This window comes from Solanum verrucosum, unplaced genomic scaffold (genome assembly GCF_900185275.1).
Source record: "Solanum verrucosum unplaced genomic scaffold, falcon-dt-bn FXZP01000180.1, whole genome shotgun sequence".
Lineage (NCBI taxonomy): Eukaryota > Viridiplantae > Streptophyta > Magnoliopsida > Solanales > Solanaceae > Solanum > Solanum verrucosum.
The window spans coordinates 691,639-754,133 of record NW_026020402.1 but is presented as its reverse complement, the minus strand read 5'-3'; the positions used below and the strand labels follow the sequence as shown (position 1 = coordinate 754,133).

The 62,495-nt window shown below is 32.0% G+C and overlaps 7 protein-coding genes and 2 pseudogenes across 7 annotated transcripts; 5 read left to right on the top strand and 4 right to left on the bottom strand.

The window, feature by feature from the left end:
• Positions 1-2,488: 2,488 nt before the first annotated feature.
• Positions 2,489-7,390, top strand: LOC125840196 (U-box domain-containing protein 4-like). Its single transcript, XM_049519161.1, has 2 exons — positions 2,489-2,966; positions 5,912-7,390. Exons 1-2 carry the CDS (start codon positions 2,674-2,676, stop codon positions 6,750-6,752), a joined length of 1,134 nt encoding a protein of 377 aa, XP_049375118.1. The 5' UTR covers positions 2,489-2,673; the 3' UTR covers positions 6,753-7,390.
• Positions 7,391-7,682: 292 nt separating this feature from the next.
• On the top strand, positions 7,683-8,477 carry LOC125840216 (probable aquaporin NIP-type). The gene is made up of 3 exons (XM_049519179.1): positions 7,683-7,819; positions 7,892-8,119; positions 8,282-8,477. The coding sequence occupies exons 1-3, from the start codon at positions 7,742-7,744 to the stop codon at positions 8,396-8,398; spliced, it is 423 nt and encodes a 140-aa protein (XP_049375136.1). The 5' UTR covers positions 7,683-7,741; the 3' UTR covers positions 8,399-8,477.
• Positions 7,695-12,933, top strand: LOC125840092 (probable aquaporin NIP-type; annotated as a pseudogene).
• Positions 12,934-15,569: 2,636 nt separating this feature from the next.
• LOC125840091 (uncharacterized) lies at positions 15,570-17,922 on the bottom strand. The gene is made up of 8 exons (XM_049519076.1): positions 17,773-17,922; positions 17,583-17,678; positions 17,017-17,095; positions 16,720-16,940; positions 16,294-16,632; positions 15,976-16,170; positions 15,845-15,895; positions 15,570-15,683 (listed from the first exon to the last, which is right to left on the bottom strand). Exons 1-8 carry the CDS (start codon positions 17,920-17,922, stop codon positions 15,570-15,572), a joined length of 1,245 nt encoding a protein of 414 aa, XP_049375033.1.
• Positions 17,923-21,864: 3,942 nt separating this feature from the next.
• LOC125840217 (uncharacterized) lies at positions 21,865-25,412 on the bottom strand. The gene is made up of 2 exons (XM_049519180.1): positions 25,093-25,412; positions 21,865-22,153 (listed from the first exon to the last, which is right to left on the bottom strand). The coding sequence occupies exons 1-2, from the start codon at positions 25,349-25,351 to the stop codon at positions 21,999-22,001; spliced, it is 414 nt and encodes a 137-aa protein (XP_049375137.1). The 5' UTR covers positions 25,352-25,412; the 3' UTR covers positions 21,865-21,998.
• Positions 25,413-33,593: 8,181 nt separating this feature from the next.
• On the top strand, positions 33,594-36,848 carry LOC125840208 (histone chaperone ASF1B-like). Its single transcript, XM_049519172.1, has 3 exons — positions 33,594-33,731; positions 36,152-36,267; positions 36,366-36,848. The coding sequence occupies exons 1-3, from the start codon at positions 33,623-33,625 to the stop codon at positions 36,684-36,686; spliced, it is 546 nt and encodes a 181-aa protein (XP_049375129.1). The 5' UTR covers positions 33,594-33,622; the 3' UTR covers positions 36,687-36,848.
• A 778-nt stretch (positions 36,849-37,626) lies between these two features.
• Positions 37,627-41,507, bottom strand: LOC125840205 (ribosome quality control complex subunit 2). Its single transcript, XM_049519169.1, has 7 exons — positions 40,956-41,507; positions 40,181-40,409; positions 39,703-39,753; positions 38,546-38,793; positions 38,196-38,315; positions 38,026-38,091; positions 37,627-37,939 (listed from the first exon to the last, which is right to left on the bottom strand). Exons 2-7 carry the CDS (start codon positions 40,383-40,385, stop codon positions 37,859-37,861), a joined length of 771 nt encoding a protein of 256 aa, XP_049375126.1. The 5' UTR covers positions 40,386-40,409; positions 40,956-41,507; the 3' UTR covers positions 37,627-37,858.
• A 1,960-nt stretch (positions 41,508-43,467) lies between these two features.
• LOC125840090 (uncharacterized) lies at positions 43,468-44,012 on the bottom strand (annotated as a pseudogene).
• Positions 44,013-56,568: 12,556 nt separating this feature from the next.
• Positions 56,569-60,211, top strand: LOC125840193 (protein DETOXIFICATION 14-like). The gene is made up of 7 exons (XM_049519158.1): positions 56,569-56,975; positions 57,966-58,510; positions 58,609-58,695; positions 58,800-58,856; positions 58,952-59,190; positions 59,517-59,722; positions 59,945-60,211. The coding sequence occupies exons 1-7, from the start codon at positions 56,733-56,735 to the stop codon at positions 60,008-60,010; spliced, it is 1,443 nt and encodes a 480-aa protein (XP_049375115.1). The 5' UTR covers positions 56,569-56,732; the 3' UTR covers positions 60,011-60,211.
• The last annotated feature ends 2,284 nt before the right edge of the window (positions 60,212-62,495 follow it).

Sequence of the window (62,495 nt, the reverse complement as noted above, 5' to 3'; positions counted from 1 at the left end):
CTAGTTAAACTTGGAGACTCACTCATTTCATGGAAATCAAAAAAGCAGGGAACTGTCTCCAGAAGCTCAACTGAAGTTGAGTACAGGGGCATGGCTAATTCAGTAGCTGAGATAGTTTGGATAGTTGGACTATTCAAAGAGCTGGGAGCAAAAATTGAAACACCAGTAATCATTCACACTGATACCAAATCAGCAATGCAGATTGCAGCAAATCCAGTGCATCATGAGAGAACAAAGTGCATAGAGTTGGACTGTCACTTCATAAGGGAGAAGATACATCAAGGATTGATTGAAACAAGACACTTAAATACCAGAGAACAAATAGTTTATTTACTTACTAAGGGTCTAAGTAGAACACAACACGAGTACTTACTATCCAAGTTTGGTGTATTGAACTTATTTATACCCTCAAACTTGAGGGGGAGTATTGGAGAAAGGATCACTTAGAAGCTATTGGGACTAAGTTGTAAATAATAGAAGTTAGCAGTGCTAGTTAGCAATGTTTGTTATAAAGTTAGTTAGAAGTCACTGTATATATAACAACTTTTGTAATTCATTGTAGACTGGTTGAGTTGAATGAAACTTTGACAGTTATCTTTATCTTCTTTGTTTCTCTGAGCTTGAGTTAGTTAACAACTTCTCTAATGGAGAAATCTAACAGGCGGACCCACCCTTACCCAAGGGGTGTCAAGCACACCTCTTCATAGGAAAATTATATTGTATATCGATGTCAAATTTTGAATTTATATATATATAAGTATTGACACCTCTTGACATAAGTTAAATGCAACTGAAATCTGATTTCATTGACCACTAGATCACACCCTTGGATGTCTTCCATTAGCAACAAGTACCAATTAACTTTATCCACTAAAACTAAAACAGGTGAAAGAATCACCTAGGTCACACGCTTAGGTGCTAAATGTTGTCATTTCTTGAAGAGGAGATGAAAGCAGTTAAAACTTTCTCTGGACTAAAATCCTTGTAATACAAGAGAATTAGACTGAAATCCATTCTAAATCTCAACTAGTATATAAAAACAGTTAGTCGACTAAAAAAAAGTGTGATTGCATCATTGCAATACTAGTGGAGTGGTAGTACATATTGGGCTAACGAAATTATTAAAAGAGATGCAATAATAAAGATGGGTTTGACAAAGCTTTATGGATCACATGGCATCATTGGATGTTTCTTTATTAAAAGGAAAAAAGAAACTATTTAGCCAAAAGGAAGAGCCCTACCCATTCCTACGTAGTTGCCTTATCGGAGAAAAAAAGAAGAGAAATCACTTGAAACAGAAGAAAAGAACATCCATCTACTTTCCTCATTTTGTTTAATAAGTTCGGAAAACAAAATTGATTTGGGTAAAAGAAATGAGTTATATGATTAAGTGGGTTGGATCGGGCTAAAATTGAGAATTTTAGTTGATTTGGGGCTTTTCATTCAATTAAGGGGCACAAATAATGAAATTAGTAACGGCAGAGGTAATAATAACTTTATTTTAACGATAAAGACATAGTCAATCAATAACACAAAGTTAAGAGGTATTTTTGATCATTTTCCCTTTTGTTTATTACATTTTATTTAGTCTCTCCAATATTTGTCTTAACAAATAAATGTGTAGACAAGTAAAGAAAGGACATCGACAAACATGTGCATGTAGTGTCATGTTATGTATTAGGTTTGTAATTGGCAATTAAAGCCACTCCATTTGTTTTATTTTGTGTGATATTTTCTTTAGTTTGATTTAAACAACAATATGATTTTTTTTATATATACTTATAAATGAGTTAATATTATAAGTTCTATTTTGTTGTTAATAATATAATTTATAACTATTAAATATAATGACACGTTTAAAATTACAAATTTTAAGAATCTTCATTTTTTTATTAATTTAATGCCCAAGCACTATTACGTTCTCTCCCGTTCACTATTTCAAAAATAGATTTTCACTTTTATTATATCAAGAAAACAAAGCACTACTAGCATCCTCCTTCCATTCAGTTTTACTTGTTCACTATTTCAAAAATAGATTTTCACTTTAACTATATGATAAAAAAACAATTCTTTTTTCATAATTTACACTTACAATTACTTATTTCTCAAATTAGTTTTCAAGGTATGATACCAAACACTAATCAATATGGATATCATAATAAAATATCCATATAAATAATTATTTTTTAACAGACATCTAAAATGTAGTAAAAGTGAATAGATAAAATACAATAAAATGACAGAAATAGTATTATATGTATTAACACTTCTTTTATACATCTTATCTATTATATCCGAAACTTATTAATTCGACCAATTAGATATAAGTCCTCAGACTTTTAGATAATTTTTTAATTAAAAGTGTAAATATCCTAATTATGTCATTAGCATCCCTAAGTAATGGTATTAGTACTGATGAAAAACCCAACAAACAAAAACCGTTGAAACCCCACACTCGCCGTGGCTGTCCCCACCGGGGTGGGTGGCTGGTGGGGCTCTGTAACTCTTACTTAACGCCACGGCGCCGGTGGCCATGTTTCTTCTCTTCTTAACCTTACGTTTCTCTCTCTGTGTCTTTCTCTCTCTACAAATTCCTCTTTTTGTGTTTAAATTCCCTAGCTCTATAGAGCTTTGAACAACTCCGATTTTCGCATTAATTTATTTACTTTTCAGATGGACCTTGGAGCCGGTGACAGCTACACCACAGCCAATTCCGGCGATAATATTCCTAAAACGGCGTCGTCTTCCAGCGTTTACGAAATCCTTCTTCTCATTCAATCCGATGACCTCACTTTGAAAGTTCAGGCAGCTAGGGAAATTCGGCGCCTCACGAAGACCTCCAAACGTTACCGCCGTTATTTCTCTAACGCCGTGAAATCACTAGTTCATATGCTCCATTCTAACTCATTTGAGTCTAAGGAAGCCGCTTTACTTGCCCTCCTCAATCTCGCTGTTAAGGATGAAAGGTACTTCTCATGAATTCTCAATTCTATTGCAAACTGGAATTGGTTGGTCTCCTTAAATATGCGGTGATAATTTGGCTGTTCTAATGTTTTCTTATTTTTAGACGTTGAATTGCCCTGTTGCTCGTTGTTTCTCTAAGTGCAATTTTCCCTCGGATTCAGTGTATTGGAGTTTGAAGATGATGCTTTTCTTTTTCTGTTTTTGCTTTTTTCATAATCATTCATCTTATATTTACTGTTTTCTTTTTCCCGCTCTGTCTAATTGTTACAAAAATGGAAGCAAGATAAGAATTTCTGGTGTCCAGCTAAGTTCTAAACTAAAAGAGTTTAAAGAAAAATTGAGCTTATTTCAAGTGGTAGAAATCAGGTTATAATATTGTTTGTTACTGCCTTCAAAATAATTTCAATTTTTCAGAAGATAAGCACTTCTAGAGCTTAATGGATAGTTGAAGTTAGGAATTTTAGTGATTCTTATGTTATTTGGACCAAGTGTTCAACATGATCCATGATGCAATGGTGCTTCTGTCTCCAATTCTTGAAGTAGAAATTTCGTTTGCATAAAGAATAAGCTACTTGTGCTATTTTGGATAATCTGGAATAAGTATATCGACGAGTTGAATAGTTTCAGACTTTTGATTTGATCATTAGTGATTATAATACTGGCTATTTCTGATGTGAATATTAAAGTTGACAAAAGTTGAAGGCATATATACCCGAAATGCTTTTTAGTTGACCCCTTTAGGAAATTCTACTCTTTGTAAAACATATTCTAATGTCCTGGTTGCTGCTATTTTAATAGCAATAACGCGTTGAAGAATTTTGTTGTGCTGGTGTACAGATTATTCAAAGGAATATGTAGTTCTTTTTTATGATTTTTATTTCAGAAAAACTGAAAAATAATGTTGGAATTGATGTATCAATAAAATATGTTGACTGCCCTGGATCCCACTATTCTTTTTGTGTATACAAATCATTTGAGTAATTTACTGGCCTGTCAAATGCTAGTGAATTCTCAATCCTGTTGCAAACTGGATATAGTTGGCCCATTGGAGCTTCCTGAATTATGAAAGGGTTGATAATTATCAACTTTTTGCTCATGAATTCACCGTGCCAATTTTGGGCTGTTTTTAATGTTTTTCCTATTAGCTTTTTAGACGTCAAAACACTCTGTTGCTCCACATTTCCACAAGTGCATATTTCCCTCAGGTTCGGAGTATTGGAGTGTGAAGATGGTGTTTCTTCTTCTGATTTTTCTTTTTCATGATCACTCATCTTATATTTACTGTTTTCTTTTCCCCGCTCTGTCTTATTGCTGCAAAATGTAAGCAGGAGTAAAATTTCTAGTGTCAAACTCAGTTCCAACTAAAAGACTAAAGAGTCACAAAAACAAGAGCTTATTTCAATTGGTAGAAATCACATTTGAATATTGTTGGTTAATGCCTTCAAAATAGTTTCAGATTCCAGTTGAAAAGATTAGAACTTTAAGATCTATACTTATAGAGCTCAATGCATGGTTGAAATTGGAAATTTTAGTGTTTTTTTATGATTATTTGGAGGAAGTGTTCAACATGATCCATGATGCGATGGTGCTGCTCTGTCCGACTCTTGAAGTAGAAAATCATTTACTAAAGTTGCATATCAAAGAAACTGCCAATGGTATTTTGGATGATAATCTGGAATAAACTTTCTTGGAAAATTCAATAGTTTCAGACTTTTGATTGGGCCGCCCATTAGTGATTATAATACTGGTTGTCCCTAATGTTAACATTAAAGTTGATAAAAAGTTGAAGGCATAAATATACCTGAAATGCTTTTTAGTCAACCCCTCACGGAGATTCTACTCTTTGTTAAAATATTCTCATGTACGATGGTTACTGCTGTTTTAATAGCAATAACGCGTTGAAGAATTTAGAAGTGCTGATGTACAGATTACTTAAAGAACTAGTTCTTTTTTATAATTGAGAATGGGAAATATCAGAATTTGATCCTAAAGTAAATGAGTTATCCATTAAGTGATTACTATTTACTTTTTTGAGAAAGCAGGGATTACTGTTTACTATTTAAGTTTATATTCACTCTTTTATTTGTTTGTTCATCTAAAGTGACAAAAATATAGCTCTGTATCTCAAATCTCAATAGATTCAGTTCTTCTCGCTGGCATGCACCATGTTTGACAACCAATGAGTGCTTCGGGGAATTAATCCGAACCCACTATCATTCTATAGTTATTCTATGATCCCTAATCAAATAGTAAATTAAGAATGAAGAAAACTTTGGTCAACTCTAAAGAATTAAACATTTGCATCAATACCACAATTCGTAGCCCACGACCATGAAACTGTTTGTCCTTCAAATTATAAGCTTTTAGTTAAGTTCCTCCATTGCATTTGCCTTCAAACTATAAGGTGTAAGTTCAGTTCCTCCGTTGTATTTGTCCTTCTAGCTATAAGCTTTAAGTTCAGTTCCTTCGTTGCTTGCTTCCCTTGATTTCTCTCCAATGAAGTTTATACACCTTCTACCATCCATCAAATTCTTTGGATCAGATTTGTGTGAGAAAATCAATTTAAGTTCAATGAACATTTGTCCGATAGTTATAATTTTCTATTTCTAGCTTGGAATGGGATGGTTGTCAGTAGATGTGTAATACCTTGTATGCTTTCAAGTTCACATTCCAATTTCATTGAGCTAATGGAAAGAGTATAGAATTTGTTGATTTGGGTGTGCATGTGTGTATATGCATGAGAAGAGCTTTGTCACTTATCTGCACTTTGTACCTGATTTGATCCTTTCTACAAATTGTAAATTATCTGGATTAGTTGTTTTTTGTGAGCTGTTAAAGAAAGATTTGGAAGTGATGACTGCCAATTTTTAACATTATTCCAGAATGATTAAACTAAACTAAACAAACTTCTGATTTTGACTATTTTTTTTTTTCCCTTTTCTACCAGAAACAAGATAAGTATCATCAATGCTGGTGCATTAGAACCCATCATATGCTTTCTTCAATCAGAGAATTCAACTCTACAGGATCATGCAACGGCCTCATTGCTTACATTATCTGCTTCTTCTGTGACAAAGCCCATCATTAGTGCTTCTTGTGTCATTCCTCGACTTGTAGATGTCCTAAGACAAGGAAGCTCACAAGCCAAGGTTGATGCAGTGATGGCTCTTTACAACCTGGCAACTTATCAAGGCAACTTAAACCTGATCCTTCAAACAGAGTCCATACATTTCATTGTTGATTTGCTTAAATCCTGTAAAAAGTCCTCAAAAGCTGCTGAGAAATGTACTGCTCTTATAGAATCTTTAGTGTGTTATGAGGAGGGAAGGACTGCAGTGACATCTGAAGAAGGAGGAGTACTTGCAGTAGTAGAAGTGCTTGAAAGTGGATCTCTTCAAAGCCGAGAACATGCTGTAGGTGCTCTACTAACAATGTGTCAGAGTGACCGCTGTAAATACCGGGAAACAATATTGAAAGAAGGCGTAATTCCTGGACTTCTTGAGCTGACTGTTCAAGGAACATCTAAGTCTCAAACAAAAGCACAAACACTTCTAAGGTTGCTCAGAGACACTACTTATCCTAATTCTGAACTTGAACCTGACACATTGGAGAACATTGTTTCCAATATCATCTGTCAGATAGATGGAGAGGAACAATTAGGAAAAACAAAGGAGATGCTTGCTGAGATGGTACAAATTAGTATGGAGCAAAGTTTGAGACATTTACAGCAAAGAGCACTGGTATGCACTCCAGCTGATTTGTCTATTTCAAGTTTCAAAGAGAGTTAGAAAAGCCAATTCAGTTGTTTCCTTGCAGCCAGTGTTATTCGATCACAGGATCCCATGACGTTGCAAAAATGACTAGAATTTGTTTTTCCAGTTAGCCAGGGTGCATATTGTGGTTGTCTTTACTTTTGTCAGCCTTGCACCTATATTGAATAATGCCTGAGTCTCATGACTTGATTCGTTCTCTTCCACTCAGTGCTCAGGGATAGAAAGTGGGTTGTCAGCAAATGTGATGAAATGGTGAGGTTCAAAGGAGAAAAGACTTAAGGTGGATACCTAGGCAACCAAGAGGAGGAAGGCATAATAATCACAAACTGCTTCAGGGAGTTGCAAATCAGCGTCTTCAAATATATTCATGATATGTTGGTCTCAGCATCGATCATTTTGTTTCTCTTTTCCGATATCATCCTTTAATTTCTTCCTTCCCTGCAACTATGTGCTGGTGTCCTCTTGATACTTGGAAATATCAGATGATATGAAAGAATGCCAGTCCGGGTCCTTCTGAATAGGCGCCAGGTGACTGGTTATATTGTTTAATAATTTTGGAAAACTTATTAAGATCTTAGAGATACTGTTTTCGAGTTTAATTTCTGTTAACATTGATTGTGTATTGAAGGTTATACAACTGTTAAAAGTTCCAATTCTCCATTCTCATAGTTTGTTAGTGACATACAGAGAATGTTTAAAAGGAACGGATGGAGTTTTTAAAAGGACCATACTGTATTTATAAACCAAAAGATGAGTATAAATATATATTTCAAAGTAAATCAGAGGGCTGAATCAAAGTTTGAAACACTGTGGACCCTAGAGATCCTAATATACAGCAGATGGAACAAATTCTCCAACTATTCATCATATCTTTAATTATAATTAACATCCTCACCTTGGTAAAAATAAGAAAAAATTCCCTTTATACTTTCATGTCCTGTTTTTATGATATCCACAATGGTGGAGAAAATTGATGGTAATTGAGAAGAAGAAATCACCATAATATGGAAGCAGCCAATATATTTGGTTCCCAATCTCATACAAACATAGGACTTCGTTCAAATGCTGGACTTCCACAGAAGGTATGGTTCTTTAAGACGAATTCAAAATTTAAATTTGATTAGATTTATCACGAAACCATTGCACACATGCAGTTATTTGCGGAGGCGATTGGGGCTTACGTGATAATATTTGCATGGTGTGGATCAGTAGCAATGTATAAGCTACAGGATGATGAGAGCATAACGTTTGGAGGTATAAACATGACATGGGGAGCTGTTGTTATGGTCATGGTTTACTCCATGGCACAAGTTTCAGGAGCTCATTTTAATCCTGCTGTAACTCTCATTTTCACCGTCTTTCGTCGCTCCCCCTGGAAATTAGTACGTACTAGTCATAGTAACTTTTTCGATTTACCTTCACAAATGACATAAAATAAAATCATATGGTAAAATTGCTAGATTTAATTTCACTAGCTCAATTGTTAGCATATTAGCAAAAATGTGTATGAAGAAACTAATTAACATCACATTCATGTGATGCAGGCACCAGTGTACATAATAGCTCAACTAATTGGCTCAATTCTGGCAGGCGTTACTTTAGCACTATTGTTGGATGTAAACCCCATAGTTTATTTTAAGCATTTTCCTAAATTGGGTTGAAAAATAACCCCCAATTTAATATTTGGGTTCAAAAAGTAAGTATTCTAATGATAATGAACTATAGTTTACCTCACAAGCATTTAACGAATTTAACAACAAACATTTTATTTTCTTTGTTTCAATTTATGTAACAATTTTTGCTTTCCAATAATTAATTTAATTTACGAAAAAAATTATAAATGAACAAGAAATAATTATGAAATACAAAAATGTAAACTTTTCAATCAAAAAGATGAGAAATCTCTATCTGTTAAAAAAGAAAATCATTTCAATATATTGAGTAAATAAGGTCAATTAAATAATTTATTTACTAAACATAATTTCACCAGATAAATTGTTGTTATTCAAAGAAAAAACATTAAATAGAGTACCATGAAACTCTTCTATGCATAGCTGAACCTAAAATGATTGAATCATGTATGAATAGTTCGGTAGTGTTAGTTTTCATTTTTTTTTTATCTCTCAATTTTTAGCACGTTATCACTGCACATTAATAAAATTAATTAAGAATTATGAAGGTGTGAGGTGGACCGTGGAAGAATATATGGATGCGAAGCATAACCAATATTAATTGACATATGGAGAGTCCCGTAAGATTATTTAAAAACAAATTATAAAAAAAAGGTAATATCAAATGTTTATATTTTTCTGTTTAGGATGCCTAATTAGAGGACAATATAAGAAAACTTAGAAGTAAAAAAAAAATCTTCATATTAAGAAAAAAGAAAGCATAGCAGCACCGTTTTAAAATTGTAGTAGATGTTATATAAAAACTTTTTATCATTCTTTCAAAAAGATGATATAATTTTAAATGTTTAAGTATAATTTGAAAGCACGAGTAATTTTTACTTTTGCAAATTTTAACTTATTTTTGTGCCATCAGTTAAGAGGAATTTTAACTTATTTTCGTGCCATCAATTAAGAGGAATTTTAACTTATTTTCGTGCTATCAATTAAGAGGAAAATAGAACTTTAAAGAGGAAATACTATTTGATCAGTTTTATTTATTTATTTTTTGGAACCCTAGGATAATTCGCAGCCGCTAAATCCCCACTGTGTAATAGTGGGTACACCACACAGGGGATGTAAACCGCACTAGGCAAGCCCTATGCGACAGGCTCGACTCATAAGGCATTCAGGGGATCAATCCCGGGTCATCCGTGTGGATAACCACCCTCCAAACCAACTGAGTCATCCCGAAGGACCTCAGTTTAATTTAAAAGGGTTATATATTGATACGGTTCGATAAATATTTTAGCGTCCTTTTAAAATTGCATTATTTAAAAAAAAAAAAAAAAAAAAAAACGGTTGTTCTATGCCTTCCTTTTCCTTAATAAGGAGATTTTATTTTACTTTTAACAGTTTTCTTATATTGTCCTATAGTTAGGCATCCTAATTAGGAATAATATAAACTTTTAACATTACTTTTTTTATAATTGATTTTTATAAATAATTTTGCGGGACTCTTGAGTCTACATGTCAATTAATAAAATCACAAAATAAATTTTTTGAATGTCACATCACATTGTTTATGATTAACTTTATATTATATAGATATGAATTTTTTAATTAGAAAATAAGAGAAAAAATATATAAAATAAAAAAAGAGAGAGAGAGAGAAATATTAATATTAATAGACAGAAGAGAGTGAAATATCATTTTTTACAAAGGTTTAAAATTCTGAGGAAAAAACAGAAGATAAGTAGTGGTATTCAAAATTTAATTTAATAACATTGAAGAAAAACTTTCAAATTCTACCATTAGTAAGTGATACGGAATCCTTCAACTTATGTAACTAATTCATGTAAATGCATTAACTATGGAGAAGAGTTAAATAGGTTTGAACTTGTGTGCAAAATAATAAAAAAAAACATATGTAACCGATATAAAATTAATTAAACTTATTGATTAATGTTTGATGAATATCATAAGCCCATGATTAGTTCTTTAATTAGAAAGCAAAAGATATATATATTTTTAAAAAAGTTCAAAAAATAATGAAGAGAAAATAGAGAAATACAAGTAATAGACAGATCAGAGGCAACTAAGGAAATGAAATAGATCACAATAACAAGTAAAGTCATATCATTTAAAGAAATAAAATAAATGATACTCAATAATAAGGAAAGACATATGATTTAAGGAAATGAAATAAGTGATAATAATAAGGAAAGTTATTTTATTTAAGGAAATAAAATCAATGACAATAATTTTAAAAAAACTCACATATCATATAAGGAAATAAAATAATAAACTAAAAAAAAAATGTATTCAGATATTCAATTATAAATACAATGATATCTAAGAAAATGATACTTTTCTAAAAGCGGAAGGCTCAAAGCATGGCAACAAATATTGAAGAAGGCATCAATATTTGTATTTCCCAATCAAATAACAGTAGCACAAGATTTTGTTCATCACCTTCTGTTGTTACTGTTGCACAAAAGGTTAATTAGTTCTCAAAAAATGTTTTCGTAGGGATCTTTATACAAATAGTCGGTTAGATTTCTCCTTTACTAATTTTAGCCAATTACATAGATTATATTTTAATTATACTTATAAGATACATGAATTTAAATTATATAGCTATTTAAAATTATGTTTTTAAATAGAATAACTTCAAATGTTATGTTGATTTGCAGAGGTCATTGGCACATACTTTATTATATTTGCTGGATGTGGTTCAGTTGCAGTGAATAAGTTATACAATGGAAGTATAACATTTCCAGGAATATGCGTGACATGGGGTCTAATTGTGATGGTTATGATTTACTCTCTGGGACATGTATCAGGAGCTCATTTTAATCCTGCTGTCACCATCACTTTCACCATCTTTCGTAGATTTTCATGGAAGCTAGTACGTATTTTTTTTATTTATTGTACTTTTTAAAGATTTTGTTATTTTTGTTTTAATTTTCATTTATATTTTTATATTAGGACTTAGGAGGAACATACATGATAATATTAGTAGGATGTATAAGAATAGTATTGAATCAAGTGTATTACTAATACACAAATTGAAATGTGTACCAACTCAGATATTTGTGATACCAAAGCTACTATATGTATATTTTCTCCAATATCTTTTACCCTAAGAGACCAATAGATACATAACTAACAACTTTTAATTAATCAAAGTGTAAATTTCATTAAGTAGTCGTCAAAGTATAATTTGCCCTTAATTCTTGTTTAAATTTAAGTGCTTAGTGTAAATATATATATATAGAGTTTTATACTATCAAACATTCAAAGAATATTTATAGGCAAGTTTTCTTTAAAATAGGTCTGAACTCTTATAACAACAAGATATGTAACCTATTGTAACAGATAAGATAACCAAATTATAATATAAAATAATTTATACTATGTTTGTTACTATTCTGTTTTAGCAAAATGTATATGAATTGACATATAATATATGATGTAGGCACCTTTTTACATAATAGCTCAGTTAACGGGGTCGATTCTAGCAAGTGGCACATTAACACTATTGTTAGACGTGACTTCAAAATCTTATTTTGGTACAATTCCAATTGGATCTAATGCCCAATCTTTGGGTATTGAAATCATCATTTCCTTCCTTCTAATGTTCGTTGTTTGCGGAGTTTGTACCGATGATAGAGCGGTACGCTATTATTTTACTCTTTCACCTCTATCTCAATTTATATGATATTTTTATTTTAAAAGATTATATATTTTTATATTTAAAATAATTTTACTCAAGAAATGATTTATTATTATAATTTACACCAATATATGTTTTTCTTATATTTTGTACTTGCAGATAGGACACCTTGGTGGATTAGCAATTGGGATGACAATAATCTTGAACGTCTTTGTTGCCGGGTATGTTTGTTAATTCAAGCCACTCAACTCATATTTAGTGCATATCGGTGGATGTTAGCTTCTATTTAATTTTATAAATGATGTTGAATAACCCTTATCTTATAAATTATATTTTGAGTTAGGCCTAGCATTTAATAGCTTTAATTAAAACAACAATTGTTGATATTATTTTCTCTTAGTATCTCAAACTCTTCACTTAATTGATACTCCACCTATTTAAAAGTAATACTTATTGATTTTGAAATGGAGAGCATCAATAGATATTTTGAATTTTTACGCTATACAACAGTCCATCAAAATGATAGTCGAGAAATGTATAAATATTATTTGATTTTTAAGCATATTACGTGGAAAGTTATAATTAAATAGTTTTCAAAAAAAAAAATGATTTTTTTTAAAAACAGACAAAAGAAAAATAAATTGAAATAGGAATATATATACTCATATTGGCAAGCAGTCAAATATAATGTGTACGATCCCCTAATTTTTAGCTTTGAAATGTCGTGGAATGCAGGCCAATTTCAGGAGCATCAATGAACCCAGCAAGGAGCATTGGTCCAGCTATAGTTAAGCAAGTCTATAAGGGACTTTGGGTATATATAGTTGGGCCACTCATAGGAACTGTGGCAGGAGCATTTGTATACAATTTAATTAGATCTACGGATAAACCCATTTCTTCAACTAGTTAATGGTCCATTTCGTCACGCGGGGATAAATTATGATTTAAAATTATAATATAAAATTATTTGAGATGAATTTATAATTTTGTTAGGACATACTATTTGGATTTTTAAATTGTATTTTTATTTATAAACATAAAAAATTCATAAGTTATGAAAATTATTAAAATTGCCCAATTATTTATATAATCTTATCAAATAAGCAAAAGTTCATAACAAAGTAAAATACATTATCACAAATTTATTTTTAAAAAATTATAACATTTATTAATCAAATTTTAATTCAATAAAAATATGAATTATAGTGAAATATTCTTCAATATAATTCCCCCACAAAGTACATACAATCTACTGAGGCTAAACATTCAATTCTTGATATAAATGATAAAGATGAGAAGATCTCCTTAATTATAATTATGAGATCTTCTCATCTTTATCATTTATAATTGCGAGATCTTCTCATCTTTATCATTTATAATACTAATATTGATGCACGTGAATGTCAGTATTGATACATGGAGAATTTTGGCAACATGGACTTGCTCTACTACGTTACTCAAAGGTACGTATTTGCATCTTACTTGCATGTTGAGATATTTTAGTAATTAATGGGTTCTTCCAAATATTCATGTTAAGGTGCCTGTTATTTCTAAATATTCATGTACGCCCTAGGCTCTTTCTAACAGATGCAACCAACTTAGACATCTTCGATTTGCTAGAGGTTTAACTATAGCTACTGAGAACTTTCCGATGTTGGACATTTACTACACATCAATTACTAAAGATGGTGTAGAAAGTGTTGACCGTGCTTGCCCCACTGCTCAAGACTCTTCATCTTATTTAGTGGGATCTACAGCAGCAGAAAACAACGATAAAGCTCTAGCAATTGCCAATAATATGCCTGAATTGCGACATCTTTCATTTCGTACAAACAACTTGACATATGAATGACTGCATACAATTTTTGAAGGTTGTCCACATCTCAAATCGCCAAACTTGGGCTTCTACTAGTTATTGTATCACTCTTGAAGGAAGAAGATGTAGCCAACAAATTGTTTATGAATAAAATTTATGTTTATCTATTCTGACTTAATTAATTCACTGTTTTGATAATGTTTATATACATTGGACTTATATAAGTGTTTATCCATTTAATATTACTAGTATAGTACCCGCGCGATGCGCGGATTTTATATGTATATTTATAGTTCATTGGTCATATAAGCGGATAAGATATAGCTCAACTTTACGATTATTGTATTTGTACTTTAATAATAAACAAAATTTATGAAAGCAATATTGTTAGTTGACCTGATTTTGAAGAAAATGTGATATGAAAAAATAATTTATCACGTAGAATTGCATGTGCCGTACCGAAGGAATTATATGTTAGATGGCATCTACCAATATAATATATAAAGGTGCTAGCTTGAAAGTGTAATCCAGGTAAATTGTTATGAACATCAAATTCTTGTCCTGTAGTTGTTTAACATTGTTGGTCCTTTATCTGGCACTGAAAAGTTAAACGAAATTATGATTTATATTTATTTATCATGTCTCCTCAATCTAAGTTCATTAATCTCTTAAATTTTTTTGAACTAACACTATGCATATCATCCTAACCTCTTATCAAAGTCTGCCTCCATCTTTATCTTGTAGGGTAGGATTCAGTATTATATTATACTAATTCTTAGTTAATTAAACTCATTTCTATTAAAAGGATGTAATTCATTATAACTCAAGTGATCAAAATTCTTAAAGTTGCGACGAAAGAAAAGTAAACAGGTCAAAAATTCAACCAATTCCCCGACTTTATCTTTACATCTATAGCTCACTTATACTACATCTCATAATGCTTGGTAGGAGTCCAACTTGATTACATATGTTTCTAGCTTTGGTATCAGGCTTGATCTAATATAAGTTTCTTGTATGATCAACCTTAGTATAACCTCTAATGTTCTTGCCTTATGTTGAAAACTCAATCAGTTCCCTTTTTGCCATACATGTTTATAATTTAAACTTTTTTTAAAAAGTGTTATGTTTAGTCAATTTTATAATAGAAGTGTAGTTCTCCTTAAAAAGTATTACAGCTTACATAGAAAACAAATTTAATATAAAATGTTGCGTATAAACAATTAGCACATCCAAGATGTCTTATGTCTGAAATAATATATCTTGTTTCCATCAATTATGAAAAAGAGCTAAACAATTCATTTTGATCTTCTAGTAGCTGTTCCACCTGCTGATGAGTCAAGCATGCTTTTATTTTTCGTTGGTATTGTGTATCATCTAGTCTTGCATTTGATTTCAAATAGCAAAGAATGGACAGTTTAGTTATAATATGTGCATTAATCTCATCCACTGTCTTCTTATATATACAAGTTTTTACAAATAATGATCTCTATTTCATTTCAATGTTCATGAAATCTCTTTTTTTCATAACTGTAATTTTTGACATCTTACTTGCAATCTACATATCTTGGAATAACATAAAACACAATATTGACCGTAGAGAAGCAAGGGCCCAGGAAAGATAATCCTCTAGGTACTGCTTTAACCTTGGTTGAACACTTTTCTATTAATTACTAAACTAACTAATTATACATTTCTTCAGTTCTCCAATAGTTTTTCCTTCTAGTAATGCTTTAGGTTGTCTTCTTCTTCTTAAAGACTCTCTTGATCTTATTTCCTGACAACTGTGAGTTAGGATCTTCTTCATCAACTGTTACGGCATCAATTTTCTTTATCTTGTTAGGCACCTGTGAGACATTGATCAACTCAGTATCTTCAGTGGAATCCTACATATATATATATATATATATAGTAAAGATGATAATGTCAGTTTTGAAGGACTATTGCATTTATAATCATTAAATAAATGACAATATAAACAAATATTATTAATATATTGTAAAATAACCATGAATTCACGATCGTCAAGACTGACTTGGTTTTCATTGAAATCTGAATCCTAAAAAATGTATAAAAAACTTATAATTTAGTTCAATCATAGGAATCAAACTTGATATATATTTGAATATAAAATAATACCTTGAATGTCTCTCCACGTGGTGGAGGCCTGTATTTTTCTATAATATCTTCGTCATCAGTAAACGTAACAACTTTAAAGACTTCATCTTGACCTTCACCATTGGAGCTCTGTAATTCCAATTTAAACATGTATGTATTGTCCACAATATTGTCCAACTCCATAGGATATGCAGACTTATTTGCAGCACCAGTAGTCTTAAGAAAATACATATTTTTCAAAGTTTAATATAAAATATAGGAACAAAACGTACTAACATATTTAAACATATTTTAAACAGGTTAGTAGAACTTAAAGTTTAACATGCTTATAGTGTATACCTCAAATAAATCAGCAGCAGATTTTCCAATCATCTTTGTTGCTACCCCATCCCACAACATCACAGAAATTGTGCCAGTATCATCCAAAACTCTAACTTTTAGTTTGTACCTTTGAATAGTTAATTTTGTTAGATTATTGAGTTTGTATGAGACATATATAGAGAAATTTGAATTTTGGCCATATCTACGGATGACTGATTCAACAAAACCACATTGTCTACAGTATAATTTGTCCCCCACTTCATCAACACCTTTTGCGCATTGTTTGCATGCTAAAAAAGACCATCCATGGTCTATTTCAAGATGAATTATCTTTGCCACAATATAATAATTCTCTTTCTGCAAATTTGTATTGTATATACAACTGTTATATTAAAAATAATGTAAAAGTTGTGTTGAATAAAAAATATAAAATTAAGTACTTACATGCCTATAGTCAATCAACTTCTCAATCTCATGTACTGTAACACTTCCTGATGCCAACTCAGTAGCAATAGATTGATTCCTTTGTGAAGAAATCTGTGTAAGTCGTTGGGAGCTTTCTCCAAGAACAAACTTAATTCGTGATGAAAATTCATCAACTTGAGGAAGACTTGAATTGATATAAAGCTTGGAAGTATGCCAAGTGTTCTTCACCGAAATTTGGTCTGCATAGTTAATAATTTGGTAAGAGTTTATTTATTGTGCAATTATCTTGAATAGCAAAGTAGAGACTTAAATAACCTCTGAATCGATGTGATCTAATCAACTGCATGACAACGACAATAGGCTTGTCATTGGACTCATTCAAATATGGCTTGATCTGATCCACAAAGTCACCCCAAAAAGTTGTTGAAATATTTTTATTCTTACATAATTTATATGGTTAATCATATGAATAAAAATAATGAGTTGTTGAAGCACATATTCATTGAATTGTGGGATGCGTACTCATAATCCTGTATGTCAACGTTAATGAACGTTCGGACACTATCATCTTGTTTGATAGACTGTACATCCCCATAACTCACAACTTCTCCAATGATATTTACAACAATAGTGACGACATAAATTAATACAAAATAAATAATGATCGAAGTCTGAATAAGGAACATATAAATAATGTATTTATTACCAAATAGTTCTGTGTTATCAAATACCTGTGGATTTGTAAGTTGTGTATATGATTTAAATTTGAAGATAGACATACTGAAATGTGGATCCTCTACCTCCTCAACGACTGTCTTTTTTGTGAACATCAACTTAAATTTGTGGTCTTTGATCCTTAATTTCATAGTATTTGGACAAACCACAAAATTCTTAATAAAGTACAATCCCATTTCCTTAATACTTTCTCTGAAATTTGGGAATAGAGATCTGCCAAGGGTCGCGTGAATGTGATCGCCCTACAGATACAATTAGTTACTTAATTAGCACTCCAATTTAGTATATAACTTCTTAAAAAAATAATATCATACTTATACAATATATTAAAAATACCTTTTCATCCATCAGAATAACCTCGATAGAAAAAGGACAATCTGGTCGATCACGATCCGTGTTTTCCCAAAGCCTGACAATACGAATTTTTAATTTCCAATACATTGACTTGTTGTTAATTTCGCTAATGAAATCAGTCGTAGCTGCCATAATTAATTCGTCCGTTCAATACAAAAGAAGTATGAAACAAAATAAAAACACTAATCAGCAAGAAGTGTAAAGAAGGAAAAAGATGCATACGGCCTATATTCAGCAGGGAAGTCTATATATAGTGAGAGTTATGAGATAACTTCCATAAACGTGAAAGTTACAGCAACGTGGGTATCCTTTGAAACCACTACGGTTAAATCTATCGCTGCTATTTTTTCTCTATTAAAGAAGCTTAATTAGAAAACCGTAGAAATAAGTTAATATTGTATAGAAATAGGACTCTGTAAGTTACAATATAAATTGTGTATTTATTTGTTAAAAAGTGATATCAAAGATGATAAATGATAAATGTTGTCAAAAAAAAAATACAAAGATGATAAATAAAAATCATAAACATTCCTTGAATTATGTTACACGATTTTAGGCTTTTAAGGAAAGAATGTGCATACACTAACTAAAAAACAGTAACTATTTTTAAACAGTAATTATTATTTTTACTGACATAGGATTTATACTTATGGGATCATAATTTTTTGGGTGTAATATTTATTTGTGTGTTGTGCAATTATGTGCATGTGTGTGCAGGGAAAAGAAGAATAAGAAATACGTGGAGTTTGTGGGATTTGAGACGTGGGCATGTAGTCATCGTGATCATAAATTATAAGGATAATTATCATTTCATCACAATGATTTACTGTCAAAATTTGAAATTATAAAACTGTAACAAAATATAACTATCAGTTTTAAAATTGCATTTTTTGGTGGAAACGTGAAAGTGAGTTTTATTTGGCTTGCCAACTTCCCAATTTTAAAAATGATCATATTATTTTTAAATAAATAATTCTAATTAATTTTTAATATACTATATAACTATCAGTTTTAAAACTGCATTTTTTGGTGGAAAGGTGAAAGTGAGTTTTATTTGGCTTGCTAACTTCCCAATTTTAAAAATGATCATATTATTTTTAAATAAATAATTTTAATTAATTTTTAATATACTATTTGATTTTAAATGTTTCTTTGCAATTTGAATTTTTAAAAAGCTGTTAAAAAACAATAACTAATTATTACCTAATAAACTAATTTTGTCATAAAACTGCCACTTGTCTTTCTACTGCGCTGCCACTTGGCATAATTATAGGCTAGACTTTCTTGCTTTTAATTATATATAGATAGTAATGGCGAAAATGGTGAAAATATTTTTGGGTTTGGAGAGATGGTGAAAAAATAGAAGAAAAGAGTAAAGAATAATGAAAAAATTGAAGAAATTTTTTTTTTAATGGAATTTCCACGTGTCAAACGCGTGAGATTCACCCATCAACATAAATGTGGCTGTGGCTTTTTAGGGGTACAATAATTTTGATTTTAAATAGTTCAGGGGGGTAATAGGACCCCGTAAAATTTAAGTGTGTAGTTAAAAATTCAGTAATAGATTAGGGGAGCATTTGGCCATTTTCTCTATATAATATAGTGTGTTGGTTTTTAAATATGTTTCAAACATTTTTGTTGGCAACATATTAGTAATCATTCATATTTATGAATTATTTTAATAAATGATTGACTTTCACTTTTCTTGGAATATTGAGAACAATAAGATTTTATTTGAGGATTCAAGAAAAGAAAGGGTTGATGTTCAAGTTGAAAATTTGCAGGATTGTGATGATACTATAGGTAAGTTTTTTTTGTTACTGCAAATATTGTTTATATATTAAAAATCTTGAAATAGAGCTATACAAATGATGTTTTATATCTTTTTTTTAGGTGATGTTGCTGTGGGTTTTGAAAAAAATAGAAATATTCCTACATTGGATGACTTTGTTATGCCAATTATGCGTGAATCACAGTTGGTTGCTCTTGAAACTGGACAAACATATACTCATTAGTAATTTAGTACTCCCTCTGTCCCTAATTACTTGTCCACTTTTCCTTTTATAGTTGTCCCTAATTACTTGTCCATTTTGACTAATCAAGAAAGGACAAAAAAAATTTATCTATTATACCCTCAATTAAATGACTAATTATTTTGAAAAATGTAGAACTTTTCATCCACTTCATAATTAATAGGGGTAAAATGGTAAATTTACTATGTCATTATTTATTTTCTTAATAGGTGTGACAATTCAAAAATGGACGAGTAATTAGGGTCAGAGGAAGTATCAGTTAAGCGAATTATTAATTGAGGTAATTTATTGTAATTATTAAATGGGGTATCAATGTAAGGGGTATATATTTGTAATTAATTTGTATTTATGGCATATTTGCTTAGTTTCCCCTTATTTAAAATAGTAATTTCTTGATTTAATTTATATTCTAAATTCTAAATTACACCGCAAGTCACTAGGATTATGGCTACCTACAAGGATTAAAGATAAAGATAGCAATAAAGCAGGAGTAATTCTTGATCCTAGAAGAGAGCTTAATTGTGACTGAAAAAGCTAATACTTCTGTATCAGCATAAAGTTATATCTCCATTAAAGAAAAATTGTTCGAAATCTTTTCTTCAATGTATTCTCACTAATGAAGTTTTTTCATTCATTCTTCATAATACTTCTGTTCAAAATGAGCACAGAGGAGGAGAAAAAAGAAATTCATTATATCAATTGCATCAAAATTAAAGGAAATTGCATAAATTCACTCCTAAAGTTGTACCGAAAAGTCAGTTATACGCTTAAACTATTGAGGCGACCTATTACACACTTATACTATTCAAAAGTGAATTTAATACCACCCTCAAAGCTGACATGAAAATAAGATTAAATAAAAAATAAATAAGACGCGTTTGAGTAGAAAAAAAGACAAATTTGTCCCCACCCCCACCCTTCTCCTTCATGTTACTCTACCTTTATTCTTCCTCCATTTTTTTTCTTATCACATACACTCTTTTTGCTATGGCTAATGTGAAAAATAATTTTTTCATGATAAATGTCCAAGAGAAAAAATAGAAAACAACATTGCGGGATAGAAATTCATCGCAAAGATGGCAAAGTTGTTCAATTAATTAAGTTCACTGTTCGAAAAAAATTTCGGCGAGACATCTAATATTGATCAATCCTTACTATTCCCACATCAAATTTGTTAAGTCAAGCACGAATAATTCAATTTATTTTTGTGTTTTTTTTTTTGTTGATTGTGAGCATTTGAAATAAGAAAAATTTCAGATCTTGCTTTTTTGTGTAAAAAGTTAATGGGTTTTGCACAAAATTCAATTTTTTAATGCAAATTCATAGATCTTCCTTCTCTTTCAAAAAAATCCTCTCTAGATTTTCTTCAAAATCGGCAATAGTAATCGAGCACTAGTTTTTCAATTGTCTGACTAAAATCTTTGCAAATAAATATTGCAAGTTTTCACAATTCTCCTCTTTGAGCTTGAATGAAATTTGTATAATGTGATAGTTTTTTGTGACGGGTTTGGTGATGGGTGGAAAATTAGTGATGGTATGACCTTTAATTTTGATAATGAAAATGAAATTCATGATTTTGATGTGGATGGTGAATTTATGATTATGATTGTGATGAATTTCAATGATAGTGATATGATTCTAATGGTAATTTAGTTAAATTTATGATGTTTGTTATCGATTTTTTATGATGACAATGGTTGTGGGAAGATTCCAGTGGTGAAATTTATGGTGGTGGAAAAGTGCATTTAATGATAATAGCAATAATGGTAGTGATTTAATGGTGGGTTTGATGATGTATAGGGAAGAAGAAGAAGAAGAAATTGGGTGACATGGAATTTTTTTTAAAAAAAATCTGACATAATTATTGATGTGACAATGACACAGTAATGACGTGGCACGAGTGTGAAACACTTTCTCATCATGTGACTGGTTGTATGTGCGTTAGGTTGAAATAAATTCACTTGCAAGTAATTCAAGTTTGTAATAGGTCGTTACAATAGTATACGCGTGTAACTAACTTTTCATAACAAGTTCAGGGGGAAATTCATGCAATTTCCCAAAATTGTATTAAGCTATGCGTGTTGTACAATTATGAGAAAAGGACTAAGAAAAATTATAGAGATACAACATGAGATTCGACTTGTGAATTGGCTAAAGTGCTTAAGAATCAATGTATCAATCATCATAAGAAGCATGAGGTGCAGCTGTGCAACCAGCGTCAAAAGGATCTTCAGACCCACAGCAATGCCAGTATTGAAAAACTTTACCACCATCAGGGGTGTCCATGGTGCCACCGGAATAAACACTCTCAAACTTCCTCCTTGTTTCTCCTGTTTGAAGAACAAAGATGACGGGTTAAGATGCTATTGCGCTCATTTTAAATCGGACAAAGTAAATGATGGATAAGAAATGGAATAAGTAGCAAGATAATATCCTTCAGCGTAAAACAAGCAGAAGGGCGTAAGGAAGTGAGAACACAATGTTCCTGCATTTTATTTATTATTCATACCAGTACAACATGAGAAATGATAATAGCCAGGAATAAATCAAAAGTACCTTCCATAGTTCCATTCAAAGGCAATGCAAATGCAACAGGTATATGAAAAGACGAATAACATATATCACTTAACTAGCATTACCGATGGTAAATTCTGCAGAAGTTGCATTGATATTTTTCCTGTGGAAATAATTGCTACATGAGTTGTTTACCCTATTTTATTGGAGCAGCTTTTTTATCAGTGACGTTCACTTCACACACATGAAACATCACCAGGGAGATAGTCGGTTCATCTTACATTAATTTTCATTAACTAAGATCTAATGCTCCACCGTCCTGTTTTGCCCGGCCTACATCAAGAGAAGAAGGTTTTAGTAGCTTACAAAGTGTTAATTATATCGAGAAAGGCTAATATATATATATATATGGTCTATGGAACTGCGACCATGGTCCTAATCTTAAAGTTGATGCATTCTAGAGATGACTATTGCAAATCAATACTTTATCAACTCAGAAGGAATCCTAGTTACAACACTTGGTGTGTACCCACCTGCTCCAATGGTGGGTAAGATTACCTTGGCAACTAGTGCTAGCAGGTTGGACAAGATGGAATCGAAGTGCCGAGTATGTTGGTCTGGTCACCACTGATATTAATTATTAATTAAAAAGAAAGAAAGAACAAAGGAACTAATATCTTCCATCCAAAACTAACTAATCCATCCAAGTATATATATACTTACAGAGAGATTCTATTTCTACTCTCTCCTTCAGCGAAATCTTTAATCCTAAAATTTACTGAAATTTACTAATAACCTACCATGTGATTTCTTAACTAAAGAAAGAACATTTCTAAAATAAACTGATTGGTTGAACATAGTAGGGAATCAGAACAGAAAAGTTCTTCATTGAGCAGGGAAGGCAAAACTAGCTGCCTTTCCACAACAACACAATCGCTACACATCAATCTCAAACTAGTTTCATTCAGTCACGTGCCCATTTAAATCGGACATTCCACTACTGAATAATTAGGGATTATCTAAATCTCACATCTCTCCCTACACTGTCAAACAATTTCTAATCAAACTTAGGAGGCACCTGACAAATCTGCTTATGTTATGAACCCAAAAAGAAAAGGAAACTGATGACAATGTATAAAATAAAAGGAGAATCAGGGCAACGCTGCCACCAATATCTTAACCGGATGGAACCAGCTTCAACTTAGAGAAGCCTAAATGGCTAAACCCAATTCAATCTAAAAGTTTAGCCTTTACCAGATAGAATTTTTAACTCACAAAAGCCTAGCAAATTCAATCTAATGCTGCACTCCACATTCCTGCATAAGATAAAGATGGGACTGCTGAATTGTCCAAATACATAATGATGCTGCCACGAGCCTCAAGAAATATAACTAGATAAGGAAGGATAAAAGCCTAAGAGGAGTCATTATCAGCAAGCTTAAGTATGAGTCAATGGTGGTTAACTAAGCCGCTATTAATGGAAACACTAATGCAAGTTAAAAACACTCTCAATTTTTAACATGTTCAGGGTAGTCATATTATACTCAAAACAACATATTATAAGAACTTGACAGCTCTTAAAAGAGTTTGCGAAAACCACAATATATCCTTCCCAGTACTCTCTTTGTCCAATTTTATTATCCATAAGTTTGCCTGGCATGGCAATAATTACACAGACCTTCCCGCAGGATTGGCTTGGTAAAGCTAGCATCCCTTGTGGTTTATGATATTACGCTTACCTATCTTATTTTAATTTCATTGTAACATCGAGACCAATCGATAGACCTCTGTTGTTGACCCCTCAAAAACTTGCCGGCAGACATCTTCGGAAGTGACTTAGCACCTATCCTAGAACAGCAATGCTCCTCCTACAGTCCTACTTCCCTTCCCCTTCCCTCATATTTTTGTGTGCAAGATCAAGCACCAGAGGAAGTAACTACATTAGCACAAAATAATAAACACGCAGGTTGCTGTTTGATGAAGAAGATAGGGACATGATGCATATGAAATGGTGGCTCTTTTTACGTTGTTGGAATTTTCTGTAAGATTGCACTGGTCAATGCACCCATTCGGTGAGGGAAGTCGCTTGCCATCAGCTAGCACTGATAAACCCACGAAATCAATATGAATTGAAAATCGCTCTTGCTATTCTGCTTGCACTGTTTTATGTTCAAAACTGAACTACAGAACTGGAATTACCATAAAGCATCTTATTGCCAGAAGGTTATTGGAATTTGTGAATCTTAGTTGCCTTAAACTTAACTACAAAAATCAAAATAAGGAAGATAAACGTAATATCATAAACCACAAGGCAAGTCAGTGTTACGGAGTCAAACGTGAAAGGAAATGTCCGAAATTTTCCAAAAGTACTACCTACTACTACTTTGAGTTACCTTGCAAGACTTACACACAACCCCTTATGGAGATGGGATTTAAGTTATATAAAGGTGACAGTGTAATGAATTTGTGATTTATCTTGTTATAGCAGGTTGCTAAGATTTGCTATTTTCTTTTTCCTTTTCCGTAATTAATGTACAAAGATTGGAAGATTTGATTCTTTACAGAAAAACATAGAGTAACTATAGGAATTGAAAAAATAAAGCTTTATTTTGGCATTATAACAATCTTCCTTTGCAATACATGGTATTATTACTCACCCTTTCAGCTACAGAAAACGAATTCAAACTATAATAATCAGAAATTTTCAACGACAATGAGACTTGACCCATATTTTACAAAACATTCAGAAGGGTACCTCCAAAATGAGCAGTGTGGTAACGGCAAGCATGAGGGTGATTGAGCAAAGGGTCGAACTGGGCCTTGCAATTCTTGCAAGTGCGGAGGTTCTGTGTTTGTTTCTCAGAGCATTGAACTGACAATCTCGTTAGGCGCCGTTTCCCCAAATCAATAATCGAAATTGAGTTGATGGTGGTTCGATTTGGATGAGAGGTTGAAGAATTTGCATATGGGATGACATGATTTGGACATAATTGGGTGGGCATGGCCATGAACATGGAGCTATAAGGAAAAACAGACACACAGGATTTTAGCAAAGAAATCGGAGGCTTAGCGGGCCTTGCCTACAACTTATGTTTGGCTGTCCGATCCTTTTCTGTCTTTCTTTTTAGTACTTACTACATACTATATTTTTTGTATTTGGGTTACCCATTTGGACGTTGATACTCATATTGAAGTCGATTAATTTTAAGGATAAACTACATAATTAGACATACTTAACTACTATATATACATATGTTACCTATAGTTTAAAAATATTACTCATAATACCACTTTTTAATAATTATACCATATATTTTAAAAAAATTAAATTAGATACACAAATTCCTTAAATATGATATTGAATAATTATCCTAAAATTTAAATCCCTTAATTAAAGGTTCTTTAACAATTCAACCTCCTTCAGTCTCCTCCCCCAACAATATCTCTCCCCCCACCCCACCCCCAGCCCTTACCGGATTCCACCCTCAATCCGAAAAAGAACTCCGAAAATGACAAAACTTTGTGTTTTCATATAACCGCATTATGAATGTAATGTTGTGCACTATCTTCTTGCTTAGAGTGTGATTATATCTTTGGTATAACATTTTAGAAGGCAAAAAGGCAACCACCCTTCTAAACAAGAATTTTCTATACTTCTTCTTTGTTCTCTACTTTTTAGGCATTTATTCTTCTCTGCAATTCTTCCAATTACTTGTTTCAGTTCAATTTACATTAAATACTTCCTCCTTATTCGGACGAGTCGTTGGACGTTGATGAAGCCATGTGCAGGTTTTTACATTATTTGTTTTTGTTGTTTCTCAACTATTTTAATGGTTGACTGTTTACAAAATCAGATGATTCTTGTTAAATGTAAATTCAAATTAATAAATCATGTACCTCACTTTTAAAAATTGATGGATACATGTATCTCGCCGTTAATGATTAAAGTCAATGAAGAAGATGAAGAGGTTAATCCAAATTAATAAATCGTGTATCTCGGCTTGGATACATGTATCTCGTCATTAATGATTCAAGCTGATGAAGAAGAGATGAAGAGGTTAATCCAAATTAATAAATCGTGTATCTCGACTTGAATACATGTATCTCGTCATTAATGATTTAAGTTGATGAAGAAGATGAAGATGTTAATTCAAATTAATAAATCGTGTATCTCAACTTTAAAAACTGTTGGATACATGTATCTCGCCATTAATGATTCAAGCCGATGAAGAAGATGAAGAGTACAATAACAGAATTAATTAGGTTTATGATTTCGTTATTTTAGGAATATTTGTAAGAGATGATACTCAAGATCCTGTAAATTTGTTGAGTTGTTAATTAGTCAATTAATCCATTAATTAAGGAAATAAGTTACAACCCCTTTAATTTAAATTAATAAATTGTGTATCTCAACTTTTAAAACGGTTGGATACATGTATCTCGCCATCAATGATACATGTATCTCGGGGCCAAAATATGGTATGAAAAGTAATATTACAAACTATCGGGAATCTTAGTAATTGGGATCTAAAGTAGTGAGATTTATGTAAGATGTCCTAATTTTAATATAGGTAATGATCCACCTGAAAGAACTTTTTCTGGTTGAAATTTAAGCACAATTTTTATTAAAAAGAAGTAGTAACCCATCTGTTATGTTATGTTTTTTTTTTGTTGGTACCACTACTTCATTTCGTCATTTTGTTTCTGTGTTAATGTGATAATTTTTCACCCAATATAATTTTCAATGATATTTAGTTGCTTGTACATTTTTATGGTAAAAGAAAATAACAATTGGATTCATGCTGTAACGAGTTCTAGATAATTTCCAATTATAGTGTGTTACCGTTAATTTCGTAAAAATACTAGTACTGAACTCAACTAGGTTTATTGTGTTGGTCCCACCAACTTCTATAGCAAATAAAATTCAGAAAAAATTCCCTATTCAAGAAAGTAAAAAATAAAAATCACCAATCATTTCATAGTTTTCTCTATCAAAATATAATAACTCCAGTTTCACTAGAAACTTTCATATATTATAATCACTAAGCTCAAAGTTACAATAAGAAAATGGAACTAATAAAGAAATTGCATAACAACAATGAAATAGTAAAATAAAGAAAATATTGAAGGCAGTAATTAGAAGGGAGATAAGAAGCTTAGACTCAAAAAAAAATATGAGAAGACTAGACATTCTTCTCAACAATCTACATAAACCGTTCTTTCTCATCGATCGTCCTTTTAGCTAGCTGTTAATTGCGCTTGGGTCCCAAATCAATCTTTACGAAGGTCTTTTATTTTTTAAAATGTTGTGATTTTAAGTCTTCTTAATTTCCTTCAAAATTTCTGATGGAAAATCGTTGTTAACCCTATAGTTAACAGCTATTATTGGTGACACACCTAAAAAAGGGGCATCTGTTGCTTTCTTTGTTTAATTTTTTTGATTTGGTGCTAATTATTTCCCGTGATCTTGTAGACAACTTCGTGGCATTATTGCAGCCCATCTCTCTAGCTAGCTAATTGTTGCCTAATTGGTGAACTAATTAGTGTGTATCAAAAAAGTATTCTCTATATAAGAAGTGAATAAGTAAACACACATTGAAGCATGCAAATTGGGAAAACTCCATCATTATAGCTTCCTCTTGGCTACGTTATGTTAAAACCAAGGTAAAAATTAATGTCCTTTTCAACTATTAGTTATCCAATCATTATCAATTTTCCATCTAGGAAATGTAGGATGATCAATAAAAACTATCACAAGTCAGAGCTCAGAGCAATAAAGATGAAGGTATTTTGTTTTACTATTATTATCGTGCGCGGGCACTACTAAAAAATCACTATTTTCCTACTTAGTGACTATTCTTATAGATATTTTGATTGAATTAATGAAAAAAAGAAAAAAAATAGTACTAATAATGTTTTCATACAGAAAAATTAGGAAGTACTTTTCCACTATTTCAGAGAGAATTTGTATTCTCCATGCATTTCTTGGCCCTTGAGTTGGTTCGGTGGGAACGAGGGGTAAATCATGTTTTATGGCATAAACTTGTCATTGATTCACGATGAAAAAAACCTTTGTTTTTATTTTTAGTAGTGACGGCGCGCCTATCTACGTTAATTGGGAACTTGTTTAATTTGATGATTAATTTGGTGATGATATGTCTTGATTTTGAAGTTGGAAAAAACGGCAGGAAATCATGGCATGCACATTTACAAGTTTTGAGGGAAAGGGTAGAAAAAGTGAAGATTGGAGAAATCTTTGGCATGTAAGCAGGGTTGGAATTACTACTCAACTACTACAAAAAGTACATGTTATGTCAAGAAACATAAGAAAAAAAATAGATTATGTATCTCAAATTGTTGAATTCTTCTTCATGGTAATTTGTGGTACTCTTAGTTTCACTATTCTTGGCTGCACTCTTTGCCTGGCACCTCACCTCTATTCTAATTCATAATTTGAATCCTTGAAATTGATTAAATAGTTCTCTTTTTCTTCGATAACCTCGGACCAATCAATTGAATATTGTTTCCAGCACTGCTCGATTCTTTTGGGCAAGTTCGGATCTCATCTTTCCTTGGCATGTGAATCTACTATAGTGCATGTGAGGCCCTTTATTGACGTACGCTTTCTTAAAAACGAAAATGAATAAAAAATGTTATTATATATAATAACTTGAGGTGATGTCTATGTAATTATTTCTTTAGTTTTTTTTTTTTTGCTATAATAACTTTATAAATAAATTACGTTGAGTGAATTTATTGATACTAAATAAATATGAGTGACTTTAATAAATAATTTGATATAATTGAATGACCATAAAAGTTATTCATATAAATATATATAAATTAATCTAAACACCTCAAAATATGATAATTAATGTTGTTTTGTGGATTTTCACTGGCAAATCAAGAAGTTTCCACATTCTATTAGAGTAAATTTGTTTGTCAAATTGAGAACTCAATTTGAACTTGAACTTGGAAAAGAAATCCAAGTCCAATTTGTAGTTTCAATGTAGTTCAAGGGAAGTTTCTCATATCATCAACTTATCCATTTTCACCCCGAATGGATTCTTCAATGTGCAATTCAAATTTAATCGAAGCTCCAATGTGGGCTCCGAACACCAGATGGGAAACAAAAAAAAACTTATCCATTTGACTCTTACAAAATAAAAATAAGACAATGTATATATCTATTTAAACACCATTTTAACTTTCGGAAATAGTTTATTTCATTCAATATAATTTCCACCTTTTACTTAAGAAAATGCAAAATCCTTGCAAGATTGATGGTCTTCGGACATAGCAGCTACAAGTTTCTATTTTTGTTTCCTTTTAATGGCTGTTTTTTCTTTTTATTTGCTTTTGATTTGGGATGTTGTTTTGGCTTCTTGAACCTTTGGTGTCAAGAGTATTTATTATTTTATAGATAAAATATCCACTATGTATAGTGGTTCCCAAATAAATAAATAAATGTGTAAATGACTTTCTTTTCATTTTCTTTCAACTCATGGATCTTTTAGACAATAGTTTGAATTTCTTTTTTGAACAAAATGACAGTCTTAATAGAAAAAGGGGAATTTTAGCAAATAGCCACTATTATAAATTTAATTATGCTTCATAGTTATAGTTTGCATATTTACGGGTTATAGCTACAGTTTAAGCTATTCCGTTTGTATAATTTGCAAATACGTTTGTATAATTGAGTTATTTTTTATAAACTCGAAATAACGAATTTATACAAATACAAACATCTGAACTTTAAACAATCGTACAAATTATGTTATACAAAATTACATTATACAAAAGTTATACAAATTATATATATACAAATATGCGAATTATACAATATTCCTCGAAATCCCAACCCACGTAATTATCACTAAATGCTGGTCGCGAGTGGTAATTAACTAAAACTATAGCAATGATGACTAATTAACTAATATATATTTGTTTAACCATGTAATTTTCCCTATAAAAAACTTTATATCGTTCGGAAGGATAATTTTCGGGAAAAATTGTATGAAATAACAAACTATTAATTCAAATTAAATGATATAGCCATAGTTTCTTTTATTTGTAATTCGTAGCAAACATCCCATGTTTTTTTCCATCTCATTTGTATACCGAAATATACAAATAAACCTATTCGGTATACTTATGTGTTGTATAAAAATTAATTGCATGACCCATTTGTATACCGAATATACAAATAGACCCATTCGGTATACATATGTGTTGTATAAAAATTAATTGCAGGACCCATTTGTATACCGAAATATACAAATATACCCATTCGGTATACATATATGTTGTATATATGTAGTAATTTTGTTTATATACAATTACTATGTTTTAATTTGTATACCAAAATATACAAAGATTTTTATGTATATGTATTCCGAAATATACAGATTAATAGTCATAGTAATCATAAAATTTGTTATGGAGCGCAATTATACAAACTATAGTTATAACATATAAATATAATTTTTCTATTTGCTAAACCTAAAATTTACTCTAATTTTCGAGAGTTATATTCACACTAACTTTAAAAATAGGGACAAATTTAAAATGAAAACCTTAAAGGGATATTTGTGTAAACCAATAATTAGTATCGAAACTTATTTGGCCTTTTTTCCGGTAATGCCAAAGGGATAACTAAACTTTGGGCTTTGAAGGGCCTTCCAATTATCCACAAACGAAATAAACCAAACTCCCGCCAAAACATGAAACCGGATATACCCTGTAGCTCCAAGATTAACCGGTCATCAAATCAAAGATTAGGCCATTTCTACTTTCCCCTTCACAAAACTGAGCTGCTTCGTCTCTCTCTTTTTTGTATTTGCCTCCATATTGTTCCTTTCTCTCGCAATTTTTCAGTTTTATCACTTCGAATAATTTCATGTAAGTTTCGAAATCTCTCTAACTTTCTCTTCTCCAAATCTTATGGCGAGAATTATCACATAGTAAACTTTATCACTTATAAAAAAAATTATCTTGTGTCTTTCAATTTGTTTATCTTATTCCTTTTTTAAGATTATTTCAAAACATTAAAGAATATTTTCTCTTTTCACCTTCTCTCACATAAGATTATTATTTCATCTAAGTATATAAAAAGACGATTAAACACTTCATATATAAAATTTTGGACAAATAGATATTAAAAGATAGGCAAAAGTTTTGGCGAGGATTAAAAGGGAAATTTACATAAATATACTAATTAAAAAAATATTTATCATTTATAGCAATCACATATTTTTCACTTGATCATTTTTAATACATTTATAATATAGTTTTAATATTTACAGAGAATAATTTATAAAACACACATAATACAAGTTTTATTAAACATATATAATACAAATTTTATTGATAAATAATACATTTATCACATATTTTTATACAATGTGTTAATTTCTTACCAAACGTAATATATTTTTAAAACAATTATAATACATATATATTGCATACATAATTCACTTTAATAAATATTGCAGATTTATTATAATATTGTTATGTATTGCTATAAATGGTAATAAATAAAAAATATTGCTAAAATCAGTAATTATTTATTAAAAGGTACTCATCCAAGTAATTTTTTTGGATTAAAATACACCAATACTGCAAACATAAGAGACTATTAGTGCTCCATAATGAAAATTTATGGATGACTTTGAGTCTTAAGCCAAAATAGTTCATTATCTTTAGGTTAAGACTCAAAGTCATCCTTGTTGTTTTATATGGAGCACTAATAGTCCCTTGTGTTTGTAATATTAGTGTACTTTTTGTCTCTCTGTTTAAGACCAAAAGATTAAAAAAAAATTTAGCATATATCTTTTTAAAATTTTGTCTCAAATCGAAATTGGACAAAATACTTTTATCTTAAAAATAATTTTAAATATATTAACAATTTTATCTCTTTAAAAACTAGAATAGTAAACTTTAAATATATATATATATCGCAAATTATTTGTTTGTCCCCGACTATTGACAGTTTCAAAAACATCCGTGTACTTGACTAACAAAACTTAGATACACCTTGATTTGTCACATGATATAACAAGTTGTCTCAAACTCTTAAATCTTAATAAAAAAATCAAGAGACGTGTTGAAAAAGCACTCCTAAACTTGACGAGAATTTAGGAGTGTATTTATACAATACAATATGATACATAAAGTCGTCAAAATGGGCTTAGCCCATGGGGCCGACCCAACACAACCCGTTATTAGGGTAGGGTTGAGATATACCTCAAGCACATTTGAAACTAGGGCTTACAAGCCCTTGGTCCTTGAGGCTTGATCGGGGTCGGCCTATAGGCCAAAACTTTTTATTTAAGGGTAACTTACAATAAGCTCACTAGTATAAAATCTAATTACTTAAATACACGCTATGTTGTAATATTATGAACCATACCAAATTTTGGTATGTCCAGATACATGTATCTCGGAATATATGGAGTCAAAATTAGGTTAATCTTTCTAGATACACTCTATTCAAGTAGATTCACATGTATCTATGATGCATAGACAAATCTCGTGCCCTCACCTCCATCCAATCTTGCTTGTCACTCTCTTATCTCGCTCACGTATCTGGTATGAGAGATACATGCTTATTACACTAGACTTTTTGCTAGTGTTATTAAAACAACACCATTGTTGCCATATTTGATTTGAAAATCTTCTCGTTTTCTTGATGTTATAGAATTATAAGTTTGAAAAGAAAAAAAAAGGACTAGCCCGCCCCAACCCTCGGCCCTTCTAGGTTTGGGTTGGGCATTTTCAGTCCCTTCTGAATGAAGGGTCAGCCCACCCCAGCCCTTCAAATTTCTTAGCTTGCAAGGTTTGGGCCGAATGGGGCTGGACCGATCCTTTTAGACAGCTCTAACGATACATTATCAAATAACATGTAACAATCATCTCAACAAAGTAAAAGAGGTGTATTTATGTATACAATACAATATATTATGAAATAATACGTAATAACCATCCAAACAAAGGTTCAAATATGAAATTAATAATAAAGAATTATTTATTTTTATTTTTTACCCTCCCTAGGAGCTCCCACCACTTTTGCTCCTTGGTGACTCAAACTCGCAACCTTCGGGTTGAAAGTGAGGGGTGCTTACCGTCCGAGCAACTCCCTCTCGTCATGAAATTAATAATTCACGCCAAATTTAAAAATATTTTTGATATTTTTTTTCTAAAAAATTTATAATTTAAAACTTAATATTTATTTTTAACTTTAGACCACTAATTAACTTGAGCTCAGCCGCTGGAATAACGCAATCATGAGTGCTGTGAATGTTACAAACATCACCGTGCTAAATAATCCATCGTCGTTCCTTTCGCCACTGAAGTTTGAAATCACTTATGACTGCGTTAATGCTCTCAAAGAAGGTGACTTAATCTCTCTTACTTCATTTTTTCTGTTGTAATCCATCTGTATTAGTATAATTTTTCTTTTTTTTTTTCTTTGATTATATCCTCTCGGAGATATGGTTAGGGTTTTGTTTAGTCATATACGAAAGTTGTTTACAATGTCTTTAATTCGTTGATAATTAATCATCAATGAATTGTTTACTATCTATCGAACTTTTTTTCATAAATCCTTTTGTGCTATAATTTACTCCTGTTTGTGCTTGTATCATCTCGAAGACCTAGTGGCTAGTTATTGCCTTTTGTATTCAGAAATTTGACTCTCAATTTTGTTAGAGTACAATGTTATCGACTCTGTTGATAATTGAAAGAAATTAATTGTTTCTAGGTAAATATAGCAGAGAATGGAGAACTTTAGATTTGTACATCCGAGATTTCTGTTTTTCTAATATTCCAAAAGTAGATATGAAATGGTTATTGTGCCTATAGTGTGTTAATTTTTTTTACTTTATTGGAGAGCTTGTAAAGGATTCCTGATATATATGATTAATGCAGTTCTATTTCTGACTTATATTAACGAGATAACGTTTAATTAAGCTAGTTGTCTTCATATATCATAGCTATCTGTCCAATGGACCTTAGAGCTTTTTTGCGCTTTTCGCCTTTAATAACTTTGATCATTAGTGCCACAATCAGTAAAACATTAGGAATCTCTGAGGAAACTTCGCATTACTCATGGAATGGAAGTGGGCGTGGTGTAAGTATTTTTTTTTCAGGTTATTAATCAGTAGCCAGTTGGATAGAGGAACACATGTGCCAGTGGCCGATGTAGATCTTAGGAAACAGGTTCATTTTAACCCAGTTTTTCGATGCGGAGCGCCAACTCACATAGAAAACTCACTAATATCTCACCAAAATAGATTTGAACCCAACCCATAGTTCAGAAGTATAATGATAAGTTCGAAGAAACCTTAAAGGTCTAACATATCAAGTTTAAATCATGGATCCACCTCTACACTGTGCTGTAGATTTCCTGAAGGTCATGGTTTCATGAATTTTACTAGACATACATGCTAAATTATTACTAGAACAGATATAAAATGTATTACATGATATCAGGATGTTTCCTCTTCCATTTCCCATAAGGTTGCACCATAATCTTACGCCTCACTTTCCATGGATCCTTACGGTTGCTGAATAAAGCAGTTCCTTAAACCAATTAATTGAAAGTTTTCTGTGCAGTTCAGTTATCTAAGTCATATGTTGTAGAATATTGTCCACATTTTGATTTCTGAAGCATGTGCTGCTTCTTGCGTGCCTCTGCATTTTATTTTGTTTGCAATTACTCCCTATTGCTAGATGATCTAATTTATACCATTTACATGTAACACAAAAGCAGTTTGAAGTTGGTTTAAGGTGAGGGTAGTGGTGTCAGTGTTGTTAGTTCTAGCACCAGCCTGAAGAAAGCCCAACTTTATAGTTCAGATTTCACGTTGAGAATGTTAGATATAAACTACTATTTTCATAAAAATATTTCATGATCTATTGCGAGAGTACTTACAATACTACTAATGGTGAAAAACTCTTGACAAAATGTTTAGTACCATGTGACATCTGTTATTGTAATAGCATCCTATGCTCCTCTTTCGTTTCTGCAGGGTAAAACATAGAATTAATGAACTTATCTCTGTAGTTTCTCTTTGGTCATGTGTCTTAACTATATAGATTCTTTAGGATGTTGGCTTTGGAAGGGAATGTACTTAATAGTTTAGCAATTGGTAGGGAAACTTCTATTCCACCTGAACTGCTTACTGATTCTAAATTTTCTAGAGGCGAGGTTTTCTCAATTAACTGTCATATTTGTTGACAATATGAATACTTCTGTGAGTTTTGAGAAGTAACTGGAAAAAAATCCTTCTTCATTTATTCTTCTTCAAGGACACTTTATTTATGGCATACAAAAGATTGTTTCGAGGAACAGAGTTAACTGCTATTATGGAGTTTTTATTTCATATGCATACCTTGGAAATTCAGATTGTTTCTTTCATGTGGTATGGCACAATTTGAATGAAATTCAGATCCAATGACTACCCCAATGAATTTTGAGGCCTTAAGTGGTAATTGTGTAATCCCTAATGGCGACTTGCTAAAAAAAAGGTAGTATTTTTTTGTTCATTTTCTCTTTTTTGGGACTGAAATTCTAGAGAATCATCTTTGAACTGTAAATCCTTTCCCAGTAAAGATACATAGGTCCATTCTTTGACAGTCACACAGAAATGCTCCCATCAAATTGACCTTTTTTCTGCGAGACGTTGTTCTAGAGTGTATCTAAATTTAAGCAACTAAAGACATGTTGCTCTTTTCTTTTCAAATAGGTAGTATTTATATGTTTGTTAATTTAACAGCTTTACTTAGTTTCTTTTGCCTTAATGTGCATGTAGATTTGGAATGGAAACTCATCTATGTTGGATCTGCTGAGGATGATACATATGACCAACTACTAGAAAGTGTGTTTGTTGGTCCTGTCAATGTTGGAGGTTTCCGCTTTGTACTGCAGGTATCATGTCGTGGCTTGACAAGTTAATTAAGTTTTACTAGGTCTAATGCCTTTCTGCTGATTGGATTTGTGTAATGTTTTCCTTGTTCTATTACTAGGCGGACCCTCCAGATCCTGCCCAAATTCGTGCTGAAGATATACTTGGTGTCACTGTGCTCCTTTTGACCTGTTCCTATATGGGTCAAGAATTTGTACGAATTGGCTACTATGTGAACAATGATTACAATGATGAGAATTTGAGACAACAACCTCCCCAAACGGTTAAAATTGACATGCTTCAAAGGAACATACTAACAGACAAACCTAGAGTAACAAAGTTCCCTATCAATTTTCACCCCGAAAACAGCGAGACTGGAGAGCAAGGTGCTGCCCCTCCACCTGATGATAACACGGCTAAAGCAGATGGGAATGAAGAGTGACTACCTTCAACTAAGAATGGATCAGATGAAGGGTGGGGCCTAACTGTGGAAGGATGTTAACTTTTTGCCTAACTCCTAATCTTTTAGTTTAACATCATTCTGTTGGGCCATCATCTCATCCTAAATCCTAATACATGATCATTAACCTCTTTTTGTGGTGTCTTCGTCTTTCTCAGTGGAGCTATGTGAAACTGCGTATGAACACGCGTTGCATTTTGTGGCTCTTAACATGGTTGTTTGGAGGAATGGTGTCGAAACCTCTGCTTTATATGGCACCATCTTTAGCTTTACAGTGTACTCCAAAATGTGAGTTTAGAAAATCGTTGATTTTAGTTCTGTAAGTAATAGAATCGTGAGGTTTTAAACAGGCAGGGAATATTTTATGCATTTATCAAATTTTTGGCTACTGAATCACATTATGTTGATGGTGTCAATTTATGATGAACTGCACCATTTATGGTGCCGTTACATTTTCTTTTATTTTGATGTATGCTGGTCATCTGCACACTGATACAAATTAGAACCATTTTCCTTACTGATGTATACTCAGTTTGCTTACTGATACAAATTAGAAGCAAGATATTGCCAAATCACAACAGCATGAGCATATGGTAATATGATGGTTTCCATTGCACTCTCAGCCACTTCGAAAATATTATGGCTCTTGCATGATTTTGAAGGCAATGAAAGAGGTAGTCTAGCAGAATTCCTCAAATTCTACAAGCAAATCTCACGTGATACACCCAACAAACAAAAAATCTAACCAATAACACAGCAAGCATACCTTCAAAGGTAAGCAGTAGAAGAAAGGTTTATAGTTTGTCCTTGCAGAAATAAAAAAAAAAGGGGAGCGGGTTGTTTCTGTCAATGTAGTCTGAACATCTTCACAGAAATATAATTTTTTACAGAACAGATTTGCCAAAAGGTTTTGAAATGCATGTCATATCTTTGTCATGCACTAACTAGTAAAACAAAGCTTTAGATCCAACATCCAAGTACAAAATTGCTCTCTCAGATCAAAACTTTAAAAAAGGAATGTGATATTTTGGATGACACCGTTGGGCAAACACAACTAATTCCAGCCCCTATCAGACATGTAGTTCCTTTTGCTTCTAATTTCTCGTAGAAAAGATTCCTGCTCAATGCATATAAGCGAGATCTAACTATGTTCTTCACTTGTTTTTCTGCCTCTTCCTGGAACGGTTCCTTCTCGACTCTACAGTATTCTCCACAGGCAAAAAGTTTTCCTTATTCTGCAGTAAATTTAAAATTCTTATTTGACTTAACGAGGTATTATACGAGTAAACATGGGCTATCAGGACCAGAACTTAGCATGTACCTTATACTTCTTCTCCCTGAGTTGCCTCTTCAGTCCTTTGCTTTTCTTCTTTGATGCTGAAGGATTCTATTATCATTCATAATTTATGATTGTAAGCAACTTATGATGATATCAGGCTTTTTCACTAAGTCAAAAAAATTCTTCATGCAGTCAAATGAAAATGGACAAACCTGTTCTCTAACTGGGCTATCCTCCGCCTCAGGATGAATTTCTCCCTCAATTCTTCCGTCTTCATTAAGCATAAGTTTAAGCCTCCCTTCTTTCAACAGCTTTATAGAGCGGGCATGCCTCTGTAAGAAATACGGATACTTAGGTTAGATCAGTCACAGCAGGTCCAAATCATGTGCATAAGTTAACATGCATTTAAGATTCTTTAACATGGAAAGAACAAGATTGCAGGTAGCAGTCCATGCACTAGTAACGGGGATGTGTTAGCACTACAAAATTTATGTGGAATATGATCTGAAGAAGTAAGTTTAGTGACAACTGGAAAATGAAAACAATGACGCTGAATGCTTACTTTGGATTTAAGGTGAGCAATTAGAGTCTGAACAGTCAAGCAGACGATTCTAGGACACAGCCTGCACTTATAAACTGATTTACATTTCAAGACATAATCTGAAGCATCACTTGGAATTTCATCCTCTTCGGGAATAGAACTATTCTGCATAATATCTGATTCTGCAATGACCTTTTCAGACAAATAACTTTCACCATCAAACTTGTTGTCCTTTAGAGTTGTAACATCTTCATCACTCATAGGAAGACCTATCAGTGGTAATTTTAGAGAAGACTTAGAATTAAACACTTAGCCTAACATATAAATTACGATAAGAAAATCATAGTTCAAAAAGATCTTTCAGTTTCCATCTTGAAATACCAGCAAAAATAGTTCTCATCAGTTTTAAAAAGTGTATTGGCATTCAAATAAACATCAAGAAATCTAAAATTATGTTTCCATTATTAAATTCATCGACGTGATAGTTATAATAATTACCAGATGCCACAACGATGTGCAGAAGATACTAAATAAAATATGAATGCAGTCTTCCCAAAATTAGTCAACAATAAGCCTTAAAACTCCAGAGGGAGAGAATGGCTACGATGAACACTAAAGCCAAATCTTTAAGATATGATCATCTCTCCATGAAGAATTATCAATCAAAAGAAAAGAACTGACATCTCTGATTTCATGGAATTTCCAATACATAAATTGAGCAGAAAGTTCAAGTTCCATATTACAACTCAAAAGCTGTAGCTTCCAGACTAGTAATAAATTAGTAGGGCTGCAGCTCCCAATAAGTTAGACATATAGCATCGAACTTCACTTCATTTCTTCTTTTCCTCAAATGGAGTGACGGAATTTCACCTTACTCCTTGGCTAGATGTAAATCCACGTTCACAGTGTAATGTGTCAAATTGTTAATCTTCCTCAATCAAATGATTACCCGATTAATAAACAGTAAGCGTTTGGAAGCAGTGTATACAAAGTTAATCCTACAAATAAGGAATGGGGAAATATGGCAGCTTCCATTTTTATTCTTTATAAATATACCTTCCTTGTATGTGGATTAGTGCCAACACAAATACTTATAGTATACAGAAGTAGGATTTTCAAGCAGAAAACTCCCATGAGATTCAACTAGCGAAAATTTGTGACAACAGACTAAAGCCAACCTGATGAGTTAAGATTAACTTCATTGAAAGAGCTATCTTCACTCTCATATCCTGCAGCAAATGAAAACGAGGAGGAGAAAATCTGTTATCTACCATGAGGATAGTGATTGAATTATGGAGTGGCCCAACACCCAAACTCCATTGGAATCCACTTTTCAATGCATGTCGACAATTTATAATTCAACATCCTCCCACACGTAACCCAATTTTGATGCTCACAAGTAAACCTCAATGTAGATTTATGGGTGCGAGAATGGGCTTTGTGGGAAAATTTATAACTTAATAGAGACTGTAACTTAGGCGTGCTGATAGCTTTTAAAATCAAGAATTGTCTAAAGATACCCGACAAAGTTTCCCTAATCAAGATATCAAACAAAAGCTTCAGAGAATTCCCATTTCTTGAAATACCCTCTAAGTAATAAACTGTCAGCAAACAATACAGACAAGGAGCAACTGCAGATCATCAGGTTAAACATACCCGAAGAAGATTCATTTCCTCCTGTCAGATGAGCAACACCATCATCCTCTTCCTTTACTTCATTGTCATCCTGCTCTTCCTCTTCCTCCTCCTCCTCTTCGTCTTCTGTTTCCTCTGCCTCAAATTCAGAGTCGGAGGATGACGAGGACTGCGAAGGAGCATCTCTATCACCATGTTCAAGCTTGTAAAATCGCCTTTTTATCATTTTCTTCCACCTTTTATAACTCAACTGCAAGTAATACAGAGAAATCCATGAACCTAGCATACATAGTCTATTATTTTGCTACAAAAAGATACATTCTTTTTCCTTTTTCTTTTGACCTATAGAAAGAAAACACCTACTGAATTAGATATGCAAAATTAGAGACACAAGCGATTTGGCCAACCTTATCATTCATTTACTCCAAATTGAAAAAATAGAACAACATCCCTACTACTAATCAATTGTCCTTAATCACAAACTAGTTGGAGTTGACAATAGTAACTTTTGATACAAGAGAATAATCAGAATATAGAGAAATTCATGAATACAACCATAAAGTCGATTACTTTGCTTTACAACAACATGTCTAGTGAAATTCCACTAAGTGAGGTCTGGGGAAGGTAGAATATACGTAGACCTTACCACTACCTCAAGGAGGTAGATAGACTGTTTCCGAAAGACGCTCTGCTCAAGTGCATCAAACCGTAGTCAAGAAAGAAGAAAACAATGAATAAAGCATAGTAGTTAATAAGAAAAACAGTGTAAAGTCTACAAGAAGAAAAAAAACAATACCTACATATGGCAAGAACTACAAGGGTAGTACGAGTAGTACTACGATAGGCACTAACAAGCCTAAACTTTCACAAGACTAGACAAAACTCTACCCTTACTAAGCTTGTACCCTAATACACAACCTCCACTTTGCTTTACAAACAAGAAATAAAGAAACCTTTTCTTTCTCAAGGCCTTTCCTTTTAACCCCTATAATATGAAATTATGCTAAAGCCCCATCATTGATTTACTCCAAATTAGAAAAAGCGCAACCGTACCAGTAATCAATTAGGAGTTGGGGTTGGGGTATATTAATTCTTTGTGACAATTAAAACCCTCTTTTTTAATCTAAACTTGAAACTAACTATGGTCGGAGTTAAAACAGCTTCTAGGCTACAGCAACCAAATATGATTATATGATTTGCTACAAAATCAAGAAAGTAGTGGGTGGAATTATATGATGGACATACTCAGTCGAATGTATATAGAAAAGGGTTTAATGTTATGGACATGATAGAGCAATTAAAGGAAGAAGAAAGAGTAAAAAAAAACGAACCTGAAAAACAGAAAGAGGTGACTGCAATGGAGGCAGGCAGGGTTTAGCACTTACGGAGGAGGGTTTTGGTTGGACATAGAAATTAGATTAGTACCCATATACCACATGTCGTGTTTTAATTGGGTGTATACTACCTTCTTCATTTTTTTCTTAAAAAGATAAAAAATAAAAATTTGTTGCTCCTTTTTTTTTTAAAGTATTTTTTTTGCTCTTCTAATTGCTGCTCTTTCTTTTTTTTAAAAAATAAAATAAAATTAGTGTTTTCCCTTCCAAATTGCTTACACAAATTCCTGTTTTTTCTACTAGTAACACATCTGGAAATTACATATTCCATGTTTCACGACAATCAAAATACAGGGATGATAATTTTGAGTTGATTGCCTGGTCGTTTAGCCTGTGGTAATTGATCATTAAAATTATTTATGTTTATTTTGTATTTTAAAAGTCATTTCACTCTAATGGACATCTTAACTGGATTTTGTATTTTTCCAGAGAAATTTAATGACATGATGAGTTTATTTTTTTAAAGAAGCTAAAACACTAATTTGGGTGGTGTGTTTGGTAGGAAGGAAAATGTTTTTTTTTTTTTGGAAAAGTTGGTTTCTAACTTATTTTCTCATGTTTGGTTGGTGAGTTAACGGGGTTATTATTGGGTTATCGGATCAGTTTTGATTTTTTGATATACAATTATTGGATAAATCGATAATCCATTAAATTATGAGTAGTAATTTACTATGTTACCTTTGTAAATATTAAATATTAATGTTAATACTTTACAGGCTATTGACTTTGTTTTTTAGCCATCAATTTACACTTTACAGTGATTTTGAGTTCACAATTTTATACTATAAAAAGCATTGAAATCTAAAGTAAGAAACTTATTCCTCATAATTTCTCTTTATGTACTTGTATAGTTCTCTTAATGTTAGTTATTATTGTTTCTGCCTTATGAGCGTTTTATAAAGTTGCATTATTGTCTTGTCAGATCAAATTATTGGAGAAGTCATATATTTGTTTTAAAAGCATTTTTTATTGGTTAGATTGAAACCGATAAAAATATTTTATTGGTTTGGTTATTGGTTTAGAGTATTTCAAAACCGAAAACTAATAAACTGAATCGATAATACATAAAACCGAACCGACCGATGCACACCCCTATTGGTGAGTGGAGAATATTTTCTAGTGTATGATTGGTGAATTAAAAACACTTGACGAGACTCGAGACCCAACCCCACCCTCGACTCCCGACCCCAACATTTGACTAAGGATTCAACTTTTGAACATGGCTCAGACCCCGAAACCCAACCCGACCCGAGACCCGGTCTGAGAGATCTGACCCGAGATCCGATTCCGACATTCGATTTGAGACCCCATTCTGGGACCCCATTTCGATACCCGATTCGGGACCTGGAATTTTATCCCGTGCGCATCCAAAGGGTAGCGGTTGCGGATTTTCCTTGTCATAAAAAAAAAACATTCCATTTATTTCTTTGAGCGTCTTAATTTTAATCAAATTATGAATACATTTTTTTCTTTTGATTTTTCATCCGATGAGCACTATTTTTATTGAAGCTCTGACTAATTAAGATTCGTGCAACATAAATGAAATTCGTCTACAACAATGGAAGCCATTTGGTAATTCTCTAAATAAAACGAAATTGATTAATTAATTCCAGTACAAAGTAAACCAAAATAACCTTTTCCCTACATTATCTTCCACACTATACTCTTAACACAAATTACTTTCAAACAAATTAAAGAACTATTGAACTATGCCATACAAGTCTTTACATACCACAAATAATCTCAACTAAATATGGAGTACCATATATAATTCGAATTGTAATGTCACAAAAGTTCGATTTAGAGTAACTTCCAACTTGAATATTCCTTACTTTAACATACCCTACACACAATATATATATCAAATCAAAATCACTCCTTTTAAATTCCAAAAGATTAGTAACACAATCGAAGCTAGAGAGAAATTTTCCTTTTGCAATCCAATCCTTAACATCTTGCGTTTGTAAAACAACTACCATACTACAATTCATTTGTATACCAACACTCTTCTTAATACTCAATATCTTGACTCTTCCATTAATACTTGTGGACATACTCATAGGCAATTCCCCTACCATTAAATCACTTGCTAGCCTAGGAATGCCTGATAATTTGTCAGCCAAAACTGTGACATTCACAATCATCCTGAACGTCCTCCGAGCCCTAGCATTAGCCGATGGCGTTAAGACTTCTACGATGACCCTGTCATCGTAGATCAGGCTAGTGGTTGCATGGTTAAATTTGAACGAGACCGCGTTAGGATTTTTGATAGAGATATCTGCAGAGACCGCGTTAGGATTTTTGATGCACCTTCTACGACGTTGTTTTTTTGCTAACTCCATACTACATACGGATGTGGAATCAATTCCTTGTTCGTTTTCTACGTATATACGGTGGGATGCAAGTGCTAGAGGGCGAACTTGATCTCTAGATTCAGTCATGGAGGAATTTGGAGACATTTTTTGGAAACTTAATTAAATTGGAAGATTAATTATTGATGATGAAAATGTGGTGTGAGATGGGAGTATTTAAATACAGAAATATTTGGTATATGACTATAGTGTACTAACCGCGTTAGCACGGCGCTTTGGATTTTGACTTTGGTGTGGGACATGTGGTTTAATTGTTTTTTGAAGTTCTATTGTCTTATTCTATTATGAATAATTTTGTATTTATAAATTATGGAAGGTTCTCTTTGTGAATGATTTATTAAGGCTATTATTTTATCCACCAAAAAGGGCGTATTATGATATTAGTACGCTATGTTTAATTTACAATGTTTTAGGGGTAGGAATTCAAATTATTTCTCCAAAACTTTTAATTTTTCTTACTAATCATGGCCCGTCTTTCTACATAAAACTGTAACAGAAAAAAACAAGTTACATTTCGAAATGGGTGTTATTTTTTGGTTTGTTATTTTCACTAAGACTTGAAAATGCAAAGTGATCAATATAGGTGTCAAACGCCGGTTGGGTTGAATTTAGTGGATTAGAATGAATTGAGTTAATAAATATGTGAGTTATTGACTTTTTATAAAGTTATTTAAGCTGAAATGGATTAAAAAGTGAGTCAAAATCCAACTAGTCCAACTATTACTAAGTTTTTATCAATTTATTTGTTCTTTTATAATTTTTTAAGTAGCTAATAATTTTTTTCTTCATATATTGTTAATATAACATATCAAATAAAAAAAAAATATTCTGACAAAATTTTTCGTGGATCAATTTATTTAGACATCGTACAAATTTGATGAATTAGCATGAACTAATAAATAATAAGTGGGTCAATAATTAATTCAAATTTCGATAAATTATAATTTCATAAGCTACTTTTATCATCTCTAATTTACTGATCAGTAAAATTATACTCCCTCTGTTTCAAAAAGAATGTTCTAGTTTGACTTGGAAAGGAGTTTAAGAAAAGAAAGAAGACTTTTAAATCTTGTGGTTCAAAATTGAAGTTATGTCAAATGTACCAAAATGCCCTTTAATCTTGTGGCCTTAAACATGTCATGTGGAAAACTGAAGTTAAAGTATTGCCAAAAAAGGAAAGAGGTTATTCTTTATGAAACAGACTCAAAAGGAAATGAGGCTATTCTTTGTGAAACGGAGGGAGTAATAGGGTACGTCTACTTCAAAAAGGAGGACATTAGAGAGTACTTAATTAGGGTGAATCTATAGATATAATCGACTATATTTATATGGATAAGTTATACAATTTTTTTTAATCAGTCAAAAATAATTATATTAACACCACAAAACATATTCATTATTTACATTATAGAGCCAATTACACGGTGCAACAATTTAAGCTACGTCAAGTTAAGCCATTACGCGCTAGCAATATATTTATACATTTTATCAGCTATGATGATTTTTAAAGAGACTATGCTTTTCCTGGTCGCTGCACTCTGTCTAACTAATTAATACCTACTAGCCCTTACAAATTGTCCGCATCGTCATGCATGCACACATTGTCGACATAACCAGTGGGAAATCAAAATATAAAATTTATGGTTATATTAAAAATTTATACATATTTAATTAATAATTTTTAAAGACAAATACAATTTTAATTAAAGTTATTGAGTTCGGTCACACTTGTAACTTGTATTGTAATTTCGCCTTAATTAACCTAGTAATTAATAAATTGATAACCTCGTGAGCTAACGGTATTAATTTATTTCTTTTTTTCTTAATAATGTCATTAAAGAGTCCCTATATTATTAGTTATTAAAATAATCTCATTAATTCAGAACTTAAAATTAGCATGATTCATGTGTACGTACAAATTGAAAATGTATTTAAAACGAAACATCTTATAGACTTGACTATACTTTCAAGCCAAAGTTGAATATTTCTAACTGTTTTAAGCTTTTAGTTTTCTAGATATTCAGCTAATTAACGCCAATTTGAGAGCATTAATGAGTTCAACTATATGAAGTATCACAACATTGACTATTTTAGAAGGAATATTTATGTTTTGCACTGTTTTTCTCTAATAAGAGTATGTCTAGTCAATTTTTCAAAATGTATTATTTTAAGTGTTTTATATTCACACAGTGTAATCGTTTGTGTTTGATCAAATCATTTGAGAAATATTATATTAGTGTTACACAAATAGTTTTATTTGGCCAATCTTTGGAAAAATCAAGAAATAATTTTAAGCACTAGATTACGAATAAGAAAACACCCTTACAGATTTACTTTAAATTGATATTATTTTGAAAATTTGGTTTTAAATAATTTATTAATTAAGAGATACTCTAAATGTTTTTTTCAATCATCTGTGTTTGATCAAAATCATTTGAGAAATGTTGTTATTAGTGTTTACAAAAATAACTTTATTTGGCCAATCTTTTGAAAAATGTAATTTTAAGCAATATCAGATTATGTGAAAGGAAATACATGTACAGATTTACTTTAAATTGATATTATTTTGAAAATTGGTTTTAAATCATTTATTAAGTGATACTCTAAATGCTTTTTTGAATTTTCTTTAATCAAATGTTTCTTCTTTTGTTTGAGATTTAATTTGATGAGTTTTGAGAGATAAGGAAGAAAGAAATATGGTGAAAAAGGTGAAGGTAACAATGTTGTAATTTGTAATGGTTGATATGCTTTCTGAAATCACAAGGAGTAGCATTTGTCATAAAAATTAGTGAAAAAAATATTTTTATCTTGAAAAAAGTAATTTTTTAATCTTTACTTCAGCTTTTGTAGAAAAGGTGAGAGAAGAAAAATTACTTAAAGAACTTCTTCTTTCCTATCGAACACCTCAAATCTTAAAAAGAAATAGCTTTTTCTCTATCTCAATTTAAGTTTCTTAATTTTTTTCTTCTTTTATATTTAGTAAGTTTTCAATCAACACCCTAATATTATAAGATTTAAATCACTATAAACATCTTCAATTTAAAACTATAAAACTTAAAAGTTAAAATCCTTTTTTTTCTTAAATTTTGTGTTCAATTAAATTAAGATACTTAAATTGAAATCGAGGGAAGCAGTACTTTTCTTTCTAGAGAAGTGTTATTAAATCTTCTTAAGATCTTGTCTCCAATTAAGTGACTTTTGTAAGAGTGAAAATAATTTACATTTCCGAACTTTGGTTTAAAATTCAAATTTCCTTTTCAACTTTGAGAAATAATCATTTTCTCCTCTTTATCTTGTCTATCCTACCCTTGTCGTTTTTAATCCTTCATCTATATAACATTTTTATATATATGTAATATTTTATTTTTTAATCTTTGTATTTTATTGATTTTTATTTAACTTTATTAATTTATAAGTAGAATAATTTTTTTATTGGTTTGTTGTAACGACCTGTTCCCGTCGTTATGGAAAGCCAACGGGGAAAATTTTTGGGTCAGAAAACTTTTTGGATAGTAACTTGGAATTTTCTAACCTAGTCCAGATTTCGACGAAATTGAAGTCAATGAGGTCTAGGGAAATCTAGGAACGAATGAGAGACCTAATTATGAATTTGATCACATGAGTGGATAGCTAAGACGTTAAGGAACCCGTACGACTTTAGGGATTGAATTCGGGTGAGTAGAACTCTCGAAACTGGTCTTAGCGTGAATAGGTAACTTTTGAACGTTATGGGTTGAAGGTGTGTTGTAAAATGAGGATTTGAAACTCTAATTCCGACTCTCTATCTCCGTGTAAGCCGCTAGGGTAGGATTTATTTCGCCAAGGTGGGGCCGCTGTGGCAGGTTGGGTCTCGCTGTGGCGGGATAGTCGTGACTTAAGTCAGAAATAAACCCCAAAAAGGTCATTATTCTGCAAACTTCATTCTTAAGAGTTGGGAGACGACCCCATGCGATTTCTTGACAGTTTTCCATGAAATTTGGTGCTAAAGGTAATATTTTTACTCCCCTAATCCGTTTTTCGATCCGTAGAACTTAGATTCTTGGACAATTATTATTGGGGGGAAGGTTTTGACCTGCAATTAATGGTGAAAGCCCTAGCTGCACCTTATGATCAATGGTTTGGCCTAAGATTGATGTTATTGGTTATAATCCGGGTAATTAGGTCTTGTTTATTGATCATCACATTATTATGATTGTTTGTAGACCAAAAACAAGAGGAAAGAATTCGAAAAGGGAAGAATCAAGTTTCTTAGGAGGGTTCAAGCTTTGTTCGAGGTAAATAATGGTTGTGATTTCATGTTTATGTGATATGTGTTGGTAATTGCTTCATTGTAAAGCATGAATGTATACGAATGTAGCATTGTTGATCAAACCTAATGAAATAAGTATGAATGAACAAATGTATGCCATGAATTAACATTTGATTGTATGATTATGAGAATGTACATATGAGTGTAATTGTGATTGTGGCTTTTTGATTGGATCAAGTGTTACGTTCCAACACACTAACTTGGATCGAGTGCCACATTCCGGCGCATATATGAGATCAGGTGTCACGTCCGGCACACTAACTTGAATCGGGTACCACGTACCGGTACACTAACAATTTGGGTATGGGTTCCATGAGAGGACCATTGAATTGTGTTGTGTATCTACTTGTGATGATTGCGTTCATATCTAATGATGATTGATATTGGAAGACTGTATGTTGCTCTAAAATGATAACCATTGTGTATATATTCTGTGCATGTCATGTTTACTTTGGTGTGACAGCTTATACATGTTGCGTTTACTGGAATAGCTGTGTGATCCTACCAGTACACTGTGGTTATGTACTGATACTGCACTTGCTCGTTCTTTGTTGAGTATAGAGCATCTTCAGACGGCTATTGATAGACCTCAACTAGGAGATCAATGATTGAGACCGGATTCAGGGGTGAACCACTTCTTCCAGGCTGCCATGGATCCTTCAATTTCGTTTAGTCCATTCTTTTGGACTCAGACTGTTTAAATAGGCTTGGTTATGTTAGTTCAGGGTTGTACCCTTTTTTCTTAGACTTGTTGCACTTTAGATGTTTTGGTATAATGACTTTCAGGTTCTAAGGGTTAAGACTTCCGTATTAGTTTGGTTAGTTATTTGTTTAAACTTTGGAGTTTACGGGAACTTCGTATTTCTTTTGGTCATTTAAACTTGCTTTCGTATCTTTAAATGCCTAGTTTTGGTTAAGTTGCTTTGTCGGGTTGTAGTAATGGTTCTCCCACCGGAGGATTAGTATGGGTGTTAATCATGACGGTCTGGATCGTGACAAAGTTGGTATTAGAGCCCTAGGTTCGTTGATCTCATTATACCAAAACTAATCTAGTAGAGTCTTGCGGAACAGTACGAAGACGTTCGTACTTTTCTTTGAGAGGCTATAGGACTTTAGGAAAAACTCAATTATTTCTACTCTTTCGTGTTATGACTTGAATCTAATTGGTCTCTGGGTGATACAAATTGGTATCTCTCCTCTTTCACTCTATGGTCTAAGCTAGAGCAACAAAAATGGTAACACCATCACTAACAAGACATGATGTGTATAGACTACCGACAGTTGAATAGGGTCACCATTCGGAACAAGTATCCACTGCCTAAGATAAATGATCTTTTGACCCGTTGCAGGGTGCATCAGTTTTCTTTAAGATTGATCTAAGGTCTGGCTATCATCAGTTAAAGATTAGGCCTGGGGATATACCAAAAACGACATTTAGGAACCGCTATGGGCACTATGAATTCTAGTTATGTCGTTTGGGTTGACAAATGCGCCTGCAACTTTCGTGAGTTTGATGAATGGTGTGGTCAAACCATTTCGTGATTCGTTTGTTATAGTATTTATTGATGACATTTTGGTTTATTCGAAAAGTGAGGAAGAGCATGCCGACCATCTTCGTATTATTCTGGGTGTTCTTGGGAAACAAAAGTTGTATGTAAAATTTTCTAAGTATGAATTTTGATTGACTTCGGTTGCCTTTTTGGGGCATGTACTTTCAAGGGAAGGGGTAATGGTAGATCCCCAAAAGATTGAAGCAGTCAGGAATTGGGTCCTACCTAGTTTTGTGACTGAAATTAAGAGTCTTGTGGGGCTCGCTAGCTACTATTGTCACTAATGAAAGGATTAAGGTCAGATTTGTAGATTCAAGTTTATAAGTGACAACATTCAAGAAGTTTTGGTAAAGGACGGCTAGATAATGAACACCATTACTTTGGAAAATGCATTTAGTATTGTTGACATAACATGTATGGGTTGTTTAGCGAATGATGAAATTAAGTTATCCCAATTAAGGTTAGAAGCTATAATATGATTTCCTGGATGGATTGTATATCAATGAGGGTCATGATACGACTGCTTCAACAACAATAATGTTTACTTGGTTAAGTTATTAAGTGTGTTAAAATTGGGGAGAACCTGGGCGAACGATGAGGAAATAAGCGAGGTCGTGGAGGCCGGGGAAATGGTAATGCAGGTAGAGGAGTAGTGCAGTCAGGCAAGGAGGTTGCCCGTCAAGATGACATGGCTCAGTTTTATGCCCTTCCGGGCAAGACCGAGACTGAGGGTCTGATGCAGTGATCACAAGTATTGTTATCGTTTGTGACCGGATGACTAATGTGTTGTTTGATTCGGGTTCTACTTATTATTATGTGTCCATGTGATTTGCCTCCTAATTTGATATGATTTGTGATATACTTGATACCCCCATCCATGTTTTTACCCAGTTGAAAAATCGGTCATAGTCACTCATGTACATTGTGTTGTCCTATTGTGTTTATGGATTTTCAGACTTGGGTTGATTGGTTATGCTGGATATGACTGACTTGATATAATCTTAGGCATGACTTGGTTGTCCCTTTATTATGTTGTGCTTAATGGTAATGCTAAGTCGGTAACTCTAGAGATCCCGGGTAGGGAAAGGTTAGAATGGGAAGGGGGTACAAGCCTAAGTCAGGTAAGGTCATATCTTTCGTACGGGGTAAGAAACTGGTGGGGCAGGATTGTTTGGCTTATTTAGCTCATATTTGGGATGTTGAGGTTGAGTCTCCCTCTATTGAGTCTATTTCATGTGGTGTCAGAATTTAGAGAAGTGTTTCCTACTGATTTTCCTGGTATGCCTTCGGATAGAGATATATATTTTTGCATTAACTTGGAAATTGGCACTCGCCCTTTCTCTATTCCTCCTTATCGCATGGCTCTGGCAGAATTGAGAGAGCTTAAAGCTCAAATCTGAGAGCTTAAAGCTCAAATTCAAGAGCTTCTTGATAAAAGTTGCATTCATCCTAGTGCTTCCCCGTGGGGTACTCCTGTCTTGTTTGTTAAGAAAAAATAGGGTAGTACGAGGACCAATGACTTTATCTTAAGCCATAAAAGAGTGGATTGCTACCGGAATAACAAGCTTATGGATAAGGAAAGTTCCATTAAGTATACTTGGGTGAAGGATATTGAAGTATTTTAGTAAAAAAGTGCGTATAAAAATTGAGTTGGTCATTTGAATTTGATGAGTATACCTGAGTTTGAGGTGTCATGTTGATGAAAAAGTTGACTTCGTAGGTGATAGTCAAGGCTGACTAAGCGTAATGGTAATAAGAGTTCGTGATGGATTGTGATGGGATGCAACTATATAATAAGATTGTTGGTTAATCGAATTTTGTTTAGTAATTACGACTTGCGAGTATCTAAGGTTGTGATTTTCTAATACTTGGTGAGTAACGTGGTTGTATGGAAAGTTTTAAGAGATGGTGGGACACCACTCGAATGGAGTTCTAAAGAGCTAGAATCATAATAAAAAGAAAATAGTGGGATGTAGTACAACCTTTAGAGAGAGGCGAGAGCAATAATATTTTATTTGATTGCAAAGGCTAAAGAGGTATCTTCAAAGGGGTATATAATTGGGTTCAAAGACGCGTGATTTCATTCGTTTTGTTGTGGCTATGGTAACAGTGTCACAAGTCCATCAAATTGGTTAAAAACTATTGGAAAAGACTTGAGAAATGAGTGTACATACATTAGCTCGAGTGTGATGATAAATGCTTTTGTTTTTGCTTGAGTTTAGTAATGAGTACGATTGAATTTTTAGCGAAAGGTATGTCAGATCGATGGAGAGACGATCAATGATAAGCGAAGATCCATGAATTCATAAAAATCTTCAACGTATAAGCTAATGTTGATAGTTAAGGGGATTGTGTTATACAATTGAATTTACAATTCATATTTTTTTCATTGTAAGTTTACATTCATGGTGATATATGTTGTCAAGGTATGAGTTGGCAAGGTGAGAAATGATCAATGCATTTGAAAGGACTTACACCTGGGTTGAGTTGTAAAGTTTATTACTGTTGATTGTTAAGTACCCAAGAGGGGTTTTCATTTAAAAGTGTTGTTTTATAGTAAGGTAAATGGCCGGAGTGTTCATGATGGTTGTTAGTATTGAGAGGGTAGACTTCAGTGGAAGGATGTGATTATTAATTTAGGTTTATTAGTTGGGGAAAAAAAAAGAAAATCATTTTCAATGGTTTCACACGCTTAAGGACCGTGAAATACATATTTTTTGCCATGTAAGCATTTTGTGTCTAATAGGAACCATTTCTGAACATATAAAGTGTTCAATAGGTATGAAGCTAAATTGAGGTGTCTAAGTGAAATATGCAGACCACTTTAAGGGGCCGCATATGACTTAAGTATATTCATTTTAATTCGTAAAGCTAAGAATTATATTTAATTTTTTTCCTTATTTTTTATTAGCCTCTTTGATAATTCTTATTTAATTAATAATAATATGTTACTTGTGCTTTATCTATTTTACTTAGATTTAGAAAAATATGCTCAATTCCTGCAAATTAGTAACTTTCAAATAAACATTAGGGGTCGTTTGGTGTGAGGGATAATACCAAATAGTCCCGGGATTAAATTATAGTACCGCTTATTTTGTTGTTTGGTTGGCAAGTTCGGGATAACTTATCCCGGGATTAATAATTAATACCGGGATAAGTTATCCCTCTCTTGGGGTGGTATAGTAATCCCGGGATAACTTATCCCGGGATAAAATAGGTAAATGACAAAAATGTCTCTTTCAACCCTTTTGTTATATCACTTTTTACATTAATGAAGGGTATTTTTGTAAACAAATAAATTGTTCTTAAAATTTATTATTTTGAATAAAACAAACCAAACACTCAATAAAAAATAATCCCAACACAACTTATCCCATCATAACTAATCCCAACATAACTTAGTGTATTTTGTTGTCATTTACCTAATCTCCTTCTTTATTCTTCACTACTCACTTATAGATCTATTTAAAAGCCGTTATTCAAAAAAAATTAATAGATAAAAGATCTTCAAATAAAACTTGAATTTCCAATTTTCCTTTTGCAAATTATTTTTCTTCACATCAAATTATCTTACAAGTCTCGACAAATATTGAGACGCTCAATCTAATCAATTTTTTCAACCATACTTATTTGTTATTTCCTCCATTCACTTTTAGTTGTCACTTATTCTAAAAATATATTTTCATATTTTATTGTCATTTTTGTCATATTAAGAAAAGACAATAATTTTTTTTCTATGTTTTAACATCAAATATAAATACTTATTTTTTAAATTATTTTTTAAGATATCATTTAATAAGGGATAGTGTGGTAAAACCTATATCATTAATTATTGATTGCCTTAATGTGAATCTTCTATTGCTGTCATATAAACATATATAGTTGTTTTTTTGATCAAATTGCCATTTTGCATATCTTATCTTTGATTAGCTATTTTACATCTTCACCAAAAATGTGGCCCCCAAAACTTTCTTATAATCTTACCCTTAATTTTGAAAACATATATAAAAATGACTTCTATCTGAACACTTTATTAATTGTACCTTTTTAAACAATTTTTATATTTTACTTTTAAGGGCAAAGGCATAAATGTATTGCAATTTGAAGCTTCGTTAAAAAATTGATGTATATCTACTCTTACGTCTAATAAATAATACATATATATCTATGTTAGATTGATGCATATTTGTTTTTTCACTAACAAATTGAATTATTGAAAATCTTAAAATTAAATTTTAATTTCAAAAATATTATGCAACTTTAAAATGTTACCTAATCAATTTATTTTTATCTCTATTTAACCCAACAAAAATAACTCAATCCCTATTTTATTTAGATATGAGTCACACTCATTTTATTACCGAGTAAAAGAGCGGTGAATTAAAATTTATTTTAATTCAGTAAATATTCCCATTAACGAAAATGATAAATTTGCACCTTTGCGTGAAGGACGTATTTTTTAAATAAGGGATATATCCACTTTGATTTACAAAGTTAAAGAGTGTACTTGACCATTTTCTCACTATCACAAATATCTTTTAGCGGCAATAAATATACACATTAACAAAGAGTGTTCAAACTTTTATCGGCATTAGTTAATTGTCATTGGATCCAATGTCGCTAAAGACTTTAGGGACATATAGAAAGAGTGTTCATTGCCGTTAAAAGAACATATTCAATGGCAATTTAAGATATTGCTGTTAAAGATCATTTTTAAGCCAGTGGATCTTAGCCTCTTCGATGACCCTAGATCTTCAATGAAATTCAATAAAACAATAATTTCTGAACATCTTTTTTCGTGTACATTTTTAAAATATTGATTAATATTAATTTCTAAACTTGTAATTTTATCTATTTTTACCTAAATTTAATAAGATATGCTTAATTCCTACAAATTAGTAGCTGTCAAATAAACGTGAATGCATTTTTCTATTGACATTATAAATCTTGGCAAATCAGTTGAGACGTGCTCAATTCAATTAATATTTCCCGCCACACTTATTTATGTGCTATTTGAAGTTGAAATTTAAAAGTCAGATGATAAAAATTATTTGGAGTACATTTTTTTTGTTGACTTCACTTACGACCATGTGCAAATCATGTATATTAGATAATAATTGCAAATCACGAAGTTATTTGACTTGGCTTAAATTTTTTTTAAAAGACTTTGATAATTTATAGTCTAAAACATTTTTTTAGATATTTATGGCTATATAAATTATTTTATTAAGAAGATCGTGAAAATTTACAATTAAATTAGTTTTAATTATAAAAAGATGAAATTTTCTTGGGATTAACTAAAAAAAACGCGTGTCATGTAAATTGAAATAAGTGGAGTACCATGTGTTCGGAAAACTCGGACTAACACAAAAATATATATGGTCAAAATAATGAAAATAAAATGAGAAAATAATGACATAAATTTTTTTACGTGGAAACCCTTCTAAATAAGGGAAAAGCCACGGGCTAAGAGGAGCAACTGATATCACTATAGTAAGGAATTTTACACCGTATAGTCACGAATACAATACTCAAAGTGACTACTACATACTCAAAAGGAATAACACTCTTTTAATTTTTCACCTTACTAAAATATTACTCACACTCTATTTTTCTTCACAGACTATTTTTCTGATATAGTCTATGAAAACCTCACAACTCTCTATATGTTTCTTTCTCTGTGAATTGATATGTTTCAAATGAGCTCATAAGCTTCTTTTATAGAAGAAATTTGTAATAAATTTCAACACTCACCGAAAGTTGTGTTTCTCAACTTTTGCTGCCAATCATCGACAATTGCATGCAACAATTGTTGAAAAACAATAATTGAATAATGGTGCAGCAAATGTTGAAAAAACCAATAATTGGCTAATGCGGCTGGACCCCACACCATGACCAGGTGATTGATTGGAATCTTAATAAGCCTATGTTTTAATTTATTTGAGCAATTATTTAACTTTAATATTTTATATGACACGTTTAATGTTATAAAATTTTAAAATATCTTGATATATTTTATATTTTTAATCTAAGATTATATATTTTTTTTGATAAAATTTCCTGTCAAGTTAAATCAAGTCAAACTCAAAAGGGGCGAAAGTATGTTGTTAGCATACTAGAAATAGCAGCGCATGCCAACACATGCATAACACTCTATTTGTCTCAATTTATGACACATATGAAATTTAAAGATTTGATCAAAAATTTTATGTGCTTTTTCTAAATTTTTTTTTTTTATTTTCTGTGATTTCTAATACATTTTACGTCATTTTCAAGTAATATATGTTACTCTCTTTATTATAATCTATGTAACACAAATAAAATTAGGAGAGTAAATCAAATTTTTCATATAGTTTTTATATATATTTTTAATTATTAATTATTGTGATTAATAGTATCCTTTATGTAATTTTTAAATAAATATATATTATTCTATCTGTTCCAATTTATGTTGCATCGATGGAATTTCGAGAATCAATCAAAAACTTTATATATTTTAAGGAGTTGAGTATTCTCTTTATTTTGTATTTTATTTATGATCTCTTTTTCTTAAAAATAAAAATTATACTCCTTTCATTTTTTTTTATTTGTCATATTACGCTTTTCGAGAATCGATTTGACTAACTTTCAAAACCTAAATTAGTTTATATTAATTTAATGTTTTAAAATAGAAAATTAAATATTAGAAAACTATATGAAAAATAATATAAATTGATATGATAATAGAAACATCTTAACTCTAAAAAGAAAACTATAATTAAAAAGAAAAAATCGAAGGAGAAACCACAATAATAAATCACTCGAAGGAGACACGTCGAAGAGCATGTGCTGCCCTGTCTCTATAAGAGAAAAATATCAATATGGAGGACTCACCTCAGTAGTTTTCGTTTCCAAGCGGGTTGCTTCTCAGAAGATAGAGTTAGGAGAAGAAGTATAGTTGTAAAAATTATGGCGATGGAAGAGCCGCTGCTGGTTAATTTGGAGAAAGACGATGTGACGGTGAGCCGCAAAGTGTTTATTGAAGAGGTGAAAGAGGCGAGTCGCATAGCTTTGCCTATGATAGTGGTAACAGTGTCACAGTACCTTTTGCGTGTTTCGCCAATGATTATGTTAGGTCACCTTGGTGAACTTTCACTTTCTAGTGCTTCTATTGCTACTTCACTTTGCAGTGTTACCGGTTACAGTCTCCTTGTAAGTCTCCTTCAACAAGTTTTTGCTTCCAATCATTGTTACACATCTTTTTGTATTTTGTATGAATTAATCAGGAAATACAAATGACTTTGACCCTTCCGATGCAATTCACACAGAATTTGGCTATTGATGTTGGGAGTAGGTCGCAAAAATTGCCATGAAATTTGATCAAATTTGGAATATATTTTCACCTTTTTCAACTTCAACATCTCTGGCCAAACGGGAGTTTGAATACTTTGATATGATGAAGTAGTTTCAGTGTAGTGTTGTTTAGTAGGGATACTGGTCACATAGTCAATAGTTGATTAAACATGTTGAGTGAGGTTAGATGTGATTCTGTAGAAATATTATGGTCTTCACGTTTAGAATAGAATAGTCTCCTCAAGCCCATTGTAGTGTTCCTTTGTTGTGTTACTTCGTGCATAACTTAGTGAACCTGAGATATTTTCTGGCCCAACTGTAACGTGATAATGAAAGAAAGTAGGAATTTGAAAGTATTTGTCGCTAATATCTTTGATATTCTTAGTTCATTCAGGTCATTGAGATTTATAGTTAATACATGTTAACAACTACATGTATAGAAGATGTTGCTTGACATATTCATTGTATTGAGTTTATTAGCTCAATTGACTTTCTTTATACGAAAACATATTTCTTGGTAGTATTCTGTGCCGCGGGATCAGTAAGAAATCCATCCTTTTGTTCTAAATGGTAGAGGTGCAACAAGGCTTTGGTAGTGACTGGAAAATGGAACTTATCATTGGCCTGTGATGGCTCTCTTCTCTGACAAATAGAAGTTTGCTTAGATGGTTTGACATATTTAACTTTCGATTAAGAAACAGGGGAATTTGTGAACGGGGCTTATTGCTCCATGTCTTGCCTATAAAAAAGGAAAAATGAAGGAACTTAATAACACAAATGGCTTGCTTGTATACCTTTGCTAGCCTTTGTATAGATGAAGAATCATCATGGATTTTCTTTGTGGAACAGTTTGGAATGTCTAGTGCACTGGAGACTCTATGTGGACAGGCCTATGGAGCAAGACAATATCGAAAAGTTGGAACTTTTTCTTATAGTGCTATTATTTGTCTGTTTCTGGTATGCATACCAGTCTCTGTTCTGTGGATCTTCACGGATAAACTTCTTATATTGATGGGCCAAGATCCTTCAATCGCAACTGAAGCTGGAAAATACGCGATTTGTCTCATTCCTACACTATTTCCATATGCTATTCTTCAGTCACTTGTCCGGTATCTGCAGGCACAGAGTTTAATCCTACCAATGCTTTTAAATGCAGTTGCATCTTTATGCTTCCAAGTGACAATTTGTTGGGTTTTTATATTCAAATTGAATTTAGGGATTGTGGGAGCAGCATTGTCAATTGGTTTATCCTATTGGTTGAATGTGATCTTGCTTATGCTTTATGTGAAGTACTCATCGGCTTGTGAAAAGACTCGAGCTTCATTCTCTACGGATGTTTTCCTGACTATAGGGGACTTCTTCCGTCTTGCCATCCCATCTGCTGTAATGGTTTGGTAATCTCAATAGAAAAACATACATATATGCTTTGTGATTGAATTTATGATTGATCCTTAATGTATTTCTTCAACTTTTTTTCCGAACATGGTTATAGCTTGGAATGGTGGTCATTTGAGCTAATCATTCTGCTCTCTGGTCTGTTGCCAAATCCGATGCTAGAGACTTCTGTTCTTTCCATATGGTATGCTTCGTTTTCTACTTGATCTTCGTTTTGTTTTTTTCCTTCAGATGTTTGAAATGATTATATACTGATGCATTGTCATGGTCTAACTTCTTGGAGAACAGCTTTACAACTACTTCTGTGCACTACCATATACCTTATTCTTTCGGTGCTGCAGCAAGGTCTGCTCCTGTCCTATAAACCCAGTATTAATCTGATATTGTTAGTTGCATAGAGATAAACATGCAAAATTTGAAGTAATTAATATTGTATGTAGTACTCGGGTTTCAAATGAGCTTGGAGCTGGGAGGCCACAGGCGGCAAAAATTGCTCTTGTTGCTGTGATAGTTCTTTCTGCCACTGAGGTTGTTCTTGCAAGTATAACTCTATTTGTGGTCCGCGATGTATGGGGCTATGCGTTTACTTATGAGAAAGAAGTGGCCACTTATGTTGCAGAGATTACTCCTATTCTTTGCATATCAATTATCATGGACGGCACCCAAGCTGTACTATCAGGTTATCTCTTCGACCATCCTCATTTGCTTTATTTGCAAATTGCAAATTTATATTGAGACCAAAAGAGTTATTCCAACTTTTAAGTTTTGAAATACAATAAATGGAATTGACCAACAAGAAAACAAGAGTTGTCTCCCCATGCCTTTTAGTGTTGCTTGCTCATTGCATCAGAAGCAGCGGCAGATTTGTAGTGTATTGGATGCACTTAATTGAGTCCACAGTTTTTATTTAGATCATAGATATATAAATGTGAAATCTCCAAAATTAGTACAAATTTTGAACTCATATATTTCAAGAATTTAAATCGTGAATCTGCCTCTAATCAGGAGTTGCCAGAAAAAGCGGGTGGCAGCATATTGGTGCCTATGTGAACCTTGGAGCATATTATTTGGTTGGAATTCCCGCGGCTCTATTACTTGGATTTGTATTGCATCTAAATGGCAAGGGTCTTTGGAGTGGATTGGTGGCTGGAGCAGTTGTGCAATCTATTTCACTCTCCCTTGTAACCAGATTCACCAATTGGGAAAAACAGGTTCAGACCTATTCAACTCTTACCTTGATTTGTTACTGGTGTTGACACTTTCTTTTGGTTATTGTTACGTGTCCTGCATTGAATGGCATAATGAAAACTTGTTTCTTTATATAAACTTGGGCAATTCTCACCTTATGCCTAGCTTAAGGAAACTTTTTTTTCCGGATATAGAAGCTACCTTATGGCTTATGGGACTTACCACTCGTGCATTTGAATTTACAGGCCATTGAAGCAAGACACAGAATTTTTAGTGAAAAGCTTGCTGGGGAAAATCAACTCATTGAATGACAGGACAGGCCAGATGCTATAATAGAGAGTTAATATCTTAAAAGGTCACTCGACTATGAAAATTTATCTAGTAGATTCATTGAACTTTGATTTGTATTATTAAAATTACTCAACTTAAGATTTTTCTTTTCAATAATCACTCAACTACATTTATCATTAGAATAAATATATATAATATAGCAAAATAATTTTTTTTAATTCTGATTAATTCTCGAACCCTCCATTTTTGTTTGAATTTGGAACCGACGTACAATGTGAACAAACTCACACAAATGGAATTATTTGGTGCTACACAATTGGAAAATTGATACAAGTATGCAGTATGCTTGTTCATTTTTTCGCAAATTTTGGCAGACGACCAAATTTTCTTATTATTGAATTGGTCACTCACAAGTTTAGCTGGATGAAAAAAATTAAATTTTTTAAATTTCAAATATATTTTTGTCCTCTCGGGAAATTATAGTTGTCCTCTCGTAATTTTCTACCCGTCAATTGTTGTATTGTTGGTCTATTAACCATAAAAATGATTCGCTCCAAAATTGACGGTGATAGTCATTTGATTTAAATTTATTTTCCTAAGATGAAAATTAGGAGAAAGAGAGAGCATTGAACAAATTTGCGTGATAGTGGCAAAATTGATCAAATGACTTAAGCTTAACAACGAATACGACAAAAAAAAGACTCAAAATTAACAATTGAAGCTACATGAAAAGCAGCGTTTTAAGTGTGAGCTTATTTAAGTGCAACTGAAGCTATGATTATAAGTGTGAGCTTGTTTCCATTGTTGGTTCTAAGACTAGATAAAGGAGGAGGTGATAATAAGGTGACGACCAACATAAAACTAATCAATTTATGATAAATTCTCACAATTTATGGCAAGGCAAGGTTGTTGCAAAGGAAAGTGATTCACTGTCAACTATCTTACTAATTTAAAGTTATTCTTTATTTTCTTAAATTCTAAGTCAAAACAAATCAAAATGGAAAAAATACCATACTGCTAGTAAAAGGAAAGTGAGCAAATACACAAAGGAAAGCGGGCTCAAACATCCTCTAAATCTTTTAAACTAGTATTACCACATCATGTCAACTATTCATTAAATATTTCTCAACCAAACCTTCTTAATTTTTCATCAATCTTTCCCTCTCCCCTACATCAAACCAAACTCACTTATAGTATAAAAACTTGTTATCAAGTTAATTTTATTTTTCACATTCTTTTTATTTTCTGTTAAAAAAAATAGAATAAACAAGATGAAGAAACCTCCAGTACTCTAGCACTTGGGGAGAAGCGGTAAACAAACTAATTAGACGGAGAGAGAACTTCACGCTTGCATTATATCTTTCCACTATGACAATTTTTCACAAAGCATCAAATGATTTTCTCATGAAGATCATATGTCACAGTTAAATAAATTAACTCAGCAAGTGACTAATTTGTTTATGTTACAAGTAAGATTTATCAGTAATATGTATATGATTTAGTAGTGATTATCTAGTAAGTATAACTATAATCTTTTCTTTCATTTCCCTTTAAACACCTTTTCCCTTGTTTTTCTTTGCATAGATGGAGGGCTGTGAATAGTCTAAGTTTTTCTTCTGTTATATTAAATAAGTTCATGAAAAATCTTATTGACTGGATTTTAGGCTGACAACATACAAGAACGATATAAATAAATATAAATAATATAATCAAAATTGCTTGCGACAATATATAAAAACCATATAATCCTCTAAATTATAGGCCCACAGCATACATGAATCCTTTAAATAAAAACACAACATGCAAATAAAAGAATACACTATCTAATTAATTGATAGATCTGTTATTGATCGTCACTTACTAAATATAATTGCGAGTCAACGACACATGTGCTTCTATTTTACATAAATGTTAAGTCAACTTTTTATTTTTAAAGCAGCAAATGTTAGGTCAAACTTTAAGATCACGGAGTTGTCCTTTTAATAGAATCACTTGGAATATAATATTTACTCCCTCCGTATCAACCAAACCAACAAAGAAAGACCTACAAAAGTAGGGGAGGAAGTATTTTTATTAGCAATTTAGTATATCCATATGGGAGTCCTAAATAGTTTTGACTTTTTGAGTGATTTGAGGGTTATACAAGAAAATTAAGTCATTTATGTGAGAATAACTCTTAATTGAGTAACTTGTTTGGTGAAAAAAAAGTATTAGTTAAGTAGAGCCGTTAAAATGAGTTTCGCCTATGGGGTTGGCCCTACCCAACCCTTTATTGGGGATAGGGTTGAGTTATGATTTTTCAAGCTCATTTAAAACAAGAATATTTACATAAATATACTATATTAAAAAATATTTACCATTTATAATAATAACATTTTTTTTCCACTTGATCACTTTTAATACATTTATAATACAAGTTCAATATACAAAAAACAATTTATTATTCACATATAATACAAGTTTTATTCATGGATAATACAGTTATTACACATTTTAATACACTTA

Bases quoted from the DNA above. Each gene is read 5' to 3' on its own strand.
- LOC125840193 (XM_049519158.1), top strand. From the start codon at position 56,733: ATGGCGATGGAAGAGCCGCTGCTGGTTAATTTGGAGAAAGACGATGTG. The intron at 58,511-58,608 runs GTAATCTCAATA...ACATGGTTATAG, and splicing joins CCATCTGCTGTAATGGTTTG to CTTGGAATGGTGGTCATTTG. The intron at 59,191-59,516 runs GTTATCTCTTCG...GCCTCTAATCAG, and splicing joins CACCCAAGCTGTACTATCAG to GAGTTGCCAGAAAAAGCGGG.
- LOC125840216 (XM_049519179.1), top strand. From the start codon at position 7,742: ATGGAAGCAGCCAATATATTTGGTTCCCAATCTCATACAAACATAGGA. The intron at 7,820-7,891 runs GTATGGTTCTTT...GCACACATGCAG, and splicing joins ATGCTGGACTTCCACAGAAG to TTATTTGCGGAGGCGATTGG. The intron at 8,120-8,281 runs GTACGTACTAGT...CATGTGATGCAG, and splicing joins GTCGCTCCCCCTGGAAATTA to GCACCAGTGTACATAATAGC.
- LOC125840196 (XM_049519161.1), top strand. From the start codon at position 2,674: ATGGACCTTGGAGCCGGTGACAGCTACACCACAGCCAATTCCGGCGAT. The intron at 2,967-5,911 runs GTACTTCTCATG...CTTTTCTACCAG, and splicing joins CTCGCTGTTAAGGATGAAAG to AAACAAGATAAGTATCATCA.
- LOC125840217 (XM_049519180.1), bottom strand. From the start codon at position 25,351: ATGTTCATGGCCATGCCCACCCAATTATGTCCAAATCATGTCATCCCA. The intron at 22,154-25,092 runs GTACCCTTCTGA...TTCTTCAAACAG, and splicing joins CCACACTGCTCATTTTGGAG to GAGAAACAAGGAGGAAGTTT.
- LOC125840091 (XM_049519076.1), bottom strand. From the start codon at position 17,922: ATGGCAGCTACGACTGATTTCATTAGCGAAATTAACAACAAGTCAATG. The intron at 16,633-16,719 runs GTAAGTACTTAA...ACAAATTTGCAG, and splicing joins AGTTGATTGACTATAGGCAT to AAAGAGAATTATTATATTGT. The intron at 15,684-15,844 runs GTTATTTTACAA...AATGTCTCACAG, and splicing joins TTGACGATCGTGAATTCATG to GTGCCTAACAAGATAAAGAA.
- LOC125840205 (XM_049519169.1), bottom strand. From the start codon at position 40,385: ATGATAAAAAGGCGATTTTACAAGCTTGAACATGGTGATAGAGATGCT. The intron at 39,754-40,180 runs GTATGTTTAACC...CATTTGCTGCAG, and splicing joins AGGAAATGAATCTTCTTCGG to GATATGAGAGTGAAGATAGC. The intron at 38,316-38,545 runs GTAAGCATTCAG...TATTTCTTACAG, and splicing joins TTGCTCACCTTAAATCCAAA to AGGCATGCCCGCTCTATAAA.
- LOC125840208 (XM_049519172.1), top strand. From the start codon at position 33,623: ATGAGTGCTGTGAATGTTACAAACATCACCGTGCTAAATAATCCATCG. The intron at 33,732-36,151 runs GTGACTTAATCT...ATGTGCATGTAG, and splicing joins CGTTAATGCTCTCAAAGAAG to ATTTGGAATGGAAACTCATC. The intron at 36,268-36,365 runs GTATCATGTCGT...TTCTATTACTAG, and splicing joins GTTTCCGCTTTGTACTGCAG to GCGGACCCTCCAGATCCTGC.